Source organism: Antechinus flavipes, chromosome 2, assembly GCF_016432865.1.
Source record: "Antechinus flavipes isolate AdamAnt ecotype Samford, QLD, Australia chromosome 2, AdamAnt_v2, whole genome shotgun sequence".
In the NCBI taxonomy this organism is placed as follows: Eukaryota; Metazoa; Chordata; class Mammalia; order Dasyuromorphia; family Dasyuridae; genus Antechinus; species Antechinus flavipes.
The window spans coordinates 248,966,612-249,038,700 of record NC_067399.1 but is presented as its reverse complement, the minus strand read 5'-3'; positions in this window follow the sequence as shown (position 1 = coordinate 249,038,700).

Below are 72,089 nucleotides of genomic sequence, written 5' to 3'. Positions count from 1 at the left end.
TTTGATGTCAAAATCATGGTCTCAACATCACTGATTGAGCTCATAACTAGGTAAAAGAAAGAATTTGGGGGGAGATGTTATTAAAATAACTTTGTGGGTCTTGATGAAAGTCTTGTTCCAATGTATTATAGTACAGAGACAATCATCAATTCTCTTGATGGCTTATTACATGTAGCAAGACTGCATTCAAATGTAACCTGAGATACTTTGTGACTGTGCAACCATGGCAAAGTTACTTAATCTCTGACTCCCTTAGTTTCTTAAAATAGGAAAAATAATAGCATTGACCTTACAAGGTTATAAGAATCAAATAGCATAATATTTGTAATATTCTTAGCATAGTGTTTGATATAGAAGGTGCTATAAAAACATCTTCTTTCCCCTTCCAAATAGCAATAGAACATAATTTCTGATAAGTCTTGCCCAGTTTACTGGACTGCTCCTACATAGTCTTATTGCTGTTTCACAGACAAAGCATTCTCAGAGCTACTGGGTGTTATTCTGAATATTATAAAGTACAAAAGTAGAAGTCAGTAAGATCCAATTTCAAATCCTGTCCCATATATTTGCAACCTATTTCTTCTGTGCAAATTGCTTCACCAACCAATCTCTAAGTCTCAGTTTCCTTATCTGTAAAATAAGGATAGCACCTACTTCAAAATATAGGTGTTCAATCTCATTGATGGCAAAGACTCTTTTCCTGCCTATTGTTCATTTGTTTTCCCAGTGTTTGGCACAAAGCCTCACACATAATAGGCACTTAATAAATGTTTTTTGATTTTTATGGGTTGAAATGAGATAAAATATGTAAAGTCAAAATATATAAAACATGTACAAAACAAATTTCCAAAAACACAAAGTGCATAAAGTTGTTAAATTGGTTTTTAATCATGCTCAATTCTTCATGACTCTGGAATTTTCTTGGCAAAAATACTGGAGGGGTTCTCCATTTTCTTCTCTAATTCATTTTACAGATGAGAAAACTAAGGCAAACTGGGATAAAAAGTGACTTGTCGATGGTTGTAGATTTACTAAGTCTGTAGTCAAATTTGACCTCAGAAGGATGAGTTTTCCTGACTCCAGGGGTAGCACTCTATGCACTATAATGCCTAGCTGCTCTAAAGTGCATATATAAATGTTATTTATCATTGCTATCTTTGTAGTAAGATGATGGTTCTATATCCCCCTCAATAATTACAGAAGACCAGAAATTCTCATTTGAATTTATCAAAGGTGTGAAGTACTTATAAGTAAAGTTAGATATACCACATAATTTTTAAGACATTAATATTGATAAGTTCATGATAAATTGTGCTTTTATTTTAATTTAGATCTATTTTTCCTAAATAACAAGCATTTATTTTCTCTCTCAATGGAACTACTGACAACATCCCTCACAAGTATGCATAATTTAAGCGATATTAAATCGCATACTGGCATATCCCAAAAATGTTTTTTTTTTCCATTCTGGGATTTAACACCATAATCATCCTGGAAGGATCTTTGGTCCCATTGTCACTGACTGTATTTGATTAATTTGAAAGGAATGATACAGATGAGACAGGATGGTGATGGTCATGAGGTCTATTGGGATTGGCTGAGGAGATTCATTAACAATTTGTCAGTGTTGAATAAAAAGTAAATGAGCACAAAATCCTGCATTTGAGTGTCTGGCAGATTAGAGAAGATAGCAGACAATTTTCAAAATCCAATTCAATGGAGAGGAGGAATTCCCAGTGTTTCCTCTGCCTCTGATTAGAGGAGGACCTTACAAAGTTGAAAGTTTAAAAATGGCACTTAGCATCCTAGTAAAGTTCCTGGAAAACTGACTATATTACATTAAGAGCTAAATAAAAACTTAAGATATACTGAGGAAAAATCACCTTTAAGATTCCACAAGAACCCAAAACCAAAGGAGATTTTCAATGAAGATCTCCCCAAAAGTGGATAAAAAGGATTTCGAGAACCTGTGAGTTATTCTTTTACCATATGTTCTCTCTAAGCTTGAGGACTACTTTTACCTATGTGTGATGTAAGAAAGAAAATATCACATGGAAGTATTTTATTCAATATTTTAAAAAATGAATGTTAGAAATTTTAACATGTCTTAGAACAGTAATACTGGCAAATTGCAACTAACAGTGCAAATCAGCCTGCTGCCTATTTTTATAGAACTACATACTAAAAATTATTTTTTTAATTTAGTTAGAAAAATATACAAAAATGGGAAATACTTGGTATTTGGCCTGTCAGCCATAGTTTGCTGACTCTTATGCTAGACTTTTTTCATGGGGATGTTTTACATGAATTGCTTTTACTCTATCAGCTACTTCAGTAAATACCATTTTTAAAAGGTAATTAAAATTGGTTGGCTAACTATTATCAATGATTAATCAATAGAGAACAAAGGAAGAAATAGAAGACTCCCTCCAGAAACTGAGCTGTTAATATGATTGTGCTATGAAGTGGATTGAGAAAATATGTTTCATTACCATCATTTTGTGGTAATTGTAATTAGTGAAATATATTGCTTGATGTTATAGTTAAAATGATAGGAGTCCAATATGGAGAATCTTAGGCTAAATGGTCCTAATGTCCATAAAATATATAAGCAATGGCAAACAGCTCGTACTTTTCTACTGTCCTTATTCATTTTTTTAAAAATTAGTTCTTTTCGATATTTTATTTCTTATATCACAAGAGTATTCAATATATTCCTCCCCCTATTGTGCTTAGGGACTTATCCCATATGACAATATCTTCAGAAAAGAAAGAAAGGAAAAAAGTAAGCAAAACTAATAGATACATAAATAGATGTTTTGACCTGCTTTTCTTTTATCATTTCTCCTTTCCTATGAATATTTTACCATGTCTCTTTTGAGAACTGTTTCTTCATATCCTTTGAATATTTGTCTCTTAGAGAACGGCTATTAATAATGTTCGTGTATGTATGTATGTATGTATATATATATATACATATATATGTATATAGAGAGAGATATGTATATGTGTGTATAAACTGTATATAGATATAGATATATAGTTAGTATATAAGTTCTTATCAGAGAATTTGATATGAAGAAGTTTATTCCTCATTTGACCATTTCCCTTCTTATTCTAGATATAATGATATTGTCTAGGCAGAAACTTTTCAGTTTCAAATTTCTCTACTGTAAACAAAGTATTATGTTTCTTCATTTACTTTATTGTGAATTTTTTAAGTGGATTTGTTCTTAGTGGCTCTCCTCCCATCATCTCTGATTACCTCTTATCATTTGGTATTCTCCATCTCTTACTCTCTTCCTTGTCAGCTTAGTCCTGTTCCTTAATATTTTTCTTTTTATATTTTTCTTTATATACTTCTAAATTACATGTTAAAATTTTCCAACATTCATTTTTGAAAATATTGAGTTCCAAATTCTCTCCCTCCCTCTTAATATCCCCCCTCTTTGAGAAGGAAAAATATTGATTCTATATGTGAAAATCATGTCAAACTATTTCCATTTTAGCCATGTTGCAAAAGAAGACAACAAAACATCCAAAACAAGTAAGTTTAAAAAAAAAATCAGTCTGCACTCAAGAGTTCATTAGTTCTTTCTTTGGAGATAGCATTGTCTTTTTATCATAGATGCCTTGGAATTTTCTTGAATCATCATCTTGATCAGAGTAGCTAAATCTATCACAGCTGACCATATCTACAATATTGTAATTACTACATATAGTGTTCCCCTGATTCTGTATAATATTCTTCTGTATCAGTTTATAAAAAAAGACATCTGAAAGCATCTTGCTAATAATTTCTTAGAACAACATAAGATTCATGATAATCATATATCATTATGTGTTCAATCATTCACAGTTGAAGATCTATCCCTTCACTTTCCAATTCTTTGCCACAACAAAAAGAGCTGCTATAAATATTATTGTTCAAATAGGTCTTGTTCTTTGATCTCTTTGGGATCAAATTGGATATGGTATTGTGAGTTGAAGAATATGCATAATTTTATAGCTCTTTGGGTTTAGTAACAAATTATTTTATAGAATGACTGGACCAGTTCACTATTCCAGCAAGAAAACATTAATTTCAAAATTTTTCCACATCACCTCCTGTATTTGTTACTTTTTTTCTGTGATGTTGGTATATCTAAATAGTGGAGGTGGCAAATCAAAATTATTTAATTTTCATTTCTCTAATCAATAATGATTTGGAAGATTTTTGTGTGCCACTATTGATAGCATTGATATCTTCTCCTAAAAATTACCTATTCACATTTTTTACCATTCATAATTTGGAAAATAGTTATTATTTAAAAAAAAAACTAATGTAGTTCAGTTTTCTATATGGTTGAGAAATGAGGCTTTAATCAGATCAATTTGTTGGAAAATTTCTCCAGTTTTATGTTTTCCTTCTAATTTTGGCTGCAGTCTTTTTGTTCCTACAAAAACTTTTAAAATTCATATAATCAAAATTATCCATTTTACTTCTCACAAACTCATCACTTAACCTCACATCCAACAGACACAAGTGTTATTCTCCCCTAATTATGATATCTTCCTTTATAGCTATATAATTTATCCATTCTGACTTTATCTCAGTATATGTTGTGAGAATTTGGTTCATGCCAAGTTCTCCACTTGTCCCAGGAATTCTGGCTAAATGGTGAATCCTTACTTCAAAGGCTTGATTGAATCTTTGGATTTATCAGATTCTAGATTGAGGTTTTTTTTGCAGAAGACATTGGAGTGATTTCCCCCTTTCTTCTTCAGTTCATTTTAAAATGAGAAAACTGAGACAGATAGGGTCAAATGACTTATCCAGAGACATATAACTCATAAGTGTATTATCTAACATATATAGGACTGCTTGCCATCTAGGGGAGAGGGTGGAGGGAGGGAGGGGAAAAATCAGAACAGAAGTGAGTGCAAGGGATAATATTGTAAAAAAAAAAAAAAATTACCCTAGCATGGATCCTGTCAATATAAAGTTATTATAAAATAAAATAAAATATTTTTTAAAAACTCGTAAGTGTATGAAGCCAGATTTGAACTCAGGAAAATAAGTATAAGCAAATTAATTTAAATAAAAGTGGCATTTTTATTATATTATTTTAGCCTGCCCATGAGAAAGTAATATTTTTACACTTGTTTACCTCTGTTTTTATTTGTGAAAAGGGTTTTTTTAAATAATTGTATTCGTATAGTTCTTGGGTTTGTCTTGGCAAGTAGATACCCAAGTATGTTATACTTCTTGCAGTTATTTTAATTGTAATTTTTCTTTCTAACTCTTTCTGCTGGATTTTGTTGGTACTGATGATTTATGTGGGTTTATTTTATATCCTATAATTTTGCTAAAGGTGCTAATTGTTTCAAGTAGTTTTGTTAGTTGATTCCCTAGTTTCTCCAAATATATCATAGCATCTGCAAAAAATGACAGTTTTGCTTTGTCATTGCCTATTTTGTTCCTTATTTTTTACTTTTAATTTTTGAATACCTTTGAAAGAAGAATCTCTCATTCTTTATCTTCCTTCTCACTTTTTTTTACTCTAGAGCTTTCTTCTCTGATTCAACTTCTTTAAATATCTAGTTTCTTTCTTTTATCTAAATTATCTATATTCTTCATTTAATCATACTCCCAAGATTCTCATTCTATGGTATCTACTTTATATATTTTCTGCCACCACCTGGTAGACTCAATTCATGGATTCTCCTTTTCAATTGTGCCTCATTTCCAGAACAATGGCAATCAAAAAAATAAAATAAAAATAAGAGTAGCAGTTAGCATTTATGTAGCACTTAATATGTGCTACACACTGTACTAAGTGCTTTAGAGTATTATCTATTTGCCACTCACAACAACTCTAGAACCTAGATTCTATTTATATTTCATAGATAAGGACACAGACAGAAGTTATATGACTTGCTCAGTTACATAGCTAGTAAGGGTCTAAGGTCCAATTTGAACTCAGGTCTTCCTTGCTCTAGCTCTAGAGTTCTATCCACTGAGCCATCTAGAATTGGTCAGTATTTCCTATATTGTAATGTAGTTCCATAAAAGAAATATTCACCTGACTATAGGTGAATTCATGGATTCTCCTTTTCAATTGTGCCTCATTTCCAGAACAATGGCAATCAAAAAAATAAAATAAAAATAAGACTAGCAGTTAACATTTATGTAGCACTTAATATGTGCTACACACTGTACTGACCTATAGTCAGAGTGTTGTGAAGTTCTATCCATAATACCGCTAGTCTTTCTCTTCATTGCTACTTCTTTCAAGTTTTTGCAGTCTCTCTGGTCTGTTTTTGTATATTTAGAAAGACATCTCTTACTGGTCTTTGTATTAACACTCTTTTACTGTTCTTGCCTTCTGCATATTTACTCCTCCTACATTTCTTTTATTTGGGATGTTCAAGAGGCAAAAAAAATCTCTTTATATCTGATTTTCTTTTAAAAATATTTCAAATTCTATTATTAACATATGTTTATATTTGTCCTATATGACTGAAGTCTGATTTACAGGGTAGTTCATCTTGTGCTACATACTGAGCTCCATTTTTTTCTAGAACACATTATTCTACTATCTCCTCCTTTTTGTAGTGGGATAGTCTTTTTGTATTTTAATGTCTATCTCTTTGATTTTGTAAGCTTTTCTCTTGATCACTTGCAGAAAATGCTGTCTCTCTAAATTTAATTACTACATGCCTTGGAATTTGTACTCTTAGGTTTCCCACAACAACCCCATAATCTTCCAAGGTGATCTACCATTTTTTTTTTCAGTTGGAATTTCATTGTCTATATTCAGAAGTTCTATGTTAAGGCTTTTTTTTTTTTTTTTTTTTTTTTTTTGGTCTGGGAGTCCTAGGTCATCTCTGAGCATCCTGTTTTTAAATTTAGTATGTTTTTTTTTTTATTTTAAATTTTAAAATGCTATTCCTTTTTGCTTCTCTTCTAGATTTTCCTTCAAATCTGTATATTTTTATTCTAAATCTATTGTTTTCTCTTTTATTTCTTTGGTGAGGCTGTTTGGTTCCATTTTCTCTCAAATTCTATAAGGTTCTCTTTCTCATCAAATGTTGCATTACTTTTTTTCATTCTTCCTTCTTCCTTTTATTGCAGCATTTTTTCATATATTCTTGAACTTATTTACTAGATCTAGAAGTCATATTTCCTTATATTGTTATTGTTTTTTTTTTTTTCTGTTCATTTGCCTATTCATGCTCAAGTTGGAGGGGTTTTTTTCCCTGAAATCTTTGGTACTTTTAGCACTCCCACATGCCCATCTCTATCACTTTTTTTTTTCCTTATTACTCATTTCCTGACTCTTACCCCTCTGATTGTGGTTTCCTTGGGATTGGACTCAATCGTTTTAGCCTCCTCCCACAATAAGTGTAACAAACCTTTAAGTTTTGTAGCCTAAGTCTCTGCTTAAAGTGGATTTTGGAGTCTATACTATACCCAGCTAGAAGGTGTGCTCTTTTCCTAAGATTTGATAGCGCAGCTCCCCATACGTGTTGCCTGTTCTGGTACTTGTCCTACTCCATCTGTTCTTTAATTCTCTGGCCAATCAAACACAATTCAGAGCCCAATTCTCCAGACATTTGGTGCTTCAGAATTGCACCCTCCAGAGTCTTCTGTTCCTTAAAGGACTTGACCAAGCTGATGTTTCAGGCCTGATGAACTTCAATACATGAAGTTTGTGCAACACAGAAAATAGGGGGAATATGGTTCAGGGAAGGTTTTGGATGTAAATCTCTGCTATGTCTTTGGGTTTGCTAGTACAGTCTTGCAGCTGATAGCATAGGAATTTAGGGATTATACTATGCAGCTCAGGAGTAAAGATCGGTTTTTGGAATTGTGGAGAAAGTTTAACCTTCCATTGGATTCTGGAAGTCCCACACCAACTGAGATTGCTTTATCTTTGGTGTATAATTTTGTGTTTTGGAGATGTTTGAGAAATTGTACAGATCAAAGAAAATGTCCAATTCACTATCTCATTGCTCACAGTGTCCTGACTCATTCTGATCCAGTGTCAACATTTAAATGATTATAGCTCTTGATCGGGTGTGACTCTTAGAAGATGCCTGGACCTGAAATCCACAGCTATTCTTGGGGGTCTCTTATTGCCAATTCAAACCTTCATTCAATATCTAGTCCCAATAAGAAAACTCCATTTTCCTGAGCCTATTGTCAATAAATTGCGGGAGGAGTGGATTTTCCTTCCACATCTTGATTTCTAATTACAAATTCTTCCTCCCACATCTGGCATCAATTACCTATTCTTAATCAAAATCATTTTAAGGTATAAAATTTTCCTGCTTATACTTCAATTTGAAGTATATACTCCCACAGTGACCTTTTCTACTATACATATCTCTCTCCTCCTCCCCACTTGAATGAGTTTCTTTGCATCCATGGACCCAAACCTCTGTCTGCTTTTGCCATATAGTGTGTTTGTGCTCTCCATTCTTCTTGCATATTAATAAAGTTCTTGTTTTATTAGTTTTCTGAGTACCAATTTCCTGTGAATCCTAGAACATGGATATTTGATCTATCCCAAGCTATAAAGCCAAACAAAGGGATCTCCTGTCTCCCATGCCTTTCCATTGAATTTCATTCATAATTAGAATCTAATCTCTTATCACCTTCCATTGTTATAATCTTTTATTTCCTTCATATTTCTGCTCACCTTTTACATAAAGATTTGTTTAATATATTGCCCTTTCCCACAAATTTTTATGTTGTAATTATTTTAAGATATTTATGTTTATGTACATCTCTCCACAAAACAAGCTTCTTGGAACCTGGTGTATTTTTATCTTTGTTTATTAAGTGCTTAGAATAATATTAATCACACAGTAGATGCTAAATGAATTCTTCTTGATTGATTGAATTTAGGTCTATTAATGTGCTACATAGCTACCATTCAATAACCAGACTAAGTAACAGTAGAAAACCATTTGGTCAAAAAACAAAGAAGTATGTCTGCTAGTGTAATTGAGGACCATCTCCTTGGAGTCGAGGGGTGAAAATCTCCATTAATAGAGGGAGATCATGCAATGATTAAATCATGAGGAACTCATGAGTAAATCTACAAAAAGTTGTTTATTGAACACAGATTAAGTGCCAGACATGGTACTAAGCACTATGGAAACAAATGCAAATATTTAAAAGTTTGTAGAATCCTTTTGATGAAAGGCTTTTGACTCATTGGCTTAAAGTATCTGTTTCTCTACACTTTGAAAAAGAGTCTTGTAATAACATGGATGAATCATTTGGTTCTTAACACTCTTGGTAGAAATTGTGATGAGCAGTCATTTATCTCCTGTTGTATTCTACATTAAGACTAAGCAATATTTTTCACTAGTAGCTAATGATTCATACCTTGTTTCATGGCAAAGAGAATATTTGTGTTTCAAGAGAAAACATATATTTTGGATATTTAAGCTAAATTCTGTATTTTACTAAGTAAAATAAATTTATAGGAAACCCAATTATTTACAGCCTACAACCATATAGAAGGAAATATTAGAATCAAACAATCTCGAGAGGAAATATCAAAGTTCCAAAGAAATTGTGTGTGAATGTGTGGGTGAATATATATATATATTATATATATACATATGTATATATATAATATATATATATATTCTTATATATGTGTATCTTTATACATATATATTCTATGTGTATGTTTATAAATATACGTGTATAGCCACACGTTATATATATTTTCTCTATTGAAATTGTTCTATAGCTCATCAAGTCATGAAGATGACAAAAGTTCTAATAAGTCCTACCAGGTTGAAGTGGCCTCATTTACATACCTGGTACATAACATTATTAAATGCTAATTGGTAAATTGGTTATTTGGCTAGTCATATAGTCCACCTCTTACCAGGGAGGTTTGTTTTAAATTTATGCATTAAATGATATTTTTTTCTTTTCTTTCTTTTTTCTTTTGCTTGAGCAAGTGACATAAAATGCCTATTGAGACATAAAGGATTTACAATCTTTGTCCATAGGAGAAAGACCCACAAAATGAAATCACATTTTATGAAAGGTTAAATGATATATTTTTAAACCCAACTAACTTTGCCAAATTTGGAAGAGTTGATAAGATCAAAGAATATTGTCTGGAAGGGACCTAGGAATTGAACCTCTTGTTCAATGTAAAAATGCAAATCCAGATCCTCTGATTCTAAATCCAGGGTTCTTCCCATGAAGACAATTTAGAAAGTTATTGAGAGTTAGGAGCTATTAGCAAACATTTAAAAATACCAATGGGCTTATTTGCTGAAGGATTCATCCAAATTTCTCTAAGTAAACATTAAGCAAAGCTCAGTTCCAATTCAAGCACTGATCTTAGGATGATTCACTAATGCATGCAGTGTTTTTCTTATCATCCATTAGTCAGATTTCCCTGATGTAGCATCTATTGAGTCATATTTGAACAGTGATTTTTCTCAATATTCAGTCTCCTGGTAGGTGGAAGGAGTTACTATACCAATAATAATTACTGATTTCCAATTATGGGGTAACAGAAAAACTAGAAAAATATGCTTCTTTCCATGCATATAGATAGATTGATATGTTAACTTTTTGCTTTTTTAATATTGTAGCTAATTGTTGTCCTTTGAAATTGTCACTTTTTATTTTGGATATTTGAAAGGATTCAGATCCATAATTACTGTTTTCTCCCACCCTGAAATTAGTTTATATTCACTGTGCAGCCAAAGTAGTCCTCTTATTCCACACTAATTTACTTCTATTTTCACTCCACAAACTATTCCAAAATTTTTCTTCCCTCATCAAGCCCTTCATATCTTCCTTCCATCTCCCTTTCATTCAGCTTGGACTTGATTACCTTGATTCTTACTTTAGTGAGAAAATGTGGTCGCTCTTTTTCCATTCTCTTCTTCTTAGAAGTTCTTGACATCCATTCCTATTTTTATCTCCTTTCCCTCAATCTCTCATAAAGCAATTGTCCTTTTTCTTGATATGATCAACTCTTACACATAAACATCTGATCTGATAGCCTTATGTCTTTCCAGTGGAATGCAATCTTTAATCATCTCTGCCCTCTCTAATTTTCAACATCTTCATAAAAACTTGTGCCTTATACATTATGTTTATACATATCCAGGTCTGTTCCTTATCCTAAAAATGAAATATTTTTTTATTATGCTCTACCTGTCCTTGAGCAATTATCCAATATCATGCCTTTCTTTATTAGCAAGAAAAAAAAATTCTTGAAAAACCTAAACTCATTATCTTTACTTACTATTCTCTTCTCAACTCTTTGCAATCTGGCTTCCATCCTCTTCATTCAAATAAAATTACTAATGATTTTAATGACCTAATCTGATGATATTTTATTTAGCCTAATATATTTTGAGTATATTTATTAGGATTGACAGAGCTGACTAGCATCTAGTTCTGGATAGTCTCACCTCCTACATTTTAAAGACACTACTTAACTCCTGGCTCATTTCCTACATAGACAACTGTTCATGTTCACTGTCCTTTACTAAGTTACAATCCATATCATGTACCCTAATTGTTTAAGTTCCTTAAGGTTCTTTTCTGGGCTCTCTTCTCTACTCAGCCTCTTCTTCTCTCCTGACCCTCCTTTTATCTTCTCACATCTACTTCAACTACTATTTACTATACTATGTAGCTGACTCCCAGTTTTAATTATTAGACCCAATTCTCTGCCCTGAATTTTATTTTCACATCACCAATTGTTTTCTGGAAATTCTAAATTGAATGTCCTAGAAACTCTTCTATTCTCTTTCTTCCTAGACCTTTCTCTTTTCTAACCTTTCCTAATTGTGTCAAAAGGCACAATTCTTCTTCTAGTTTCTGAGATTCATAATGTAAGTATTATTTCTGATCTTTTACTCCTCTCTCTCTCAAAATCTAATCAATAGCTAAATCTTTTCATTTCTACCTTCATAAAGTCTCTCTATTCATAGAGGTACCAGTTTAACCTGATCCATCATCATATTTTGCATACAATATCATAGCATCTCCCTGCATCAATTCTTTCACCATTCTAATCTACTCTATACACTGCTGCTAAAGTAATTTATTTCTAATAGAGCTATGACCATGGAATTCCCCCATTCAATTCTAGCAGCTTTCTGTTATTTCTAAGATGAAATCAAATTCTCTGTTTAACTTTTAAAGCACTACAAAATCTGGTTACAATATAACTTTCTAACTTCGTCGGCCATTCCTCCCCCTCAGACACATTGTGACCCAGCACTAGTCTTGGGACTGATACTCATCTGTGATGTTCCATTTCTCAATATATTCCATTGCACTGTCACCAAAAATACCTGAAATATACTCTTTACCTCACATCATAGAACTTTCTTTTTGTTAAAATATATTTCAACTATCATTTTTTTAAACAGCCTCTTTTGATTCCCAAAACTGCTAGTGCTTTTCCCCTCAAACTGCTTTCTATTTAATTTATAAATATTTGTATTATACTTATGCTATATACATTTTGACATATTTCATTGCCTTCCTAATTAGGATATAAGCTCCTTGCATGCAAAGCTATTTCTGTTCATTGCTCCCAGATTCCATCAATTTGTATAGTACCTAGAATATAGATAATGCTTAATAACTACTTGTTGATTGTACTAATTTTGTTCTGCCACCTGTCACTATTTTAGAAAAAGAAATTTAACAAGCTAGTAATGAATTCCCTAAGAAAAACTGCCAGACAGAAACTAGGCATTGACCCACCCCAACACACGTAACACCTAACACCTAACACACCTAACACACCTAACACCTAACACCTAACACCTAGCACCTAACACCTAACATCTAACACTGTATGCCAAAATAAGGTTGAAATGGGTTATGATTTATACATAAAGATATTTTAAGCAAATTAGAAGAACATAGGGTTTATCGCTCAAATCTGTAGAGAAGGAAGAACTGAACCAAAGAAGAACTAGAGATAATTATTGAACACAAAGTAGATAATTTTGATTATATTAAGTTAAAAAGTTTTTGTGCAAGATTAGACAAGAAGAAATAACCTGGGAAACCAGTTTTATATTCAAGAGTTGTGATAAAGGCTTCATTTCTAAAATATAGAGAGAATTGACTCACATTTATAAGAATTCAAGCCATTCTCCAGTTGATAAATGGTCAAAGGATACAAACAATTTTCAGATGAAAAAATTGAAACCATTTCCAGTCATATGAAAAGGTGCTCAAATCACTATTAATTAGAGAAATGCAAATTAAGACAGCTCTGAGGTCCCACTACACACCTGTTAGATTGGCTAAGATGACAGGAAAAGATACTGACAAATATTGGAGAGAATGTGGAAAAACTGGGACACTAATACATTGTTGGTGGAATTGTGAATGAATCCAATCATTCTGGAGAGAAATATGGAACTATGCTCAAAAGGATATCAAACTGTGTATACCTTTTGACCCAACAGTGTATTTACTGGGCTTATATCCCAAAGAGATCTTAAAGGAGGAAAAGGGACCCACATGTGCAAAAATGTTTGTGGCAGCCCTTTTTGTGATGGCAAGAAACTGGAAACTAAGTGGATGCCCATCAGCTGGAGAATGGCTGAATAAGTTATGTCATATGAACATTATTGTTCTGTAAGAAACAACCAGCAGGATGATTTCAAAGAAATCTGGGGAGACTTACATGAACTGATGCTAAGTAAAGTGAGCAGAACCAGGAGATCATTGTACATGGTAAAAGAAATGTTATGTGATGACCAATTCTGACAGATATGGCTCTTTCCAACAATGAGATGATTGAGGCCTGTTCCAGTGATCTTCATCATGATGAGAGTCATCTACATTCAGAGATAGTATTGTGGGAACTGAGGGTGGACCATAGTATTTTCACTCTTTTTGTCATGGTTTACTCGAATTTTTATTTTCTTTCTTTTTTTTTTTTTTACTTTTTGATTTGATTTTTCTTGTGCAATAAGATAATAGTGTCTGTGTGTATATATACATATACATACACATATATACATATATACACACATATATATGCATATATATACATATATATGTATATATATGCATATATATGTGTGTATATATATATATATACATATATATATATATGACTTAACAAATATTTTTTACCATGTTTAACATATGTTGGATTACATGCCATCTAAGGTAGAGGGTGGAGGAAGAAGGGAAATGGAAACACAAGGTTTTTCAAGGGTAAGTGTTGAAAATTATCCTTGCAGGGATAATGCTGTAAAAAATTACCCTGGCATGCGTTCTATCAATAAAAAGTTATAAAAAATAAATAAATAAATAAATAAATAGAATAAAGAAGGGAAAGGGACCTGTATGTGCCAAAATGTTTGTGGCAGCCCTGTTTGTAGAGGCTAGAAACTGGAAAATGAATGGATGCCCATCAATTGGAGAATGGCTGAGTAAATTGTGGTGTATGAATGTTATGGAATATTATTGTTCTGTAAGGAATGACCAGCAGGATGAATACAGAGAGGCTTGGAGAGACCTACATGAACTGATGCTAAGTGAAATGAGTAGAACCAGGAGATCATTATACACTTCAACAATGATATTGTATGAGGATGTATTCTGATGGAAGTGGATTTCTTTGACAAAGAGACCTAACTGAGTTTCAATGGATAAATGATGGACAGAAACAGCTACACCCAAAGAAAGAACACTGGGAAATGAATATGAACTTTTTGCATTGTTGATTTTCTTCTCGAGTTATTTTTACCTTCTGAATCCAATTCTCCCTATGCAACAAGAGAACTGTTCGGTTCTGCAAATATATATTGTATCTAGGATATACTGCAACATATCTAACATATATAGGACTGCTTGGTATCTAGGGGAGGGGGTGGAGGGAGGAAGGGGAAAAATCGAAACAGAAGCGAGTGCAAGGGATAATGTTGTAAAAAAATTACCCTGGCATGGATTCTGTCAATATAAAGTTATTATTAAATAAAATTAAATTAAAAAGAAAAAAAAAAGAAAATTATCCTTGCATATATTTTGAAAATAAAAAATTTCAAAAAAGAAAAAAAATTGTCAGAGCCAGATGGATGCACAAGTGACTTCTACCAAATATTTAAAGAACAATTAATTCCTATTTGGCAAAATAATTAAAGGAGCCATGCCAAATTCCTTCTATGACACAAATAGGACACTGATACCTAAACCATAAAGAGCCAAAAAAAGAGAAAGACGATTACAGACCCATCTCCCTAATGAATATTGGAGCAAAATTTTCAAATAAAATATTAGCAAAGAGATTACAGCAACTTCTCAGCAGGATAATACACTATGACCATATTATAACAGGAATGTAGGTCTGATTGAATATCAGGAAAACCATTATCAAAATTAACCATACCAATAACAAAACCAACACAAATTATATGATAATCTCAATAGATGCCAAATTTTTTTTTTAGAAAATACAGCATCCATTCCTATTAAAGACACTAGAGAGTTTAGGGATAAAGGAAGCTTTCTTTAAAATAATAAGCAGCATCTATCTAAAATGAACAGCAAGCATTATTTGTAATGGAGAAAAACTGGATGCATTCCCAATAAGCTCACAAGTGAAAACAGGATTCCCATTATCTCTGCTATTATTCAATATTGTACTAGAAATGTTGCTTAGCAATAAAAAAGAAAAAAAATTAAAGGAATTAGAATAGGTTATGAGGAAATAAAACAATCATACTTTGCAGATGATATAACGATATACTTTGGGAATTCTAAAAACTCATCCAAAAACCTACTGGAAACAATTGATAGTTTTAGCAAAGTTGCAGTATATAAAATAAACCCACATAAATCATCACCATATCTAGATATTACTGACAAAGCCCATCAGCAAGAGATAGAAAGATAAATTACATTTAAATTACTATAGACAAAATAAAATACTGAGGTGCCTAGTTGACAAGACAAACCCAAGAACTATATGAATACCATTACAAAATATCTCTCAAACAAATAAAATCAGATCTAAACAATTGGAAAAATATGAATTGCTCATGAGTCAGCTGAGCTAATATAATCAAAATGACAATTCTGCCTAAATTGGTCTATTTGTTCAGTGCCATACCAAACTGTCAAAAATATTTAAAGAACTAGAAAAATAATAATAAAAGCCACCTAGAAGAACAAAAGGTCGACAATAATAAGGGAATTAATGAAAAAAATATAAAGATGGTGGCTTACCAGAATCCAACCTAAAACTATATTATAAAGCAACAGTCATCAAAACCATTTGGTACTGATTAAGAAATAGAGTGGTGAATCAGTGGAATAAATTAAATACACACAATACAATCATCAAATCCTATAGTAATCTAGGTTTTGATAAACCCTCAAACTCTAACTACAGAAATAAGAACTCACTATTTAAGAGAGGAGTGGAGCCAAAATGGCAGACCAGGCATATGTGACTTTCTGAGCTTCTCTCATACTCTCATTATTAATTATTATAATCAGCCTCAAAAATAGCTCTTGATTGGTAAAACTCAAGAAGATTGGAAGTACAACAATTTACTAGCCGAAGATAATGTGGAAGATCGCCAGAAAAGGTTTGTCCTGAGTGGGGGAGCAGACCAGTGCAAGATGGGATAGAACCAGAGAGTAGTGTCTGGAGCAGACAGGAGGTGGGAGTGATCTCTGTGTTTGGAAAATTTAGAGAGGACTCTACCAAAAATTGGGCTGTTCTGCTATGGTTGCAAAGCAGTAGACCAGCAGAAAAATTAAAGTCAAAATTAGAGGATACTCTAAAAAATGCCAGAACCTAACAGGATCTGCCTATACCCACCCAAAACTGCAAGTGAATTAACTAGCACAGGCCACAACACAGCTGTGCAGCAGCATTCTGCAGCAGGAGGTTTTATGGCAATCACAAATCTGCATGGCAGTGGGGCACAGCCCAAGATGGCCTCTAATCTGCACAGTGAGGAGGTTGACCTTGGGCAATAGAATTTCCGCAGCGCAACTGTGCTCCCTAGGCAGACACTTCCAGTGCCATGACGGGTAGGACAACTGAAAATACCCAAAGTGTTTGTTTGTTTGTTTGTTTGGGGGGAGGGGGGAGGCGAGGAAAACAGTGACACTTTCACTGCTCAGCCTCTAGCCCCAAGGCAGTCGCTAATCCTCATAGAGGAGCTCCTCAAAGGGCAAATCCGGCCTGTGGGATCCAGGCCTGAGTCACTTCCGGTGTGGAGCTTTTCCCAGAGCACCCCTGCAGCTCAGCTGGCTCTTTGCAGCCCATTGGCAGAATAGCTACTGTTCATATACCTATCCCTGCTCTGCAGAGGAAGCTGGTAACCTCCTTGGCCTGAAGGCAGACCCTACAAGCTTTAAAAAAAAAAAAAAAACTAAGTTAAAAAATCAAAAGGATGATCGATAGCTTCTATACAGAAAGAGAGCAGGTTTTCAATCCCAAGGCGACCAATAGCAGACAGTCTCCAGACAATACCCCAAAGGGGGATGTAACTGGTTCCCATCACACAAGGCTCTTCTAGAAGAAACTATAAAAAATCTTAAAAGGGAGCTACAAGAAAAATGGGGAAAGGAAAGAGAAGCTATGCAAGAGAGTAACAACTTCCTAAAATTGAATTGGAAAAAGTAAAGAACTCCCAGAAAAGTAGGATGTGTGAACTGGTAAAGATAAAGAACTCCCAAGAAAGTAGGATTTGTGAATTGGAAAAAGAAAATAACTCAGTAAAAAAAAAAAAAAAAATAGTGAAATGGAAAAAAAAAAAATTCCATAGAGCAAAACAATTCATTTAAAAACACAATTGGATATATACAAAATGAAATAAAAAAGCTAATGAAGAAAATAACTCATTAAAAATCAGAATTGAACAAATAGAAATGAAGATTCATCAAGACATTAAGAATCAGTCAAGCAAAACCAAAAAAAAGAGAAAAAAGAAAAAGAAAAAAAAGAAAAATTAGGAAAAAATGATAAATATCTACTTGGAAAAATGACAGACCTGGAAAATAGATCTAGGAGAGATAACCTGAGGATTCTTGCACTTCCCAAAAATTATGATTAAAAAAAAAAAGCCTAGATACCATTTAACAGGAAATCATCAAAGAGAACTGCCCAGATGTAATAGAACCAGAAGGTAAAATAGGCATTGAATGAATTCATAGAACACCTTCTGAAAAAGATCCTACAATAAAAACTCCAAGGAATATTGTGGCTAAATTCAGAACTATCAGATTAAGGAAAAAATATTACAAGCAGCCAGAAAAAAAAAATTCAAATACCAAGGTGCCACAATAAGGATTACTCAAGATCTGACTGCTTCCACATTAAAAGATCAAAGAGCCTAGAATCTAATATTGCAAAGGGCAAAAGAACTTGGAATGCAGCCAAGAATAAACTACCAGCTAAGCTGAGCATTTTCTTCCATAGAAGAAGATGGATATTTAATGAAATAGATGAATTCCATTTGTTTCTAAGGAAAAAACCAGATCTAAACAAAAAAAAAAATTGATCTCCAACTATAGGACTCAAGAAAAGCAGAAAAAGGTAAAAAGAACTCTTGAGAACTGTATTTCTGTTGTGGATATACATAAAAACTACATGTATAATTTGATTTTACTGATATAACATAAAAAGGGAAGTAGAAATGGAAAGGGATAGTGTCAGAAAAAGGGAAAAGAGGAGATAAAAAGAGGGAAACTACATCCCACAAAGAGGCAAAGGAAACCTATCATATCTGAAGGAATTTAGAAAGGGGGAGGAATATTATGTGAATCTTACTCTCATCAGAGTTGGCTCAAAGAGAAAATAATTGACATATTTGGTTTACAGAAAAACTTCTCTCACCTCATTAAAAAGTGAGAGGGGAAAAGGGAAAAGGAAAAGAGTAATAAGGGTAGGGTACAAGAAAAGGGAAGGGATTCAAAGGGGGTGAGAGGGAGTCTAAAGAGGGAGAGCTGCGTGACACAAGTGGTGCCCAGAAGTTTAATAATGGGAAAGGAGGTAAGGGGGGACAAGAAAATGAAAAACATAATCTGGGGATAATAAGATGGTAGGAAATACAGAATTAGTAATTTTAACAGTAAATGTGAATGGGATGAACTCTCCCATAAAGCAGAGGCAGATAGCAGGGATCAAAAGTCAAAACCCTACAATGTGTTGTTTACAGGAAACACATTTAAAGCAGGGAGATATATACAAAGTAAAGATAAAAGGCTGGAGTAGAATCTATTATGCTTCAGGTAAAGTCAAAAAAGCAGGGGTAGCCATCCTTATCTCAGATCAAGCAAAAGCAAAAATTGATCTAATTAAAAGAGATAAGGAAGGAAACTATATCTTGCTAAAGAATAGCAATATCAATACTAAACATATATGCACCAAGTGGTATAGCATCTAACTTCCTAAAGGAGAAGTTAAGAGAGTTGAAAGAAGAAATAGACAGCAAAACTATAATAGTGGGAGACCTCAACCTTGCACTCTCAGAATTAGATAAATAAAACCACAAAACAAATAAAAAAGAAATTAAAGAGGTAAATAGAATATTAGAAAAATTAGGTGTGATAGATCTTTGGAGAAAACTGAATGGTGACAGAAAGGAGTATACTTTCTTCTCAGCAGTTCATGGAACCTACACAAAAATTGACCATATATTAGGACATAAAGACCTCAAAATTAAATGCAGGAAGACAGAAATAGTAAATGCTTTCTTTTCAGACCATGATGCAATAAAAACTACATTAAACAAAAAGTTAGGGATAAATAGACCAAAAAGTAATTGGAAACTAAATAATCTCATCTTAAAGAATGATTGGGTGAAACAGCAAATTATAGACACAATTAATAATTTCACTCAAGATAATGACAACGATGAGACATCATACCAAAATTTGTGGGATACAGCCAAAAGTGGTAATAAGGGGAAATTCTATATCTTTAGAGGCTTACTTGAATAAAACAGAGAAAAGAGAAGATCAATGAATTGGGCTTGCAACTTATAAAAAGCTAGAAAAAGACCAAATTAAAAAACCCCAATCAATTACTAAACTTGAAATTCTAAAATTAAAAGGAGAAATTAATAATATTGAAAGTAAAAAAACTATTGAACTAATAAATAAAACTAAGAGTTGGTTTTATGAAAAAAAAAACAATAAAATTGGTAAACCTTTGATAAATCTGATTAGAAAAAGAAGAGAGGAAAATCAAATTAGTAGTCTTAAAAATGAAAAGGCAGAACTTTCCACCAATGATGAGGAAATTAAAGGAATAAGGGGTTACTTTGCCCAACTTTATGCCAATAAATTTGATAACCTAAGTGAAATGGATGATTACCTCCAAAAATATAGGCTTCCCAGATTAACAGAGGAGGAAGTAAATTGCTTAAATAGTCCCATTTCAGAAAAAGAAATAGAACAAGCTATTAATCAGTGTGGGAAAACTGGGATATTGATGCACTGTTGGTGGAATTGTGAATACATCCAGCCATTCTGGAGAGCAATTTGTAACCATGCTTAAAAAGTTATCAAACTATGCATACCCTTGGATCCAACAGTGTTACTACTGGGCTTATATGGCAAAGAGATTTTAAAGAAGGGAAAGGGACCTGTATGTCCAAGAATGTTTGTGGCAGCCCTCTTTGTAGTGGCCGAAAACTGAAAACAGAGTGGATACCCATCAATTGGAGAATGGCTGAATAAATTGTGGTATATGAATATTATGGAATATTATTGTTCGGTTAGAAAGGATCAGTGGGATGATTTCAGAAAGGTCTGGAGAGACTCGCATGAACTGATGCTGAGTGAAATGAGCAGGACCAGGAGATCATTATATACTTCAACAACAATACTATATGATGATCAATTATGATGGATGTGGCCCTCTTCAACAATGAGATGAACCAAATCAGTTCCAATAGAGCAGTAATGAATTGAACCAGCTACATGCAGCAAAAGGACTCTAGGAGATGACTATTAACCACTACATAGAATTCCCAGTCCCTCTATTTTTGTCCGCCTGCATTTTTTATTTCCTTCACAAGTTAATTGTACACTGTTTCAAAGTCCGATTCTTTTTGTACAGCAAAACAACTATATGGCTATGTATACATATATTGTATTTAACTTATACTTTAACATATTTTACATGTATTGGTCAACCTGCCATCTGGAGGAGGGCTTGGGAGGAGGGGAAAAATTGGAATAAAAGATTTTGCAGTTATCAAAGCTGAAAAATTACCCATGCATATATCTTGTAAATAAAAAGCTATAATAAAAAAAGAACTCATTGTTTGACAAAAATTGCTGGAAAAACTGGAAAATAGTATGTCAGAAACTTGGCATAGACCTGCATCTCACACCTCATACCAAAATACGATCAAAATATGATCATAGCATAAACAATTTTGGAAAACAAGTTATAATTTACCCAACAGATCTTTAGAGAAGGAAGGAATTTATGACCAAAGAACTAGAGAATATTATGAAAGGCAAAATGGACAATTTTGATTACATTAATTTAAAAAGGTTTTGCACAAAGGCAAACAAAACAAGATTAAAATGGAAGTTCAAAGCTGGGAAAAAATTTATACTCAATATTCCTGATAAAGTTCTCACTTCTAAAATACATAAAGAACTGTGTCAAATTTATAAGAATACAAAGGGCAGCTAGATGGTGCAATGGATAGGGCATCAGCCCTGGAATGAACAGACAATTTTCATATGATGAAATTAAAGCTATCTATAGTTTTATGAAAAAAAAAAGTTCTAAATCACTATTGGTTAGAGAAATGCAAATTAAAACAACTCTGAAGTACCTTACACCATTCAGATCAGCTAAGATGATAAGAAAATATAATGATAAATGTTAAATGGGATGTGGGAAAATTGGGAAACTAATGTATTGATGGTGACGTTGTGAAGAGAGCCAACCATTCTGGAGAGCAACTTGAGAACTATGAACAAAAAGTTATAAAACTGTGCAAGCCTTTTGATCTAGCAGTGCCATTTACTGGGTCTGTATCCCAAGGAAATCATAGAGAGGAAAGGATCCACACATGCAAACAGTGTTAGTAGCTGCTCTTTTTATGTTGGCAAAGAATTGGAAAAGGAGTGGATGCCCATAATTGGGGAATGGCTGAACAAGTTGTGATAAATGAAGGTAATGGAATACCATTGTTCTAGAAAAACTGATGAGCAAGGTGATTTTTAAAAGGCCTGGAAATACCATGTGAACTGATGTAGAGCAAAACAATAAGAACATGGTGTACAATAAAAGCAAAAATGTATGATGATCAACTATGAAAGACTTGCTTCTTTTCAGTGGTTCAGTGATCCAAAGCAATTCCAATAGACTTTGAACAGAAAATGCCATCTGCAACCAGAAAAAGGAAACTGAATGTAAATCAAAATGCCATGATCACTTCTTTTTTTTGTTTATTTTATCTCCCCCATGCTGTTTCCCTCTTGCTTTGATTTTTTTTCTCTCAACATGATTAATAAAACAATCCGTATTTTTAAAAAGAAAACAATTTTGTGCCCCCCTCAACCACTAAAATATAAATTCTTTGAAATTCAGGTAGGGAATTTATTTTTATCTTTCTAACTCTATCAACTAGATTGATGACTGGTACCTAGTAAATTAATAATGCTTTTTGAAGTAAGTTGAAACAAACTAAAATGAATTGAAAATGAGCTCAATAATTCTGAATACTTTGATGATTCTATGATCTTCCCTTTTAGTTATAACAATCACTCCATATCTTACTATATAATTATTTTCTATAACTTTATATAAATCCTCTGAAGAATAAATGCCCAACATATCTGGGACTTTCTGTGATCCTATGATCTTTTGATTTTCTCATGTATACCAAGATCTGACTTGGATAATCCATCCATTCTTTCCATCTTATTTTGTTATAACTCTTTTGTCAATCACCATATCTTTAACAATGTCATTTTCACCACTTTACAAATATAAGTTACTGTTAATAATCTATTAGAGTCTGCTTATGGCTACATTACTGGCTTCATTCCATTTTCTCCCATATATTGATCCTTCTCTGGTCATGATGATTCAAGAGTCACAAACACAGGACAATAGTACAACAGATCATATTGGAATTTTTCTCAGAGGCCTTTCCTCAAACCTGAGCCTCAGACAGAACAATCTACATATAATGCTTGGCAAGTGGTTATCAAGTTTCAATAAGGAAAGTGAAGTTTTCACCTCTCAGGCTTTTTCTTACATTTTTAGTTAATTCTAATAGCTAGAAAGTTTTTCTTTCATCAAACCTAGAATCATTTCTTCACACCTTCTATACAATACTCCTTATTCTTCTTGCTGTGACCAAGCTCAATTTTGCTTCCTTATCCAACAGGGGATTTGCTAATGAGGACCCAAGCTTCGGGAGCATTGGTAGTGTGCTATACCTCATGGAAATCTCCATGTGGATGTGTGGCGAGCCATTTTACTGCTTCAATTGTTTCATTCTTTTATGTTCTTACAGAAGACACAGACAGACTGGATTAAGCTATGAGCTGATGAGATTCTAAAGGTCTGATATTATCCAAATTTCCAGAAACTTGATACCATCCTAGCGTTTACCAACAGCCAATCTGGATAAGAAACCAATATAACTCTAAGGAATAATCTTTAGAACAGAGTATTATAATCACCTGTGATACTGGAGGACAGAATAATACAATCCTTTCTCAGCTAGATATAAGGTCCCTTTTTACACAAAAGTTTATCGCATTTCATCCTCCTCAGTTGATTACTAGAAAAGGGTTGGCTATTTACTGCCTTTTATAAGCATACTAGTTTTGCAGCCATTCAAATGCACTTCCTCATTATATATTAAACACATAAAGAACATATATAGAATACCTACACACATACTAATTTGTGTGAAGTACCTTTTTATTGTTCATCCTTAAAAGCAGGCTTACCCTACTTCCAAATGGTGGATTTCATTAGGAAACAATCTGAGCTAATCAAAGTATGGGACTCCCATTGCCCTGCTCCCTATTATACATAAGCCAAAACTTCAAATAGTTACAAATAGTTAATTTCCTCATCCCCAAACTAAAATCAACAACAACACATGAAGAATATTGGTGTTATTAACTTAATGGCATGTTGTGGCAATAAGCAATTAGGGATCTCACCAAATGTGATCCAATGTGAATTTTTATTCCTACTCAGTTCTAGGTCCCATTCACTGTTCAATTACAGGGCATGACCAAAATAGAAATGTGCATGGCCTTTTTTGATAGCATGTGTGTACAGCTTTATATTAACATTTCTTAGAAAAACAAATCAGAGTCAGTATTTTTCCTTTATTCATATCCCTTTCCTCAAATTGACAACTCACTTTAAAAAATCATATTGAAGCTACTTTTCATATGTTAGAACATTGTCTTATCTTGATCATTTCTCTCTGACTTGTTTACATCAAACTATGTTCTAGATTCACACAAAACTGATTCTGAAAAAAAAATACTTATTCTGAAATGACTGCTACATATACAACCAATCTTGTCTTCATTAAGTTAGATTCTATTTAATTTTTTATTATATCATCTATTGATTTCCACATCCCAGTACTTTTTTACCTTCTTTCTCAAAAACATATTCATGATATAAATGCTTCTGAAGAGCCTACATATCTCTGACATCTTTTATTTGTTGATAAACTGTATTTCTCCAAACAATGACCAGTTAATATCAAAATAGGTACAATGGAACATAGTAAAAAGTGAATATCAAAGTATATGTTTATTTAATTCAGAGAATCATGTTAAATTCTTCAACAGATTTCTCTACTTCATTTCCTCCAATAGTTGCTTAAACATAGACTCCAATTATTTGCATTGTTGTCTGCTTGAATAGGGTTATAACATTATCTTTGTGGCACTATAAAATCAAGACATTTATTTGCTTTTCGAGGAAAAACATTTGAGCTTTCTTTTCATTTAACTGCATCTTCCATAATTTTTTTGCTTTCTTTTAGGAGAAGAATTCAATATGGATATGATTCACTCCCTTTAATGGTGCTAATATGGTCAAAGATTGCACATAAGTTTCTGGAATATCTAAAGGACTAAATATTCAAAAGCATCATCTAAGAAACAATTCTCTTACTCTGGGCTATAACCGAGTAGTCTGACTTTCAAATCAAAACAAAAACAAAAAAATTTTGCTCACACACACACAATATGTTAGTCAACTCATACTAGCAAATTAAAAGTTTTACTTTTTATCCAAATATTTTCACAATATGTATGCATAGCAATGGTAAATGTATTTGGTAGACATTATGTCTTTCCCTGGTGTCTAGAAAATCACTTAAATTCTCTGTGTACAAAAATAAATACATGTGAGAATTCTTATTATTCATCCACATATTTTTCTAAGTAAAAATTTTCATCTCTCTTATCTATTTAATTATTTCCAATTTTAAACCCTTTCAACATCACATTTCTCTTTTGATCACCATTCAAACATATGGTTCATCTATCTGTATTCATTTATCATTCAGGGCTAACTATTTTTGGAGTTGGCTTTTAACACAATGTAAAAATTCCAACTATATATTAAGCTAGTTAATTCTTTCCATGCTACTTGCTACATCAAACCTAGAGTGTCAAATCCCAAGACCAATAATCATCGATAACTGTTTTCAACTCAATAATAGTAAGTACTGATTTTCCTGATGAATTGCTTAAAATTCAATTTCTCATCTAGACTTCATCTAAATTACTTGCCCATGATTTAACAATTCTGAATACTAACAGAAAATGTGAATTATATTATCTTTAAGCTACTGGTTCTGGGAACTGTAATTGCAGCTGACAAGAGCTACATGATGTTTTCTCCCATTTTGATTTACTGAGATCATTTTACTTAATATTCTGTAATCTGAGTAAATCTATGAATTGAAGTAAAGTTTTTTACTTGGAGTTTTTCATATCTTCAGGGATACTCCAACCTTTTACCATTAGATGTGCTGAGTCACAGAACTTTTTTGTTGTTGTTACACTCATTTTTCATGGGCACTAAAGCTGCTTTTCCTACAAAGCTGAGAAGTTCGTATGTGCTAATACAGTGTCATCACTAATGGTATATGAATTATGGCATATTTTTATAAGATACAAGTTAAGTTGAAATTAGAGATTCTGTTACATCTGACTTCATTCCCTGGTAAAGTCACACTCACGTACAAAATAAATAAAAGTGATTTGTATTTTGTGAAAATGAAATATATGATGCCATTTTATTTTTCACATAGCAAAATTATCAGTCATTCAGATGTATTTATCCTTGTAACAGGATGCCAAATATCATTATAAACCATTGCAAAATTATAGGTGATTTGATGGTTGCAAAATTTTAATCAGTAGCATTCACAATATCAGTGAATTGCTAAATCAATGAGTCAATGTGAATCAAAAGGAAAGCTCAGAAGTAGCAAAGAGTTAAATGGAAATAGAGACATCATTATTTAATTTCAAGTCATCATTGTTTCATTTCAAGTCACCAATGATACTCTTCTTTAAGGGGAGAAACTGAAAATTTTTCCAATGTCCATTATCTTTTTTGTGTGTGGAGAGCATTTTTCATCATAATTCCTTAAGAAGTCTTGGATCACTGTATTTCTGAGAAAATCAAAATCATTGACAGCTGATCATTCTATAACATTGCTATTTCTCTGTACATAGTACGTTTCATTTTGTATGAGCGCATGGAGGACTTTCTTATTTTTCTGAGAGCATACTGCTCCTCATTTCTTATAGAACAATAGTATTCCATCATAATCTCATACACATTTACATAGTAACTATAAATAGCAGTATAGATCAAACACTGACCTAAATGCTTTACAAATATCATCTCATTTAATGCTCACACAACACTGTAACAAAGATGCAATTATTAGCTCTCTTTTATAATTAAAGAAACTGAGGCAAACTGAAGTTAAGTGATTTCCCTAGAGTCACACAGATAGTAAGGCTCAGAGGCCCACTATTCTATCCTTTATGCAAAGGGGTAGTTTCAGATATAATCTGTTGGTTACACAACCTGTTCTTCAGAGATGTATTGTTTTTGTTTATACATATTCTATTCTATGCATCAAGCATCCAAATAAAGTACATTTTTACATACAAGAATGAATCAATTGTGTTAACAATCCATAATTTCATCCAAGAGAATGAAAATAATGAGACAACATACTAAAACCTATGTGATGCAGCCAAAGCAGTTCTTAGCAGAAGTATCTACATGAATAAAATAGAGGAAGAAGAAATCAAAAAACTGGACATGCAACTAAAAGAGTTAGAAAAAGAAAAAAGATTAAAAACTCGGAATCAAATACCAAATTAGAAATTCTGGAACTCTAAGGAGAGAGTAATAAAATCAAAATGAAGAAAACTATTGAACTAATTAATAAAACTGTTGCTTTTATGAAAAAAAACCAACAAAATTAATAAATCTTTGATTAATGTGATTATAAAAGGGGGAAAAAACTAAATCATCACCATCAAAAATGAAAAGTATGAAATTACCACTAATGAAAAAGAAATTAAAGCAATAATTAGGAGTTATTTTGCCCAGTTGTATGACAGCAAGGCTAACAATGTACCTGAAATGGCTGAATATTTATAAAAATATAAATTGTCCAGATTAACAGAAGAGGAAATAAATTACTTTAATAGTCCCATTTTAGAAAAAGAAACAGAAAAAGTTACTGAACTCCCTAAGAGATGGATTTACAAGTGAATTCTATCAAACATTTAAAGAACAATTAATGGGTATAGTTTCAATTCAAAGGACAAAATAGTCAATAACTTTAATAATTTATTGTTTGACAAACCCAAAGACCCCAGCTTTTGGGATAAGAACTCACTGTTTGGCAAAAACTGCTGGGAAAATTAGAAATTAGTATGATAGAAACTAGGCATTGACCCACACTTAACACTTAACACTGTACACCAAGATAAGGTCAAAAAGGGTTCATGACCTAGGTGTGTGTGTGTGTGTGTGTGTGTGTGTGTGTGTATATATATATATATATATATATATATATATATATATTAGAAGAACATAAGATAGTTAACTTCTCAGACCTGTGGAAGAGGAAGGAATTTATGACCAAAGAAGAACTAGAGATCATTATTGACCACAAAATAGAAAATTTTGATTATATCAAATTGAAAAGTTTTTGTACAAACAAAACTAATGCAGACAAGATTAGAAGGGAAACAATAAACTGGGAAAACATTTTTACAGTCAAAGGTTTTCTGATAAAGGCCTCATTTCCAAAATATATAGAGAATTGACTCTAATTTATAAGAAAGCAAGCCATCCTCCAATTGATAAACGGTCAAAGGATATGAACAGACAATTCTCAGATGAAGAAATTGAAACTTTATAACCATATGAAAAGATGCTCCAAGTCATTATTAATCAGAGAAATGCAAATTAAGACAACTCGGAGATACCACTACACAGCTGTCAGATTGGCTAGAGTGACAGGGAAAGATAATGCGGAATGTTGGAGGGGATGTGGGAAAACAGGGACACTGATACATTGTTGGTGGAATTGTGAACACATTCAGCCATTCTGGAGAGCGATTTGGAACTGTGCTCAAAAACTGTGCATACCCTTTGATCCAGCAGTGCTACTACTGGGCTTATATGCCAAAGAGATCATAAAGAAGGGAAAGGGACCTGTATGTGCCAAAATGTTTGTGGCAATCCTTTTCATAGGGCTAGAAGCTGGAAAATAAATGGATGCCCATCAGTTGGAGCATGGCTGGGTAAATTGTGGTATATGAATATTATGGAATATTATTGTTCTGTAAGAAATGACCAGCAGGATATTTCAGAAAGGCCTAGAGAGACTTATATGAACTGATGCTGAGTGAAATGAGCAGAATCAGGAGATCATTATATACCTCAACAATGATACTGTTTGAGGATGTATTCTGATGGACGTGGCCCTCTTTAACAATGAGATGAACCAAATCAGTTCCAATAGAACAGTAATGAACTGAACCAGCTACACCCAGGGAAAGAACTCCGGGGGATGACTATGAACCACTACATAGAATTCCCAATCCCTCTATTTTTGTCCACCTGCATTTTTTATTTCCTTAACAGGCTAATGGTACACTATTTCAAAGTCCGATTCTTTTTGTACAGCAAAATAACTGGACGTGTATACTTATATTGTATTTAATTTATACTTTAACATATTTAACATGTATTGGTCAACCTGCCATCTGGGAGAGGAGGTTGGGGGGAAGGAGGGGAAAAGTTGGAACAAAAGGTTTTGCAATTGTCAATGCTTAAAAATTACCCATGCATATATCTTGTAAATAAAAAGCTATAAAAAATAAAGAACAATTAATTCTATATTATGTAAAGTATTTGAAAAAAAAGTTAAAGAAGGAATCTTACCAGAAAGAAAATTATAGACCAATCTCCATAATGAATATTGGTGCAAAAATTTTAAATAAAATATTAGCAAAGAGATAAAATAAATTTTTCAACAAATCCTACAACCAAGAGGGATTTATACCAGGAATGCAGGGCTGGTTCAATATCAGGAAAACTATTGCCATAACTGACTATATCAATAACAATAAAACCAACAGAAATCATATGATAAGCGCAATAGATGCAGAAAAAGCTTTTAAAAAAATACAGCACCCATTCCTATTAAAAACATAAGGAGCATAAAGATAAAGTGAGCTTTTCTTAAAATAATGAATCTCTACCTAAAACCAACAGGAAGCATTATTTATAATGAAGAAAAGCTAGAGGCATTCCAAATAAGATCAGAGCTGAAACAAGGATGCCCATTATCACCAATATTATTCAAGATTGTAGTAGAAATGTTGGCTTTAGCAATAAGATAAGAAAAAGACATTAAAGGAATTGGAATAAGCAATGAGGAAATAAAACTATCATTCTTTGCAGATGATATGCTATATAAATAGAGAAATTAAGAAAACCATCTAAAACCTTTTTAAAACAATTAACAGCTTTAACAAAGTTGTAGGATATTAAATAAATCCACACAAATAATTAGCATTTCTACATATTACTGACAAAGCTCAGCAGTAATAAAATAAAAAGAGAAATTCCATTTACAATAAATGCAAACAAAACAATATATTTGGGTGCCTACCTTCCAAGACAAACTCAGGAACTATATGACCACAATTACAAAACACTTGTCACACAAATAAAATCAGATCTAAAGAACTAAAAAAATATCAATTGCTCACGCATCAGCTGAGTCAGTGTAATCAAAATGACAATACTGCCTAAATTGTCTACTTGTTCGGTGCCACACCAATCAAACAGCCAAAACATTATAGAACTAGAAAAAAATAATAAAAAAATTCATCTGGAAGAACAAACTATCTAGAATATCAAGGGAATCAATGAAAAAAAAATATACAAAGAATGTTGTCTTAGCAGTAACAGACCTAAAAATATGTTAGAAAGCAGTGGTTCTCATAACCATTTTGTACTGGCTAAGATAAAAAGAGGTGGATCAATGGAATAGAATATATATATATATATATATATATATATATATATATATATGACACAATAATCAAGGCCTATAATAATCTATTAATTTGAACCCCTCCCCCAAACTCCAGCTTCTGGGATAAGAAGTCACTCTTTGACAAAAATTGCTGGGAAAACTGGAAAATAACGTCAGAAACTCAGCAGAGACCTACATTTCACACTTCATATAAAAATAAGGTCAAAATGGGTATAAGATTTATGTAAGAAAGGTGATACCATAACCAAATTAGGAGAACAAGGGATAATTTGCCTATGAGATTTTTGAAGAAGGGATGAATTTATGATCAATGAAGAACCAGAAAACATAAAAGGCAAAATAGATAACTTTGATTACATTAAATTACAACATTTTTGTACAAACAAAATCAACAAAAACAAGATTAAAAGGGATGTACAAAGGTGGGAAAAAATCTTTACAGCCTGTGTTTCTGATAAAGGTCTCATTTCTAAAATATATAGAGAACTGTCTCAAATTTATAAGAATACAAGTCATTCCCCAATTGATAAATGGTCAAAAGATATGAAAAAAAATTTTCAGATGACAGATTTAAAAGCATCTAGTCATATGAATAAATAGCTAAATCACTATTGAATAGAGAAATGCAAATTAAAATAACTCTGCCACTTCACACCTCTCAGATTGGCTAAGATGACAGGAAAAGATAATGATAAAAGTTGGAAGGGATATGAAAAAAAAAAAAAATGAGGCACTAATGCTTTGTTTAGTGGAGTTGTGAAATGATCCAACCATTTTTGAAGGTTTCCAGAGGAAAGAGGAGAGGAGGGAATGGGAGGATAGGGGATGGGAGGAAGGAAGGGAGAGAGAGAAGAGGAAGAGGGAAGGAGAGAGGGAGAGAGGAAGAGGAAGAGGGAGAGAGAAAGAAAGAAAGAGAAAGAGATCTAATTTCTATATATGCATTATATATAATTATACATGTATGTATATATATGCATATACATACATACACAAGCACACGTAACATTAAAGAAAGAGAGAGAGGAAGGAGACAAAAATACAAATACACACATAGATAAATAGCTTTCATTTCTACATTGTCTAAAGCTTTCTATCTCTTCTTGTGTGTTCTTTAATGTTACGTGTGCTTGTGTATGTATGTAACATTAAAGAAAGAGAGAGAGGAAGGAGACAAAAATACAAATACACACATAGATAGATAAATATCTTTCATTTCTACATTGTCTAAAGCTTTCTATCTCTTCTTGTGTGTTCTTTAATGTTACGTGTGCTTGTGTATGTATGTATATGCATATATATATACATACATCTATAATTATATATAATGCATATATAGAAATTAGATCTCTTTCTCTTTCTTTCTTTCTCTCTCCCTCTTCCTCTTCCTCTCTCCCTCTCTCCTTCCCTCTTCCTCTTCCTCTCTCCCTTCCTTCCTCCCATCCCCTATCCTCCCATTCCCTCCTCTCCTCTTTCCTCTGTCTCTGTCTCTGTCTCAGTCTCTCTTTCTGTCAGTATCTCTCTCTCTCTCTCTCTGTGTCTCTCAATTTTGCCAAGTAGGATATCCACAAGTATACAACATGAGTTATCACATCATTTTTTTAAAATTTACTTATCTTGAAGAACTTTTTATAAAGAATGGTTTCTGGAAAAGACTACAAGGAAGATCTAGGTGATATAAAAAACAAAAGATAATAACATTAAAAGATTTAAGTGAAATTATAGCTACATATTGGATATGGATTAAAGAACCAATCTGGTAGTCAGGAAGACCTAGATTTAAGTCCTTCTCTGAAGTATACTAGGTAGGTAATAATGGGCCAATCACTCATTGTATTGGATAATCATGTAAGATTCAACATTGCAGAGAACCTGTTTATTTGTATTTGTGGAAAGAATTTCCATGAGAAGTTTCTTATGAAATTTCAAGGTAAAATAAATTTTAAAAGCAAATTAAACCTTATTTTTAAAGCATAGGAAAGAGGGGTGTAACTACTTGCTTTTGATTTGATTTGGGAATTGCATTGAATTGGTTTAGGACTTCAGTTGAATAATTGTTCAAGGTATTTCCAGAGATGGATGGGATTTTATTAGAGCAGTTATGTTTGATAAATAGCATGACATATTCTTCACATGGTAAACATTTGAAACACAAGAAAAAGAAAAAGAATTCTGGGATACAAGTCTAAGGTTGTGTTGTCTTACCAAGTGGAAATGAAAAATAAATTTATGCCAGGTATAATTTCACACCATTTTATTTACACTTGGAAACTAACTAAAGAAAAGTATGAAATCAAGTCAGGCATATTTTAATCACCAAGCACAGGGTAAATAATAGATTTCATAAAAGTGAAATGCAGAATTAAGTTCGTAATATTTTTTTAATTCTCAAAAAAGAAAATCTTAACATTGTACTATTTAATTGTTCTCTTTTGTATCTAAACTAATATATTAGGTATTAACCTTGAACTTCCCTTATATGAATGAGTTCTTTTTAGAAAATGGTAACTTCATTTACCCCTTAAGAAATAAACCAAAAGTAATTTTTGTTAACTTCCTAAAATTTCTTTCAGGAAGTTTCATTCCATTATATCCCACTTGTTTCATCAATCTATAGCTAAATATTTCCTTCCTTGCTTCTCTCTTTTCTTCCCTCCCTCCCTCCCTCTCCTTTTCCCTCCTTCCCTCCCTCCCTCCTTCCCTTCCTTCCTTCTTTCCTTCCTTCCTTCCTTCTTTCCTTCTTTCTTCTTTCCTTCTTTCCTTCTTTCCTTCTTTCCTTTCTACTCCTGACTCATATTCTCTACCTCCTCCTTTTACTTCTTTTCTCTGCTACCATAACTAAATGAACATTCAGATGGAAATGGCTATGGTTTTCTCAACCATTAATTAGTGTGGATTTATAATATGAAATTTAATATGCCTTGTGAGTTTCCTTTGGTAAATTTCCAAATATTTTACGACAGAATGATATAATCTTACTTCTCTTTTCAAATGCATAGTTTATGGTTAATTCACCAATCACAGGAGAAGTTTCCATGTATTTTTATTGTTTAGACAGGAGGCTGTTTACAAGGCTGGCTTTTCAGTCAATGTTTGCATTTGGCGCCAGAAGGTGTAAAGTAAAAAATATGTCTAGCAGTTTCCTTAAAATGGAACATAAAGTTGTTTTCCAAGAATGAATCAAGTCATTAAAGTCTGATTTTTTTTAGGATTGTTGTAGAAGGTGACAAATTAGAGTCAAAAGAATGAGGCAGAAACCTCAGTTGTGCATCTCTACCACAAATCAAAAAGAAAAATTTTCTATCACAGAAACACTAAGTATCTTGAAAAGAAAAGAATATGTTATTAGTACTTCTTTGACCATTCTTATTCTTGCCTAGGGAAATAGAAATAAAATCTAATAGTTAAATCAAAGAATAAAATGAACAATAATTATATAAAGTCAATAGAAGCAGGCTTAATCATGATAACAAAGCTCAATACTGGGCCTCTCTGATTTTCAAAGCAGTACTTTTGAATCTGATGGATAAACATAGAAATTCAATATATAAAGTTCAATAAAAGACACTTCTATGTATATTTAGCCCTCTCTTTACCTAAGAGATAAATTTTATTTCATTGTAATATTTCTAAATAACCAGATGAGCTGAATGCATAAAAGTAGTTAAACCAGCACTAGAGTTTAGTGCCCAGGGAAGAGGGCTCCAGAATCTGCATTCTCACTTTGGGGATTGCCAGCATCAGCCTGGCAAATCAGGCATTGTAGAACTCTCCCAAACATAAGGACAATCAAATGCCAACTAAATTGACAACTCAAATTTAAGCTAAAGTTTTGGCAACTTCATATCCTGGAAAGGGATCAGGCATCAGCAAGTATTCTCTGATCATTCTTTGCCAGCACTAACATATTTTCAAAAGTGAGGGGTTTTTTTTACAGTCTTTTAGACTGGACAATGTTGAACCAATGTACTTAGTGTATTTTGATAAAGCTGCCAAAGAAACACCAATTTCTAAGTCTTTGAAATATTATGAGAGAATGATTGTCAAGACTCAGAAAGATCTCAGTTCTTTAATAATTATTTCACATGTTTAGATGCTTTCAAATAGTCAAACTCAGAGTATTCTGTGAGTCTTGTTGGAAGATTTTTTTTTTAACATAGTGGGGCAATTGGTGGATAAATGGGGTCATAGAAAGAGTGTTTGACCTGGAGTCAAAAAGACCCATTTCTAATCCAGATTTAACACATGTTTTCTAAAAGGCCTTTGGAATATCACTTAATCTCTGTCTGCCTCAGTTTTCTCAACAGTAAAATTAGTATAAGATTGTACCTACCTTGCAGGATGGACATAAGATTAAAATACAATAAAATTTATAAAGCCATTAGCACAGTGGCTGGCACAGTCAGTGCTTAATAAATGTTCCCTCCCTTCCTACTTGTTGCATATAATTCAATGTTGTTTTTAAAGGAAGACAGTCAAGATGCAAAAAACCTTAAACAATTATAGTTTGTATTCTGAATCTATTCAATCTGAACTAATGGCTCAATTTTAAAGGAAATTTCTATTTTTGTGTGCATCATGAATTGTAATTGTTGTTGTTTTTTTACATCCTTCTTTCTTTCCATGACAAGCAAGTGTCATTTATTTCACTCTCCTCAAAACATCCAGAAGCTAGAACTGGACAAAGGAATTATTATCAATTTGTGCCTGAGTTTGACGTACCTTGTTAAAATGTTCAGAGGGAATGAGAATACCAAAAGAAGGCACTAAATAACATTATCAAGCTGGCCAATTGAATCAGTATTCTTTATTCTGCATGTGATTGGGGGTTCTATTTTAATAGGAACTGATTTTCTATTAAATTACACTTTTTGTTCCTCTATCTCTCCTAGTGTTTGGCTTTCTGCTATATAATGGGAAATTAGTGCAAACACATTGAAAACATCATTGGGGAACAGGTGCAGGATTCAAGTAGGAGATGTTTAAGTGACAGCTGAAGCATGAAAGCAAATACCAGCAGATAAATGTGTGCGTAATTTTAGAGTTAATAATTATGTTGCATAATTTTCTTCGGGAGAATAGTTATAATAAAAAACTGCCAACCAAAGTAATTACACACTTGGAAAGACATAAAAACTAAACAATTTAGCAAACCCCTAATTAACAGAGTTCTTAGGTCAATGCAAGTATTTTTTCTCTGAAATCAAGAGATTAATTTTAAAAATAAACCTTAAGTTTTTGCTTTCATAGTTCATCATTTTATCTATCTAATTGCACTTTTATTAGTAATATGATATATTTGTTCTCCAAAAATTACTTTTCTGATATCTCTTATAGCATAGAGGTAATCCTGAGTTCTGGAAATTGATGCCAGGTGAGCCTAGATGCTGATCGGTATTACCAAATTGGAAAGACTTCTACAGCACTTTCACAAGCAGTGCTGGAAATTATGCCTCTTGTCTAAGAATGAGTCCAACTAAGTTTGAACTAGCGTTATGCCACATTATTATTAATGTAGCTATCACCATCAACATAGCCACAGTCATTCATTAGGATCACCTTGCTAGGCCAGAGTTTTCCAAATTATAAGATATGGAAACTCTTTAGGGGGGTTGATATAATGGCTAAAATTATGGATTTGGGGGGTACAATTGTAAAATGGACAATGTTGGCCTTTGAATCAGGACAGCCTGAGTTGTCAAGACTTCATCTTAACTTGATACTTAAAATTTCGTAGGCTTAATTTCCTCATTTGTGAAATGAGGATAGTGATATCACCTATTTCACAGGTTTCTTGACAAACTTTAAAGTGCTATGTAAATAATATCTAACATTCAGCATCTACTACAGACACTAAATTAAGCATTACCTTACTCTCATTAGAGATTAGCTATTATTATTATCATTACATGTAAATAAGTCTTTCTTTTTGCAATAAAAATTAAGTACTATCAAAGTCAACTAAAAGTAGACTAACATGAAAAATCTACTCTAATGGTCAACAAGTGGCATTGAATTTAAATGTATTTAAATCTGAGACATCTTCCTGGCAGAGGATGCAGATCTGGATTGGGTATAGGAGGTAGTGGCTGTGACTTAGGGACTTCAGCCATCATAATGATATGTCTCCCTAGCAGATGGACAGTGATGAGCCTAGGTTTACAGAGGAATCATAACTAGATAGAGTTTAGGCAGGCTGCTCACTATAGGGGCTAGAGTTCCATAACTGGGACATGGACACACTAAGCACATTGTCCTCCCTTTAGCAAAATGCATGAAACATAGTAAGCATTTACTAAATGTTCTTTCCCTATCCCTCCTTCCCTCTCCATCTTCCTTTTTACATATGTTTCCCTCTTTCTTTTCCTCTCCCTCTCCCTTCCTCCCTCCCTTCCCTTCTCTCTTTCTCCCTTTCTCCCTCTCTCCCTCCCTCTCTCTGTGTCTCTGTCTTTCTCTTTCCTCTTTCTGTGTGTGTGTGTGTGTGTTTCTCTGTCTCTCTGGTCTCTCTCTGTCTCTCCCTCTTCCCCCTCCCTCTCTCTTTGGGTGCCTGTCTGTCTTTTTGTCTCTGTCTCTCTGTGTGTCTGTGTGTCTCTATCTCTCTACTTCAGTGTCTCTTGGCCTCTCTCTCTGTCTCTGTCTCTCTCTGTCTCTGTCTTTTCCTCTTTCTATATGTGTCTGTCTGTCTGTCTCTGTCTGTCTCTGTCTCTCTGTATCTCTGTCTCTCCCTCTTCCCCCTCCCTCTCTCTTTGGGTATTTTTCTGTTTGTCTCTTTCTCTCTGTCTCTCTACTTCTGTGTCTCTCGGCCTCTCTCTCTGTCTGTCTCCCTCTGTCTCTCTCTTTCTGTCATTCTGTCTCTGTCTCTCCTTCTGTGTGTGTGTGTGTGTGTGTGTGTGTGTGTGTGTGTAATCTCTCTTGTGACTTGATACATTATCTTACCTGGTTCACTAGAATGCTCAGAAATTAGGCTTCAGTTTTGAAGTTTATGCTTCAGGTCATTAATGAAAACTGCCCAAATATTCTAGAAACAGAGGGGAAAATACCCATTGAAAGTATCTATTAATAACGTCTAGAAAGAGATCCTACAAGGAAAAACCCAAGGAACATTGGTATAAAACTCCAAAAACTATAATATCAAGGGGAAAGTACTGCAAGCTGTCAGACAAAAACAATTCAAACATCAAAGAGCAATACTCAGGATTGCTCAGGATCTGGTCAGCTTCTTCCCTTCTGCAATAAAAGAGAAGAGGCTCTGGAATGCCATATTCCAAGAGGCAAAGGACTGAGCTTGCAACCAAGAATTAACTACCCAGCAAGACTCAGAATCCTCTTTCAGGAGAGGAGATGGAGTTTCAAAGAAGTAAGAGAATTTCAATGATTTCTTTTGGTTTAAAAAAAAAAACAGAACTAAACAGAAAATTTAATCTACAAACACAGGACTCAAGATAACAATATGAATGTAAAACAGGGGGAAAATATATGTTTAAAGGTTAATCTGTTTATATCCTTAGACAGGAAAACAATATCTGAAACTCTTGAGAACTCTATGTCACTAGGGTAGATGGGGGTCGGGTTTGTTATATTGACTGAAGATGTGTTTTTGAATGGACTCTGATGTGATGACATCAAATAAAAAAAATATTAAGGGCTGAATAAAGGTCTGTACTGGAAAAACCTATATTAGTAGAGGATTACACACAGAGAGAGAATGAGAAACAGGGGACAGAAAGAGACAGACAGAGAGAGAGAGACACAGAATAGAGAGACAAAGATACAGAGAGAGATAGAGAGACAAACATTCATGCACCCAAAGAGGGAAGGAGGGGAAGAGGGAGAAACAGAGACACAGAGAGACAGAGACAGACAAACACATTTGTCTGAATCAGACAAATCTAACCACAAAATAAACAAGAAAAAAAAACTAGGAAGGTTAACAGGATCCTAGAATACCTAGACATGATAGACTTCTGAAGAAAGTTGAATAAGGACAGAAAGAAACATAGTACAAGGCAAAAAGTTGACCATGTATTAGGGCATAACCTCACAATAACTTCACAATCAAATGTAAAAAAACAAAAATAATAAATACTTCCTTTCAGACCACAATGCAATAAAAATTACATTCAACAAAGTGCCAGAAAAAGATAGAGTAAAAACCAATTGGAAATTAAATAATCTAATTCTAAAGAATGAGTGTGTCAAATAGCAAATCACAGAAACAATCCATAATTTCATCCAAAAAATGACAATAATGATACAACAAAACCTATGGGATGCAGCCAAAGCAGTTCATGGGGGAAATTTCACATCTCTAAAACCTATATAAATAAAATATAGAAAGAAGAAGTCAAGGAATTAGACATGCAACTAAAAAAGCTAGAAAAAGGATAAATTAAAATCCCAATTAAATTCCACATTAGAAATTTTGAAACCTAAAGGAGAGATTAATAAAATAGAATCTAAGAAAACTACTGAGTTGCTTTTTATGAAAATAGTCACAAAATAGATTCATTTTTGCTTAATTTGATCAAAAAATGGGGAAAAAAGCCAAACCACCCGCATCAAAAATGAAAGGAGTGAGTTTAGCACCAATGAAAAAGAAATTAAAGAAATAATTGAGAGCTATTTTGCTCAACTATGGCAGCAAATCTGACAATCTAACTGAAATGGATGAATATTTACAAAAATATCAATTCCACAGTTTAACACTAGATGAAATAAAATACTTAAATACTCCCATTTTAGAAAAAATAAATTGAACAAGTCACTAATGAACTCCCTAAAAAAAATTTCCAGGGCCAGATAGATTCACAAGTGAATTCTACCAAACATCTAAAGAACAACTAATTCCAATACTATGAAAATTATTTGGAAAAACAAGAAGGAAGTGCCAAATCCCTTCTATGACACAATATGGCATTGATATCTAAACTAGGAAGGACCTAGAGAAAGAAAATTACAGACTAATTTCCATAATGAATATTGATGCAAAATTTTTAAATAAAATATTAGCAAAGAGATTGCAGCAACTTTTCAGCAGGATAATACACTATGAATAAGTAGGATTTATATCAGGAATGCAGGGCTGGTTCAATATCAGGAAAACTATTACCATAATTGACCATATCAATAACAAAACCAACAAAAATCATATGATAAGCTCAATAAATGCAGAAAAAGTGTTTGACAAAATGCCATACCCATTCCTACTAAAAACTCTAGAAAGCATAGGGATAAAGGGAGATTTTTTTTTTTTTTTTTTTTTTTTTATAATAAATTTTATTTTATTTAATAATAACTTCGCATTGACAGAATCCATGCCAGGATAATTTCTACACGACATTATCCCTTGCAATCACTTATGTTTCGTTTTTTCCCCTCCCTCCCTCCTCCCCCCCCCCAGGATGGCAAGCAGTCCTATATATGCTAAACATGTTGCAGTATATCCTAGATACAATACATATTTGCAGAACCAAACAGTTCTCTTGTTGCACAGGAGAATTGGATTCAGAAGGTAAAAATAACTCGGAAGAAAATCAAAAATGCAAATAGTTCACATTCATTTCCCAGTATTCCTTCTTTGGGTGTAGCTGTTTCTGTCCATCATTTCTCCAATGAAACTCAGTTAAGTCTCTTTGTCAGAGAAATCCACTTCCATCAGAATACATCCTCATACAATATCGTTGTCGAAGTGTATAATGATCTCCTGGTTCTGCTCATCTCACTTAGCATCAGTCCTTGTAGGTCTCTCCAAGCCTCTCTGTATTCATCCTGCTGGTCATTCCTTACAGAGCAATAATATTCCATAACATTCATATACCACAATTTACCCAGCCATTCTCCAATTGATGGGCATCCATTCATTTTCCAGTTTCTAGCCACTACAAACAGGGCTGCTACAAACATTTTGGCACATACAGGTCCCCTTCCCTTTTTTAGTATCTCTTTGGGGTATAAGCCCAATAGAAACACTGTTGGATCAAAGGGTATGCACAGTTTGATAACTTTTTGGGCATAATTCCAGATCGCTCTCCAGAATGGCTGGATTCGTTCACAACTCCACCAACAATGCATCAATGTCCCCGTTTTCCCGCATCCCCTCCAACATTCATCATTGTTTTTTCCTGTCATCTTAGCCAATCTGACAGGAGTGTAGTGATATCTCAGAGTTGTCTTAATTTGCATTTCTCTGATCAATAGTGATTTGGAACACTCTTTCATGTGAGTGGTAATAGTTTCAATTTCTTCATCTGAAAATTGTCTGTTCATATCCTTTGACCATTTATCAATTGGAGAATGGCTTGATTTTTTATAAATTTGAGTCAGTTCTCTATATATTTTGGAAATGAGGCCTTTATCAGAACCTTTAATTGTAAAGATGTTTTCCCAGTTAGTTACTTCCCTACTAATCTTGTTTGCATTCGTTCTGTTTGTACAAAGGCTTTTTAATTTGATATAATCAAAATTTTCTATTTTGTGATTGGTAATGGTCTCTAGTTCATCTTTGGTCACAAATTTCTTTCTCCTCCACAAGTCTGAGAGATAAACTATCCTATGTTCCTCTAATTTATTTATAATCTCGTTCTTTATGCCTAGGTCATGGACCCAGGGAGATTTTTCTTAAAATAAGCAGTATCTATGTGAAACTAACAACAAGCATTGTGAAGTTGGGGTTAGCACCCTGGATGCCTTAGAATCAGCCGGAGTCAGGATAAGCCAAAGTCCTTGGTCTTTAGGGGGAGAAGTAAAGGAGATGGACAAAAAACTCCATAAACTCTCCATAACCTCCTCTCTCCTCCTTGTCCACAGCTAAAAATGCCCCTACCCCGGCTTGTCTTACTCCAGCCCTAATCCCTCCTACAATTATCTGTATACACCAAAAGATGGAACCAGCACAGAATAGTGAGAAGGGACATTTTCCAAGCATATTCTAAGAATAAAGTCCAATGGGTAATTAGTCTTAAGGGCTTGGTTGTCTGATTCAGAGTTTCAGCCCTTTACAAAGCATTATTCATAATGGAGAAAAATAAAAATAAAAAAGCTGGATGCATTCCCCAATAAAATCAGGTGTGAAATAAAGAGGCCCATTATCATCACTATGAATCAACCTTGTATTAGAAATGTTGGCTTTAGCAATAAGAAAAGAAAAAGAAATTAAAGGAATTAGATAGGCAATGAGGAAAAAAAACTATTATTTTTTGCAGGTGATATGATGACATTCTGAAAGAATCCTAGGAAATCATCCAAAAATCTACTGGAAACAATTCATAGTTTTAACAAAAATGCAGGACAAAATAAAATGCTTGGGGTATCTACCTGCCAAGACAAACCCAAGAACCATATGAATACAATTATAAAGCACTTCTCAAACAAATAAAATCAGATCTAAACAATTAGAAAAATATCACTTGTTCATGACTAGGCTGAGAGAATATAATCAAAATGACAATTATCTCTAAATTGGTCACTTTTTCAGTGCCATACCAATCAAACTGCCAAAACATTATTTTTTAGAATTAGAAAAAAATGACAAAATTCACTGGAAGACCAAAAGATCAAGCATATCAAGGTAATTAATGAAAAAAATACAAAGAATGGTAGCTTAATAGTACTATGTAATAAAGCACTATGAAGTACTATATTATAAAGCAGCAGTCATCAAAATCTTTTGATACTGGCTAAGAAATAGAGTGGTGGATCAATTGAATAGATAAGATCCACATTTATACTCTTCAAGGCCTATAACAATCTAGTATTTGATAACCACCAAAACTCTAGCTTCTGGAATAAAAACTCATTATTTGATAAAAATTTCTGGGAAAACTGGAAAATAATATGTCAGAAAGTTGGCATAGACCTACATCTCACACCCCATTCCAAAATAAGATAAAAATGAATACATGATTTGAACATAAAGAATGATATCATAAACAAATTAGGAGAGCAAGGGATAATTTACCTATCAGATCTTTAAAGAAGGAAGGAATTTATGACCCAAGAAGAACTAGAGAACATTACGAAAAGCAAAATGAACAACTGGAATGGGCTGAAGCTCTTAAAGTTCTCCTTGCACTGAGGTCCCAAGCACTTGAGGCTGATTAACAATTGGACAATACTCTATTAATATATGCTTGGAGAAAGAATGCCCCCACCCACTCTCTGTGCAAATTTGATGTACTATATAGGAGATAGAGGATTTGGTAAGTGGAGTGTGAGAGCCAGAAGCACTGCTGGCGGGGTTCATGTTGCGACTGCTCTCACTTCGTATCGCCATTGCCCTTCACCTCGGCAAAGAATAAAGATCAAGGATTTTCCCTTATTCTGACTGGCTAATTTTAATATACTCTGGGTGCTAAATGCGGTCATCACAAACAACTTTGATTTCATTAAATTAAAACATTTTTGCACAAGTAAAATCAACAGAAACAAGATTAATAGAAATGTACAAAAATGGGGAAAAGTCTTTACACAGTGTTCTGATAAAGGTCTCATTTCCAAAATATATAAAGAACTTTGTCAAGTTTATCAGGATACAAATCATTCCCCAGTTGATAAATGGTCAAAGGATATGAACAGACAATATCCAGATGATGAAATTAATGCCATCAATAGTTATATGAAAAAAAAAATGTTCTAAATCCCCATTAATTAGAGAAATGCAAATTAAAACACCTCACATTTGCTAAGATTACAGGAAAAGATATTGATAAATGTTGCTTTGTATGGGGGAAAACTGGGATACTAATGCATTGTTGATGGAATTATGAATTGATCCAACCATTCTGGAGAGCAATCTGGAACTATGCCAAAGGGTTTTAAAATTGTGCATACCCTTTGACCCAGCATTGGGTCTATACCCCAAGAAAATCATTAAGGAGGAGGAAAAACTCACATGTGCAAAAATATTATATTATTAAAATTGTTACAGTGAATTTTATTTGAATACATTGTAAGCAGCTCTTTTTTGTGGTAGTAAAGAATTGGAAAAGGAGTGGATACCCATCGATTGGGAAATGGTGAAACAACTTGTGGTAAATGAAGGTAAAGAAATATTATTGTTCTATTAAAAATGAATATATACTTCAACAACAATACTATATGATGATCAATTCTGATGGACGTGGCCCTCTTCAACAATGAGATGAAACAAATCAGTTCCAATAGAGTAGTAATGAACTGAACCAGCTATATCCAGCAAAAGAACTCTGGGAGATGACTATGAAACACTAAAAAGAATTCCCAATCCCTCTATTTTTGTCCTCCTGCATTTTTGATTTCCTTCACAGACTAATTGTACACTATTTCAAAGTCCGACTATTTTTGTACAGCAAAATAACTGTTTGAGCATGTATACATATATTGCATTTAACTTATACTTTAACATATTTAACATGTATTGGTCAACCTGCCATCTGGGGGAGGAGGTTGGGGGGAAGGAGGGGAAAAGTTGGAACAAAAGGATTTGCAACTGTCAATGCTGAAAAATTACCCATGCATAAATCTTGTAAATAAAAAAAAAGAGAAAAGAACACAAAAAAATGAAGAAGAAGCTGATTACAGAAAGAGCTAGAGATATCTGCATAAATTGGTGCTGAGTGAAACAAGTGGAACCAGCAATACTTTATACACAATTACAGCAAGAATGAACTATGTAATGCTTGGTTCTTCTCAGTATTTCAGTGATCTAAAGCAATCCCAATAGACTTTGGACAAATAATAGCATTTGCATCCAGCAAAAGAACTAAGGAGACTGAATGTAAATCAACACATGCTATGTTCACTTCTTTATTTTTTTTCTCTCTCCCATGGTTTTTCCCTTTTGCTCTGATTTTTCTTTCCCAACATGATTCATAAAGCAATGTGTATTAAAAATAAATAAACTTACTACAATAAAAAGAAAATGCCTATACTCAAAGTTTAAAGTATTATTATATTTTTGACATTTTTCTATATTATTTATTTTAGCAAACATAAGTCACTCCCTTGCCATCAAAAAAATACTGTTATTATTATATTTCTCATTTGATTTACATTATTAAAATTGTAATAGTCAATTTTATTTGAATAAAGTATAAGCTAATAAAATTGCTATAAAATATCATAAATATAAATTGTAAGGGATTTTTTTTTCAAAAGGGTATAGAAAATTTTTAAATCTTTTGGTCTAAGCAGTAAAGAGATTTAATTGGTAATGGATGGATTAATTGAAGTACAAATCTTTTGAAATTTGTTGAAGTGTGCTATTTTTAAAAATACTCCATGTTTATAATAAAAAAATTATTATGGAATATATCACATTTCTAGATCTGAAATAAAATGGTTTCAATATATTTTGCAAAACCCATACAATCTAATTTGGGGCTGTGGATAGTAACTACTTTGGATTTCTTCCTCAATTTGCACTTACATACAGACTAAGTCAGCAAAGGGTACTTGCCACTCAAGTTTTAAGGGTATCTTGTAGTTCATGACTAAATTAGACATAACCAATTCCCACCTAAAAGTTTAGCAATAGTAAGTAGTAAATTCATCTATCTCAAAGAAAAGGCATTTATTGAGATGCAATAATAAAAACAGTAGTTACAAAAAATTCCTTCCATTAAATCAGGAATCACTTGCTCACAAACACAGTAGCTATCCTGTATATAGTACTTTGAACCTTTCTATAAGGTTGTTGTCATTGTTGTCTCTATTTGAAAAATAAGGAAGCTGAGACTGAAAAAGGTTATTTGGTGGAGGTCATACAAGTAAGTATCTGAAGTAGGATTATGAATTTAGGTCTCCCTGATCTAAACTCTAGTATTCTATCCATTATGGTATTTAGCTGTCATAAATATTATAGAAATTATTTCAGGAAAAACAATGAGCTCAAACACAAAATGACTACAATTTTAGTGATACAAACATATGGCCACAGTAACTCATGCTTCTTTTACTGCTGAAGTATGGTATTGTTAGTCCTCACTGGTACAGACTTAATAGTGGGCTGATTACTCATTTGAGCTCCCAGGATCTGTTCCTCTTTGCACGTCTACTTTTGGTTACTAAGGTTATATTCTCTTGAGTTTAAAGCCAGCTTTTTTCTTTGCTGCCAAGAGTCTCCCATAGAAGTTGCTTGAAGGCGGTTTCTCTGTATCTATGTCTATCTGGAAATACTGTTCTGCAGTTAGAGGAAATCTCCCTCCCCCTAAACCCAAACCTCCAACCCCATCCCAAAGAGCCTTTGCAAGGCTGTCATAGCCCTAGAATATCTTATATTACTTGTGAATCCTTTGAACTGGACCTTTTCTCTTTCTTTGCATCATCAGACATAGCATAGCTCTTGGCATGTTAAAAACTTGTTCATTTGTTGGATTTAGGGACTTGAAGGTATGGCTAATTTTCTAGACCAATGTCACTATCCCTACAAATTCAATCAAAGAAAGGTGTTCATTCTTTATAAAGGTAGGCTTTGTGAAATTATGAAGTGTTAAAATTATATTAACATATTAACATCTCATTTTTGTCTATGTCCTGGTCAGAAAAATTAGTTGCTCAGGACCAAATCCCTCTCTTATACATAAATAAGTATAATCATAGTCCACATTAACTCTGAAAGATAGTATAAAATGTTTAAGGGGAAAATCCTTTGGAAGTTTTTATGTACAAGAAATAAAAATCTTTTTCTGCAATAGCACAAAATTTTAGGTGAAATCCCCTCAGTTCTGAAAAAAATGGCAGTGATCAACCTCTCAGGGTTTGTACTTATGGAATTTAAGGAAGTAGTTCAATAATACTTAAATTTATGCCCTTAATACTTCAAATAAGTTCTTAAATTTGACTGAGTGTTGTGTTTAGTTGTCAATTCTATATCAGAGATTTGTTTTTGAATTTGTAGAACTAGCAATCAATTCTGTTCATTAGACAATTAGCTGACAAGCTGGGAAATTGAGTACATAAATCTCTGTGTGCCTGTGTGTGTGTGTGTGTGTGTGTGTGTGTGTGTGTGTGTGTGTTAGGGGAGGCATGAAGGAGGATGAAAGGGAAAATGTCAAACTCCTGCCATTGCTTGCCCTAACATGGCTAATTGAGATTGGATTATAATAAGATCTGAAATTATCTAGGGTAACTTGAAAATTTCACCTTCTCTTCAGTTATAAACAGTTTTAGGGCTTATATATGTGTAATAATTGTATTAGCTTACAAAGCATTTTAATTTTTATGATATTAGCAATCCTGTGAAGTATATCAGGCAGGCATTCAGGTCCTATAACCCTGGAAAACAATATCTTTCAGAGTAAATAGAAATATGTTTAGGTTTCGTTATTTGTCTTCTAAATGAGGTTTCACTACTGTCTTTCTTCATTTCATCTTATCATTACCTTGCCTACTTCTAACCCAATGTAAGTCTAAGATAATTTTTTATAATAACAAAAATGCCAACAAGTGACCTCAGAAAATCATGTTTGAAAACAGATAAGTTCATTTAAGTATAATTGATTGCACAAGAAATAACGCCAAAAGTGATTACACAGTCTGATACTTACAAAAATAATTACACTTCAAAAAATCAAAATTAATTTGTACACTCCTGATGCACTTTTAAGGCTGTTGACATTTTATTGTAGTGTTCCTAATGAAATGAAAATTATTAATAATTGTTTCTGCTTGAGTATGACAAATGTCATTTAGCCAGTAATGCAAAGGGGCCATGGAGCATTGCCAAATTGAAATGTTTAGGTTTTGGTGCATATGAATATTCAAAATAATGCATTACATCAGAATTCCTTTTAGCCATTAGAAGTTGATCGTTCTTAAGTTCTAAATTGGACAAATGTGAATCTTAACATTATTATCTCACTTTTTAAAAAAATCTACCAATTACATTGGTGAAGTATAATAAAGGACATGAGTATGAGATCACATTTATGCCACCTTTTTCATTACTGATTGCATTGAGGCAATTTAATATAGGAGTTAGAAAATAAGCTTAACTATATGTAGTGATTATTTGGATTTTTCATAGATTGTTGCATGAGTAAAATTATTGTCACAATCAAAAACAACTTATGATAAATGAACCTTCATTAGCATTTGCATTGCACTTATGAGATCCAAATTAAATCATTTTTAAGACAATAGCAACCCTGTGCTTCATTGATAACTTTAGAAAATACAGGAGGGTGAGGGGAGAAGCAAGTTCTGATTGTTTTTGTGACTACAAGAGCTACAAGATCCTTTCAATATTGTTTTGTCCATCCTCTCTCTTTTTCCCCCTTAGGCAATCAGGGTTAAGTGACTTGCTCAGGGTCACACAGCTAGGATGTGTCAAGTGTCTGAGGTCAAATTTGAACTCAAGTCCTCCTGACTTCAGGTCTGGTGCTCTATCTACTGCACCCCTTACCCGCCCCTCTTCTTGCTTCCTTTTTGTTAGTAGAAGTGAAAAAGGTTTCCCTAAAAAAGTAATACCAAAAAATAGGTGATTGTGTGCCAGTATCTTCCCCTACCACTGTACCTCTAATGCCTGGCTTCTAAAAATTATTAGAGGCAACTAGAAGTTTCTTTTCTTTCTTTCTTTTTTAAAAATTAATCATTTATTTATTTACAAAGCATATGCATGGATAATTTTTCCAACACCGACTCTTGCAAAACCTTTTGTTCCAAATTTTCCCCATCTTCCCCCCACTCCCTCCCCTAGCTGGCAGGCAGTCCAATACATATTACATATGTTGAAATACATATTAAATCCAATATATGTTTACATATTTATACAGTTATCTTGCTGCACAAGAAGAATCAGATCAAGAAGGAAGGAAAAGAAAAACTGAGAAAACAAAACAGAAGTTTCTTAAATATTTGATATTTGCCAGGAATTGTGCAAGATGTTGAGATTACAAACACAATATGAAGAATAATCTTTGTCCTCAAAAAGCTTGAATTCTAATGGGAAGTGCAACAGGTACACAAAAAAAGAAGTCTAAAATAATTTGAAGAGGAAAAGAATGCTAATGGCTAGGGGTCAGGAAAAATTTCTTAACAAGGTGGTACCCAAGTTGGACCTTGAAAGAAATACTCCCCATGTTCCATATATAGTACATGATTTATTTAATTCAGTTATTTTGCTATTTTCATTGTTTCCTTTGACAGACAACATGCCCATGGAATTCAAAGCAATGTCTACACATATAATTTTGACTTTACCCCATATAATTTTTTATTCATTTAGAGGAATATTATAAATAGGGGAAAATCACAATGTATTGGATTTTATCCTTCCCTTACCTGGTTGAGAAGTATTGGTTAAAAAAAAAAAAAAAAAAACTCTTTTGCCTTATTACCTATTTAATGATAAGAAGTCATTTTAACTCTCTGGTCCTCAGTTTCCTTTTCTGCAAAATGAGGAGTTTGTCTTAAATAACTTCAAAAGTCATTTCTAATGTATAATTAGTCCTTATTGTAGTGACTTGACATCAATGGTGACATCACACTTAGAATTATTACTAATAAATATATTCCATCTCAAAAATAGTTAAGCTGGATTTGTTTCCCTTTTAAAATAAATAGACTCTACACTTCTAGTACATAAACTAAAGAGGAAGACATTAAATTACCTCCTGCCTATTTTCTTATATCTTGGAACACAAGCAACAATCAGAAATCCTATGGGAAAACATATTTTCATGAGATTTCTGGCTCAATATTATAGATTTCAGAAATTTACAAAAAATCTCAGGAATGAATCCTAATCTTTTTCAAGCTTATCCAACTAAACTTTTTTTTTCAGAAATACTTAAGATCCCCTATCACACATTAATGGATGGTTTAGATTTATTTGTATTTACCTTAGAAAGGTATCAACTGCATATTGGATATGGTGTAATTAACTTGTGCATAATGTGTTAATATTATCTTCTATATGTTTATTTCTTCCTGAACAATAATCACAATTGTATAAAAAGAGGTTATGAGAAAATTAATCTAGGTCTATGCAGCATGGGAAGATAATAACATCTTGTATTAAAATTTTCTATTTTTATAGCACCTTTCAAAGCAGGAGTAACAAGAAGCTTATATATTTAGTTTATTGTCCTTCGTGGAATGGTTAACAACATGGATTTTGGAGTCAACAGATGTGCATTTGGGCCCCAGGTCTGAAACACATTAATTGTGTGACTGAACACAAGTTATTTAAATTTTCTCAGTCTCAGTTGCTTCAAAGAGAAACTGGGCTGGGCATAACTTGTTCTATCAATCTAATTATTATTTTATTGAAAATATATCATAATATTAACATGCTATATAAATGTGAATTATTTTCATTGATGAATCCACAAAAAGTACCAGAAAGGTTAGGTCAAGAAGACAAAATCCAAAAAATCAGTAAAATTTTCTATAATCACACTATAAGTCAATGACAGAACTTGAACAGCTTTGTCTCACAACATTCAGCAAATTCATAAATTCTATCTGCATCACATTCTTGCTCAGTGAATGGAGGCTGTATTGAATGGCTGTTGCTTCAAATTCTTATTATATTTTTATTGTTATTTTTTGTTTACATTCACTCTTACTTCCAAGGTCAAGTATAGTTTAAACTGTTAATATGCATCCCAATGAGCACTACAATTCTCCTCTTCTTCCCCGTTCTTCTCTTCCTTTTTATCATTCTCCCTTTCTTCCTCTTTCTTCCTTCTTTTCTTCCTTTTCTCTTCCTCCTCCTCCTCCTCCTTCTTCTTCTCCTCCTCCTCCTCTCTTCTTCTTCTTCTTCTTTTCTTCTTCTTCTTCTTCTTCTTCTTCTTCTTCTTCTTCTTCTTCTTCTTCTTCTTCTTCTTCTTCTTCTTCTTCTTCCTCTTTTTCTCCTCACTTCCTCTTCCTTTTCTTTCTTTTCATCTTCTTCTTCCCTCGTTTTCTCTTCTTCTTCTGACTTTCCTTCATCATCTTCTTCTTCCTCCTCCTCTTCTCCTTTCTCCTCCTCTTGTACCATTTCACTTTGCTCCACCCTTTCCACTTTTTTCTTTTGTCTTCATCTCATTAATCACTTTCCTTGCCCAATTTATGTCACCTGATACTTAATCCAATTTTGTCCAAGTATTTCCATATATAATAATTTCCATAAATAATAAAGAGGGGATTAAGAGGTGCAATGAATAGAGTGCTGAGCTTGAAATCAGGAAGATTTATCTTTCTGGGTTCAACTATGGTATCAGAGACTTATTAGCCATATAATCATGGGCAAGTCACTAACTCCATTTGCCTCGGGTTTCTCATCTGCAAAATGAGCTGGAGAAAGAATGGCAAAACAGTCCAGTATCTTTACCAAGAAAACCTCAAATCAGATCACACAGTATCAGATACAACTTAAGTGACTTTACAATGCCAAGTATTTAAATTTAGATATGCCATGCTATACAATACTATAATAAACTATACTCTACTTAACTATATTTTACTATATCAGAGTTTAGAAAACATTGCTTTCTATATAGCAATTCTAGTATATTCTTTTTGCTTATGGGTTGGATTAGACAGTCCTTGTGACCACTTCTAACTATTAACCTCTGTATACAAATTATTGCCATTATCAACAATAAACTTTTATTAAGCACCTAATATGTGGCAGAAATTGTGCTAGATGTGTTTATTAGGCCTCATCTCTCTTGTGATTTCCAATAATGTATCACTAGCTGCATTTTGAAATTTCAAAGTAAATGTTCTATAGGTCTCTCAAACACAACATGTCTAAAAACAAAAACAAAACAAAACAAAACAAAACATCTTTTACCCCAAATGCTTATTTTCTTCAAATTTGATAGTTTCCTGATACTACTGCGGGCAATACCATTTTCCAACTTACCCAGTTTCCTAACCCCAGTGTCATACTTGACTCTGAACTCTCATCCCACAAGTTCAATCCATTACTAAGTCTTATTTCTGTCTTCACCATCTCTCAAATATTTCTTATTTTACAATTTTTTATTACAATCATTTGATTAAGCATGATGTTCTCCATAATATGATAACTTCTGGAGAGTCTATTTTAGATTATATTCAACCTATCAATCATGTTCCTAGTTCTCTTTTTCTTCCTTCTCTTCCTCCCCTTCCTCTTCCTCATCATTATCATCACTGTACGACCACTATGCTAATGAAAGCACATGTTCTAAATGAACAGAAAATGTGCAAATGGAAGGCAATGAGGGAAGATTCTTCATAGAAGGAAATTTGTTTCCATGAGTTTTTAGATTTCCATTGGCCATAATTATTTGATTGAGGTTTCTACCTTATCTATTTTGCTTCCACAAATCTAAATTGATTAAAATTGACTAAAGCAAAGCAATGAATGGATCTGGATGCTTCATTATTGCATACATGTAGCCTATACCTGAAGGGAAAAGGTATTGATGAATTTAGAAAACCATCTGAATTTTCAATTGTTTCTTTATTTTTCAATCAATTTAGTAAGAGTTTATGATGATTATATACTGTTCGGGAGCTTTATAACAATAAGGTCAGAGCTATGCAGTTATTTAATTTTCAAGGGCTAGCAACTGATGACTACCCCAAGCCTCAGTTACTGAAAAGCACTTAGGAGTCTTACCAATTTCCATTCAACTTTTTGTGAGGCTTATAGAAGAATTTATTGATTTAAACATAAAAGGAAAGTTCTATTTAGAAAACCATAGACACTATCAATCAAATTGATTTCTATGAATTTTCATTGTGTTAATTCTATTTTGTGCATATAGTTTCATAGGTTAATTTTTTTGTTTAAAGGAATAAGTAATAATCTACTATTAGCAAAATGAAAGACAGATTTTGTTTTCTATAGTAACAGTTGGTCAGAACATTTTTTTTTTAATTCAAACATCACTGGTGTGCTTTTCAGAAGTAAAAAAATACTAGTGTTCTCATCAAACTTATTTCTCTTTATAAATGAACAAAACAGATACAATTGTCCTAATTATCTAATTAACATTATCATTTTTATATTCCACAGTTCTCTAGAAATAATGAAATATCTCTTTATACTATTTATTAAGCTACCAACTTAATCTTCATCTCTGAGCAATGAATTTTAACTGAAATATTTTAATTAAAATAGATGAAAAGATTGTAAGAACAGAAGCTTTTTTTAAAAAATGAACTATTCTCTAAAACAGAAGAGATAGATTATAGAGCATAATCCACATTGTTCTCATCTCAACCTCATTTCCGAAAGTTGTAGATTTCCCCAAAAACCCATATTTGAAGTCAGACCAATCAAGTCTTTTGAATTTCAGGGGATTTCTCAGCCTTTTTCTAGTAAACAAGAGTTAAAAATAAAAAGGAAGGAATCTAGTAATTTTTAAGTGCCTAAAAATATCAATTTTTCCCCCTGAGGCAATCAGGGTTAAGTGACTTGCCCAGGGTCACACAGTTAGGAAGTATTAAGTGTCTGAGGCCAGATTTGAACTCAGGTCTTTCTGACTTCAAGACTGGTGCTCTATCCACTGCGCTATCTAAGCTGCCCCCAGAAATATCAAATTTAACCCTCACAACAATTGATAAATGTTAATATTATCACTATGATCCCTATAGAATTGAACAAACCAAGTCAGATACTGTGTTACCCAGGGTCATAGAACCAGAATCTGAGACCGGATTTGAAATCAGATATGAATATTCTAACTTTAGGCCTGGGATTCTCTCCACTGGGATATCTAAATGCTACCAGAAGTGGGGATGATTTATAGTCCCCTAACTTTGTCTCTAAGTTTTACATTATAAGAATTTGTTCTGCTGGTTTTGTGGACTATCTCACACTCTGTCTAGATATATGATTATAAAATTGCTCATGTTCTCTCCATTTCTTACTCCTCCAAATGTATATATTTCTGCTAAGCATACCACTGTAAATCCCATATAACCTCTAAGAGAGCCTTTAATCCTTCCTTTCTCTCATTCCTTGTATCCAGTGAGCAACTAATCCCTATCTATTCTACTGCCACAGCTTCTATCAGCCTTCCTTCCCCTACCTTCCCTCACCCTGATGCCATCCCCTTAGCTTATGGAATCTTCACTTCTTGCTTAGACTACTTCAATAGCTGCTGAACTGGTCTTCCCACTCTCAGTAGCATCTCTCTCCTCAGTCCATTCTTCACATGCCTAAGAAATCAATCATTTTAAGATACATATCTGACCATGTCATTTACCTACTCAGAAATCTTTGCTGGTTCCTTATTGACATTAAGGTAAAATATAAATTCCTCAATCTGGTATATAAACCCCTCAAGGATAGCGTTCCTACCCACCTTTCCAGCCTGACTCTATGCTACTATGTCCCTTTTTAACTGTTTCAGTCAAAGAATATTGTTATCATAGTCTTTTCAGGGACTCTAACTTTCCATTGCAACACTTAAATGTGTTCCTTTGCATTGTGTCCCATTTTGGAATACCACCCTTCCTTACTTCCACTCAGAATCATTAACTTCCTTAAAGCTTCAAATCAGCTACCACATTTTCCATAAATTATTCTCTGGTGTTTCCAGTTATTCATGCTCTCCCTCCTCAAGTGATATATTTATTTTTGTATGTACTATATCCTTCTCTATTGCCACTAATAACACACACACACACACACACACACACACACACACAATTGGATATTAGTTTCTAAATGGCAAAATCTTCCTTTTCATTGTTTATTTCTTTGTACCCATGAGCTTCAGTACAGACTTGCATGCTATCTTTGAGGGGCTAGAACGGTGATTTCATTGTTAGACGAAACTCCTGAGGAAGCTATGTCTAACAATATAGGTCTGATACTAATCTGCAACTTATAGTCTTAAAGGGTTGCCTCACGTACTGAAAGATTAAGTGACTTGCCCAGAATGTAAAAGATAGAACTTGAAGATGTCTTCCTGAAACCTAAACCAGCTCTCTCTCCACCATACTGTATCTTACATGTAAAAGACATCTAATAAAAAGACTTATTTATTGAGTTACTATCAGTACTGGTTCAGCCTTAGGAACTGATGAAGACCAAATAAAAAACAAAGGAATTGATGAAGATGACCTCAGAATTTAGAATTTCTGACCTGTATTTATCAGGAACAACTGGAATTAGACCTGTCTACAGAGTCAAGATGATCACCTAGAGAGGGTTTCTGTCTTCAATATAAGCAGGAAAAAATGAGTTCTATTATTTCTTACAACTTGCAGTCTCTAGGATTCTATGACAATGGAAAAAGGAACAAGGATTGTATTTGAAATATTTATACCTGAAATAAAAGAGAAACAGAGAGACAAAGAGAAAGAGACAGGGACAGACAAAGACAGAAACAGACAGAGAGAGAATCTCTTATCTTAGAATATAAGATCCTTGAGAGCTAGGACTGTTTTGCTTTTCAACTTGAATCCAAAGTGCTTAGAAGAATGCTTTGAAAAAAAGAAAGAGGTAAGGGAGGGAGAAAAAGGAGAGAAGAAAGGAAGGAAGCAAGAAAAGAAGAAGGCAGGAAGGAAAGCAGAAAGGAAGGTAGGCAGGAAGGCAGGCAGGAAGGCAGGAAGGGAGGAAGGGAGGAAGGAAAAAACATTTTAACAAATGTTTTTTTCTTTTGTTTCGTTCATAAATTTATTTATATATTCTCTTATGCCCTGGGGAGGAGGGGTCACAGTTTACATAATATAACATATAAATCTGTATGCATGTATGAAAAAAAATATATATATATAATGCACATATATCCATGAATTCACTAAAACTATTAACTATTTATAATTACATAAAAATGACTGATTGTTTTATATAAATCAACACTTTATTATGGTGTTTAGAATACTCCACCACCACTATCCCTTTTACTTTTCATAACAATTTTATATAAACAAATTGTACCATATTATTTATTATCTAGGAATATTTGCAAAAAAAAAAGTTATGCTCCTCAAAAAAAAAATTTAAGAATTGGAGATTATATTTAATCATAGCAATGGCTTTGTCAAATGATTTTTCTCTGTGACAACCCAAATATGTATTGTATTATTTGTAGATCAGTCTATATAATGTCAGCACACATTTTTGTTTATTGACTCATTTTATCATGCAGAACTGTCACAAGCTTCTTATTAATCTGTCTCCTAAGGATCAAAATGCCTTAATAAATATGTTAGTTCCTTTAGATCTGTGATGAAATGAAACTGTTAGTTAAATGTACTCTGACACTGAATGAAAATATATCATGCAATTGAAAATGCAAACCTGTGATATAAATCCAAGGGACTAATAAAGTCTACTGCTTTACATTCTCTTAATGGTCAATTAGGACCCACTTCCCCCAAAATAAATAACATCAAGTTTCATTCTAAATTGTCTTTGATTTTTGTTAAGTGGTTAAGTTCTCAGTAGGGCTGTACATTTTACATCTGGATAAGAAAGAAATCCAAAGTTCACAGAGGATGTTCTTGGAAACATCTATCTAGCAGGTACAATCTAAGTCAATGCTTCAATGTAGAACATTGAGTCAAACTTCTGAGTAAATTTCAAGATGATTGTATTAATGAGTTTATTATTTTCATTGACTAAATATGTTTATGTATTTATTTATTTAAACTTCAATAGAAAATAGGAAAAAAAAAAACACAGAACATAAGAAATGATTAAATTTCCATTTCAAGAAAGCTTATATAATACCACGTGTTGTATTCAGAACTTTCTATCTTTTCTTTACTTCCTTATAGGTTTTCTTTTGTTCTCTGCTATGACGTTTTAGCTTTGTTCTTTTTTTCCCCTTTTCCTCCCCCCCCAAACAGGCTACAGTTAAGCATAGATATATTTATATACACATATATCCATATATATGTATGTGTACACACACATATATGCCTATTATACATATATATGTACATAGATATCTATAATCATACCTCTATATACACACATATACTTTCATATATCTATGTAAGGTTGAACTGCATTTGCTTTTCCTCTGCTTCTTTGAAGATGGATAACATCATCCTTCTTAGTTTCACTTTTTTTCTACTTTTTTCTAAATGTATCAACTGATCATTTCCTACACCACAGCAATATTCCAACCTTATATTATCTAGTTGTTTTAAACAGGCTAATACAATATTAATTAATATGGCTTACATTTAGTATAGTTTCCTTACTTTTTCTCTTTTTATTGCATCTGTTTTAACTTTAACTTTGAGATCACTAATTACTACCCCTACTTTTTTTTCTAATAAATTCTACTTCTGATCATCATTCTTATTTGTGTATTTATCTCTTATTTCCTATCTCTGCTGACTCCTCTATTTCTACCTGCTACCTTTTCTTGTTATTACTTCACCTATTTCCATTCCAAGAACCTCTCTCTTATCCTCTCTCCCCAACCTTTTCCCCTCTTTATCCCATCCCCATTAATCTTCATAGTCTTCTATATTTCCTTTTATTTTATTCCCCCCTCTTATTTCTTAGTAAGTTTAGAAGACTTTATACTTTTTGAGGAATATATATACATATATATATAGTTCCCTCTTTAACCTATTCGCAGCGTGAACAGGATTCCAGAACTACCAGCCCTTCTCTATCTGTTCTTCTGTGTCAATTCTTGCTCTCACACATTATTCAAATAACCTAATTTTACTCTCTTCACCTTTTCCTACACAGTTTTGCTTTTAGAATCACATCATACTCAACTCTACCCCAATCTTTCTTTCAAACTACTCTACCCCAATCTTTCTTTCAAACTACTCACTTATTAATGACAATCTTATACATATGGTTTATATTTCTACATATAAAGCATAAACAATCTGTCTTTATTGAGTCCTTTGAAATTAGTCTTTGATGTTCAGCTCATATTTCTCTTGGATCTTATGTGTCAAATTTTCTATTAAGTTCAGGTCTCTTTGCAACCAAAAATTTGAAATTCTGACAGCTCATTGAATGTCTTTTTTTTTCATTCAGGAATATGCTTAACTTTGTCAGCAAAGTATAACATTTTTTACCACAACCCTAGTTCTTTTGCTCTTCAATATAGTATTCCAAGATCTGTGGTCTTTTTATGTAGCAGCTGTTAGATCTTGTATAATTTTAATTAGGGCCCTACCATATTTGAATTGTTAGAGATTTTTGTTGTTGCTCTAATATATCCTCTTTGATCTGATAATTTCAACATTTTTTTATGATCTTCCTATGGGATTTTTTCATAGTATCTCATTCAGGTAATCATTAGCAATTTTTTTTCTACTTTCCCTTCTTTTTCTAACACTTTGGGATAATTTTCTTTAATTACATCTTGGATTATTATATCAACATTCTTTTATTTTTGCTCATAGTTTTCAGGTAATTTAATTATTCTTATGCTTTCTCTTCTTCATCTGTTCTCCAGATCTGTTATTTTCTTTTTTCATTTTTTTCTTTTGTTACATTTTATTTTAGTATTGCTTGATCTCTTATAACTTTACTACCTTTTCCTTGTCTAATTTTAGTTTTTAAGGAGTCATTTTCTTCTTTAAGATTCTAGATCTCCTTTTCTAGTTAGTTGACTTTCTTTTTGTTTTTCTTGTATTTAATTTGTTCTTAATTTTGTTTAGCTTTTCTCAAAGTCTCTCATTTGATTTTTAGTCTTTTTGAAATTCTTCTATGAATTCTTCTGGGATTAGTGACCATTTGACATTATTCATTAGGGTTGGAGAAACTTTTTTTAAAAAATTATTTCAGTATCCTTCTCTGAAAACCTTGGTTTTCTCTACCCCATAGTACCTTCTATGACTGGAGTTTTTCTCTTTTGACTACTCATTTTGCAGCAAGTAGTTGGAGTATTCACCTCTAGTCCTGAGATATGGAAGTTGGTGCCTCTGGACTCAGGTGTTCTTTCAGTACTCACCTCTGGCCTGGAATTCCAAACCAAGAACTACCCTCCTATAAGGGCCCACAGCCAGCAGTATCCCTGCCCCACTGCTTCTGCACTCACCTGGTGTTTTCTGGTTCCACTTCACTCCAAGATGCATCTCAGCAGCACAGTTAGGCCTACATTCCATATTAGTAGAGGTTCCCTCAATTTTCCCTGACTCAGATGCCCTACTCCTCATACTGAAGAGTCTGGGAAGTAAAAACTGCTACGACTGGGGAGAAAACTACCTCTTAATCCAGTTAACCCCAGGACTTGCCAATGGTATTTATACTTCATAGGAGTCAAACCTCTATCTGGAATCTTCTCTGATCATCCCAAGAGGACCACTGTTCTGTCCCAACTGTTGTCTGTTTTTAATCATTCTATATTATCTCTGAAGCACAATTTTGCCTTGTTGTGAGGGGAAATCTAGAGAGATTGGAATTTTCTGACTTACTCGCCACTTTTCTAGAACCCTCTTCTCATTAATTATATCTTAGAAAAGCTATGAATTCCCCATATTCTATGTTTCCCTTTTAATAAGTCAGCAAATTATTTCTTCTGTTGTTTTTTATTTTTTATTGAAAACTTTAGTTTTTGCATTTTCAAATATATTCCTCCCAACTCCTCTACACTAAACATTCTTTGTAATAAAAAAAGAAAAAAGGAACAAGGAAAGAGTAGTTCACTAAAAGGAAGTCATATTTCAAATAAGCCTGATAGTTTGTGCAATGTTCCTCAAATCATAGCTCCCTCCCTTTTCAAAGAAGAGAAGGAAACATACTATTTCATCAAGCTTTGTGGGAATGATATTGATGATGATGAAGATGAGAAGGAAGAAGATGGTATCGAAGAGGAGAAGGATAAACATAACATTTATATAGCACTTTAAGAATTGCAAAGCTCATTACAAATATTGTCACTTTGTTTTTATTTAGTCATTTCAGTCATTTCTAATTCATCATGACCTCATTTGGGATTTTCTTGGCAAAAAATACTTGAGTGGTTTGCCATTTTTCTCCAATTACATCACTTAATGTTCTCAAAAACCCTGAAATGTAAGTGCTATTATTATCCAAATTTTATAGCTGGGGAAATTGAAGCTGAGAGAAATTAAACTGGTTACCCATAGTCACACAATTTAAAATTATTTGGGGCCAGAGATGAACTCAAGTTCCTTGAACTTAAAGTCTACCTCTCTATTATCTGCATCACCTATCTGTTGTTATTCTGTCATTTTTAGTCATATCTAACTCTTTGTGACCCCATTTGTAGTTGGCAAAGATATTGGAGTGGTTTGCCATTTCCTTCTCCAGCTCACTTTATAGCTGAGAAATCAGAGATGAAAGGAGTGAAGTGACTTGCTCAGGGTCACACAGCTAATAAGTACCATGCCAAAATTCAGAAAGAAGAATCTTCCTATCCATGCTATCCACTGCACCATCTAGCTGCCTTCTTAGCAATGGTAATTACATAGTTTTCAGTCTTGTCTTTGTTATTGTTTTTGTAGATGTTGCTATTGTTGTGTTGTTGTTGTTCCTCATCTTCTCCTCCTCTTCCTTTTTTACTTTCAAATAATGCTATTGTTGCTATAATTATGTTGTCCAATTATGTTGCTGTTACTAATTTTAACATTGTTATCCTGATTCTGATTGTTTTACTTCACATCACTTCAAATAAATCTTCCTATGCTTCTGAATTCTTATTCATTATAAATAATTATATACCATTACATTTTATACACCATAATTTGCTTAATCATTTCCCAGTCAAAGGACATTTTCATTGTTCAACATACTTTGCTACCAAAATGGGGGAAAGCATGCAAATATGAGCATTTTGATTTATTTGGCGCATTCGTTTTTTTCTATGACCTCTTTGGAATATATGTCTAGCAGTAGGATCTCTGCTTCAAGCAGTATAGTCTAATTGCTTTCTTGCAATACCAAAATTGGAACAATTCATGGATGTACCAAGTATATATGTAAATCTTCATAAAACTCCTTCAATATTGACAAGTATTATTTTTTTGAAATTTCAGGGCTGTAATGTACATTTTTCATGTTATTAATTATTTGGAGCAACTCTCGTATAGTTGTCAATAGTAGATTATTTTTCTTTTGGCAACTTTTTGTTAATACTTTTGGACTACTTATTCACTGGGGAATAATTCTTAGTATTATATATTTCTATTATTCCCTGTGAATTTTGAATCATCACATTACTTCTTGAATTAGGGTCTATTTTATGAATTTCCTCTGGGCCATATTAATCATATGAGAGATAAAATTTGAGAAGTGGCCATTATAATTAGACATTAAATGGGATGTTATACAAATAGTAGCTAATGAATTCATCAAATGTCCAAGTATAAAGGACCTTATTTAGACTTAATTTCTCATTCAGCAAAATAGCATGTGTAAGGGAAAATTAATCAAATATCCTCTAGATAGAATTAAGATGAAGAGAAATTGAACCTGATTTGATTTCTTTAGGGACAAAATTTTGGGTTCCATAGGAACAACTCAGTCTTGTTGATATAGATCAAATGATAGTCTCCCTCAGAATCAGATTTACTTCCAGAGTAAGCATTTTTCTGTTGCCATTTCAGGAAGAACTGAATTCTCAGACAACAAGAACTTGCATTTATATAGGGTTTTATAGTTTGCCAAATGCTTTTCTCATAACATCTTTGTGAAATAGCTAGTACAAGGATTTGTTTTCCTTATTTTATAGTTGTAGATTCAGGCACATAGTGGTGAAGAGCTTTCACCAAATACTTAGAAAGTAATAGAATCAGAACTCAAATAATGCATTTCATGTTTCCTATAACACATCACCTCCTTTAGACAGATTTATTAAGAAGTATTCATTTTCAGGTGTTATTCTTTTTTATCCTTTTCATATAGGATCAAAAAATTATAGGCATGAAAGTGAAGGTGCTTTAGGGACAACCTTGTTCAAATCTCTCATTTTGGGGAATTAACTAATGAGAGCTTTCTCATAATATGAATGTTTGTTGTTCCTATTTCAAATAATGGCCAATGACATGAAGTTGAAGAGCCCTACTCTTCCCTTTATATCCTAAGCAGATATCCTATGACTTTTTCCAATACCCTAATCATATAGTGAAGAAATTTTGATTGACTGATGACCCAGAACTGGTTATACATTTAATAGTCACCTAACAATCAAAAAAGCCAAAATGAATCTCTGTCTCTCTGTCTCTTTCCCCACCATCACCACTTTCTCTTCCTCCTTCCCTTCTTCCTCCTCCTCCTTTTCCTCCTTCTGTTCTTCCTTCTCTTCCTCCTTTTGTCCTCCTCCTCCTCTTCTTCCTCCACCTCCTCTACTTCCTCCTTCTCCTCCTCTTTTTCTTCCTCCTCTTTCTCTCTCTCCCTCTCCCTGTCCTCCTCTTCCTCCCTGTCCCTCTCCTTCTCCTTCTCCTTCCCCTTCTGCTTCTCCTGCTTCTTCTATAATCACCAGAGATACAGAGATAGAAAACCATGCAAGAATTTGAAGCAGCAGAGCCTAGTGAGGAGCAAAGGTCCAAGTGACATGATAAAGTCATAATGACAGTGAATCAAAGACATAAAGCAGGAAGTAATTGTTCTTTTAGCTATACCACATTCATAAATGAATATTTTATAGTAACTATTTTGAATCTGAGCCCAAAGACAAAGGTGATATGGGAAAGACGGGATAGTGGAAAATTGTGCTAATGTCTATTCTTTCTATGTCTTCTCAGGAAATATTCCTATAGCATTTGCCCAGGAAATATCACTGGTATTTATTATGGCTGTTAGTTGATACTGGGGAACTAATCTCTTCATTAATCAATGATATAAAGGAGTTACTATCTACAAATAACAATTAAAATGGAGAAAAACATATCATAATAGGAACTCAAGCCACCAGGAATAGAACAACATTCCACATGCTTCAGGGGAATTCCTAGAATCACAAGGGGCAGCAAGATGATCTAGTGAATAAAGTAGCAGGTCTGGAGTCAGGAATATTTGAGTTCAAATCTGTTCTCATACACTTGTTAGTGTATATAGTCTGGCTATGTCACTAAACCCTTTTTGCCTCAATTTTCTCACCTGTAAAATAAGCTGGAGAAGAAAATAATGAATCATTCTAGTATCTTTTCCAAGAAAACCCAAATGGGGTAGGACACAACTGAAAAATAGCTGAACAACTAGAATCTCAAAGACAAAATATAGCATTTCTATAAGAACCCCATTTACCAGTGAAAGCTTAAGTTGTGATAGGGATCCCTAACTTTTATAAAAGCTATTTATAGATGAGAAAACTGAGGTTAAGGGGTCAAAGAATCATATATTTTGATCTGACATTGACCTTAGAGGTTATCTAATTCAACCCTCTCATTTTATAGATGGGAAAACTAAGGTCCATGTAGTCTAAGTGATGTTTAAGTTCACTCAAATAATAAGTGTTAAAGAAAACCTTTTTAATTTTAGAACTACTAGTCTTTACACTATATCATATTTTTCTTCCCTTTCTTCTTGAAACCTCTTGTCATAAATTCTAGTTATTCTGCACTTAGCCCCCAAACACTATGTCCCACTGGTTAATGAATTGGATTGTTAGATCCTCTGCCAAAGAACTAAAGTCGTTCATTTGTTGTCTTCACTCATTTGTATTGGCATGCCAGAGTCTTTAGAGCTTAAGTTATAGAGTTCCATGAATATTAATTCAGAAGTCTTTAGGAAGGATGTCACAATAGAGAGCTCTGATCATAGAGGAAAGGAGAGTATCAGGGCTCTGATAAAATGAAAACAAACAGCTCCTCTAAAAGTTACTTAGGGAAGTTTGACATAACACTAATTAGAACTCAGGTACAAAACTTAAGGTTTTTTTTTTTTTTTTCAGGTTAAATAAACAAGAAAAGGAAAAGGGAACAGGGATGATTCAAAGGAGGATAAGGAAAGCAGATAGAAGTAGAAAGAACAAACATTTTAAAGCTATAATATTGGTAAGTCTATCAATTTATTTTCTGACCTTTCTTCTAGTTTCTGGCTCAATTTTATCATCTGTGAATGTTTGCCATGAGCTTTAAGTGAGATAATTTATGTAAAAAGTATTTTGCAAACATTAAAGCACTTATGTAAATGTCAGCAGTAGTGGTATGGTAACATTCACAAAATTTTCCAAAAATTAGAATTCATACAGTAAAACTTTTAGAACTCAAAGATAGATAGATAATAGAAAGAATATCATCATACAGTGTTGCAGATTGCAGAATTTGTGAGTTTAACAACCATTCATTCTGTTTGACTTGAAAATTTTTATTAGACTCTTCTCTACTTTTCCATGGATTTTTCTCCTCTCAACCACCTCATAATAGTGAAAGGAGATGAGTAGAAGCCATTCACTAATTTCTAAAGTCCCTTTCCACATGAGCATTATGAATATATAATATATCTTTACTTATTCATTTTTCAGATGAGCAATCTAATGAATTAGAGAGATCACAGTTCAATTTTTGCCTCAGACCTTACTAGTTATGTAAACCTCTATGATAATCTCAATTTCCTCATTTATAAAATAAATATAATAATATTTGCTTGAAAGGTTGTTTTGAGGATAAAATGAGCTGTTTGTGTAATAGTACTAATTCTAGCTATCATCACCGGAAGTTATTCCCTTATCTGGGACCCTCAGATATCCTTAAAAGGATTAGAGGGAATCTGGTCTCTCTATAATTGGCTCCAACCTCCCTTTCTTATGTGTTCTTCATTGTATTTCTTCATTTTAGGGATTTGCAAGGACCCCAGTTCAGTTTAATAAGTTAATAGTCAAATTTACTTTTGAAGAATGTCTACCTCAAAGATACAACAGGAACAAGAATACAACTCACTCCAATGTCTGGAAGGCTTGACCCCTATATATGACTATATATATAGCTATGGGGAGAATAAAGGAGGAAAATTCATTTAATAGCTTAAATCAATTCCCAAATAGCTATCACCAAATTTCAAGTCCAAAGCCCTTTTGAACCTTCATCCTAACAATTTGGGTCTCCAGAGCTTTCATGAAGGACTGAATACAATATTCAGTTTTGCATCTTGCCTCCAAATTTGCCATAGCTCAAATTCTTGGAACTTGGACTTTGCCTATGTCTAGAAATTAAAAAGACAAAAGAAATATTCGAACAAAATCTCAAGGGCCAGAGGAAATGAAAAGTGATAAGGGGAAAATAGACTTTCCATGTCCAGTATATGAGGAGACACACACACACATACACACACACACACACACACACACACACACACACACACACGGCAATTCTTTTTTTTTTCTTTTCTTTATTTTAAAACTTTTTATTTTCAAAATATATGCATAGTTTTCAAAATTCCCTTTTGCAAATCTTTGTATTCCAAATTTATTTTCCCTTCCTTCCCTGCACTCCCTCCTTGAGACAGCAAATAATCCAACATATGTTAAGCATGTGCATTTCGTCTATACACAAGGGGAAAAAAAGATTAAAAAGAAAAACATGAGAAAAAAAATAAAATGCAAGCAAACAACCACAAAAAGAGTGAAAATACTATGTCCTGATCCACATTCTGTCTCCATAGTGCTCTCTCTAGGTATAGATAGCTCTCTTCATCACAAAATCATTGGGACTAGCCTGAATCATCTCACTGTTGAAAAGAGTCACATCTATTAAAATTGATCACTGTATAATCTTTCTGTTGCTGTGTACAATGATCTCCTAGTTCTTCTTACTTCACTTAGCATCAGTTCATATAAGTCTCTCAAGGCCTCCCTGAAATCATCCTGCTGATTCATATAAAACAATAATATTCTATTACATCTATATACCATAATTTATTCAGCCATTTTCCAACTGATGGACATCCACTCATTTTCCAATTCTTTGCTACCACAAAAAAAGCTGCTAAAACATTTTTGCACATGTGAGTTCTTTTCCCTCCTTTATCTTTTTTGGGGGGACACAGACCAAGTAATGACACTACTGGGTCAAAGGGGTATGCAAGATTGATAGCCCTTTGGGCATAGTTCCATGTTCTTCTCCAAAATGGTTGGATCAGTTCACAACTTCACCAATAATGTATTAGGGTCCCATTATTCCCACATCCCCTCCAATATTCATCATTATCTTTTCCTGTCATTTTAGACAATCTAAGAGGTATGTAGTGATATCCCAGAGTTGTCTTAGTTTGCATTTCTGTGATCAAAAGCATTTTTTCATATAATCAGAAATTGTATTAATTTATTCATATGAAAATTGTCTGTTCAAATCCTTTGATTATCAACATGAGAGTAGCTGAGATTCTTATAAATTTGAGTCAATTCTCTACATATTTTAGAAAGGAGGCCTTTATCAGAATCCTTAAATGTAATTTTTTTCTGTTTACTGCTCCCCTTCTAATCTTATTAGCATTGGTTTTGTTTGTGCAAAACATTTTAACTTAATATAATCAAAATTATCTATTTTGCATTCTAGAATGTACTCTGCTTATTCTTTGGCCACAAATGCCTTCCTTCTCTACAGATCTGAAAGGTGGACTCACCTCTGTTATTCTAGTGTGCTTATAGTATCACTCTTTATGGCTAAATCATGAATCCATTTTGACTTTTTTTTTTTTTTTTTTTTTTGTGTAGGGTGTTAGATGTGGATCAATGTCTTGTTTCTACATTCTAATTTCCAATTTTCCCCATATCTTTTGTCAAATAGTGAGTTCTTATCCCAGAAGCTGGGATCTTTGGGCTTATCAAATACTAGATTTAGTCATTGACTATAGTATTTTGTGAACTTAAACTATTTCACTGATTGACTACACTATTTCTTAGCCAATAGCAAATGGTTTTGATGACAGCTGCTTTAAAATAGTTTTAGATATGGTATATCCAGACCACTTTCATTTGTATTTTTTTCATTAATTCCCTTGAAATTCTTGATCTTTTGTTCTTCCAGATGAACTTTGTTATTACTTTTCTACCTCTGTAATTTCTTGGAAATTTGATTGTATGGCACTGAATAAGTAGATTAATTTAAATAGAATGGTCATTTTTATTACATAAGCTCAGCCTACCCATAAATACTTGATATTCTTCCAAATGATTAGACCTGACTTTATTTATGTGATGTTTTGTAATTGGGTATATATAGTTCCTGACTTTGTCTTGGCAGTTAGACTCTCAATTATTTTATATGATCTACAGTTATTTTACATGGAATTTCTCTTTGTATCTCTTGCTACTGGACTTTGTTGGCAACATATAGAAATGTTGATGATTTATGTGGATTTATTTTGTATTCTGCAACTTTGCTAAAGTTACGAATCATTTCTAGTAGATTTTTAGTTGATTATCTAGGATTCTCTAGTATACCATCATATCATCTGCAAAGTGTAATAAAATGGTTTCTTCATTATCTATTCTAATTCCTTTCATCTATTTTTTTCTTTTCTTATTGCCAAAATTAACATTTCCAATACAATATTGAATAGAAATGGTGATAGTGGGCAATCTTGTTTCCCCCCTGATCTTATTGGGAATGATTCCAGTTTATCCCCATTGCATATGATGTTTGTGAAGGTTTTAAATAGATGCTACTGATAATTTTAAGAAAAACACCATTTATCCCTATACTTTCTAGTGTTTTTTTAATAGGAATGGTTGTTACATTTTATTAAATGGTTTTCTGCATCTAATGAGATAATCATATGATTTTTGTTACTTTGGTTATTGGTATACTCAATTATGCTAATAATTTTCCTTATATTGAACTAGTCTTACATTCCTGGTATAAGTTCCATTTGGTCATGTTGTATTATTCTGGTGATGATTTGCTATATTCTCTTTGCTAATATTTTATTTAAGATTTTTACATCAATATTCATTAGGGAAATTAGTCTATAATTTTCTTTCTTTGTTTTGACCCTACTTGGTTTAGATATAGTTTAGCACCATATCTGTGTCATAAAAAGAATTTGGTAGAACTTCTTATTTCCCTATTTTTCCAAATAGTTTGCCTAGTATTGGAATTAATCTCTAAATGTTTGGTAAAATTCACATGTAAGTCCATCTGGCTGTGGAGATTTTTTTTTAAATAGCTGATTAATAGTTTGCTCAATTTCTTTTTCTAAAATGGGATTATTTAAGTAATTTATTCCATCCTTTGTTAATCTAGGTAATCTATATATTTTTTAATAATTATAACTTTTTATTGACAGAACCCATGCCTGGGTAATTTAACAACATTATCCCTTGCACTCACTTCTGTTCCGACTTTTCCCCTCCCTTCCTCCACTCCCTCCCCCAGATGGCAAGCAGTCCTACACATGTTAAATATGTCATAGTATATCCTAGATACAATATATGTGTACAGAACCAAACAGTTCTCTTGTTGCACATGAAGAATTAGATTCAGAAGGTAAAAATAACCTTTGGAAGAAAAACAAAAATGCAAACAGTTTACATTCATTTCCCACTGTTCTTTCTTTGGGTGTAACTGCTTCTGTCCATCATTGATTGATTGAAACTAGGTTAGATCTTTTCTTTGTTGAAGAAATCCACTTCCATCAGAATACTTCCTCATACAGTATCATTGCTGAAATATATAATGATCTCCTGGTTCTGCTCATTTCACTTAGCATCAGTTCATGTAAGTCTCTCCAAGCCTCTCTGTATTCATCCTGCTGGTCATTTCTTACAGAACAATAATATTCCATAATATTCATATATCACAATTTACCCAACCATTCTCCAATTGATGGGCATCCATTCATTTTCCAGTTTCTAGCCAATACAAACAGGGCTGCCACAAACATTTTGGCACATACAGGTCCCTTTCCCTTCTTTAGTTATCTCTTTGGGGTATAAGCCCAGTAGTAGCACTGCTGGATCAAAGGATATGCACAATTTGATAACTTTGGGGTCACAATTCCAGATTGCTCCCCAGAATGATTAGATTCATTCACAACTCCATCAACAACGCTTCAGTGTCCCAGTTTTCCCACATCCCCTCCAACATTCATCATTATTTTTTCCTGTCATCTTAGCCAATCTGACAGGTATATAGTGGTATCTCAGAGTTGTCTTAATTTGCATTTCTCTGATCAATAGTGATTTGGAACACTCTTTCATATGAGTGGAAATAGTTTCAATTTCACCCTCTGAAAATTGTCTGTTCATATCTTTTGACCATTTATCAACTGGAGAATGGCTTGATTTCTTATAAATTAGAGTCAATTCTCTATATATTTTGGAAATGAGGCCTTTATCAGAACCTTTAACTGTGAAAATGTTTTCCCAGTTTATTGCTTCCCTTCTAATCTTGTTTGCATTAGTTTTTTTTGTTTTTTGTTTTTTTTTTTGTACAAAGGCTTTTTTAATTTGATATAATCAAAATTTTCTATTTTGTGATCAGTAATGGTCTCTAGTGCATCTTTGGTCACAAATTTCTTCCTCCTCCATAAGTCTGAGAGGTAAACTATCCTATGTTCCTCTAATTTATTTATAATTTCATTCTTTATGCCTAAATCATGGACCTATCTTGATCTTATCTTGGTATATGGTGTTAAGTATGCCTAATTTCTGCTATACTAATTTCCAGTTTTCCCAGCAGTTTTTGTCAAATAATGAATTCTTATCCCAAAAGTTAGGATCTTTGGGTTTGTCAAACACTAGATTGCTATAGTTGACTATTTTGTCTTGTGAACCTAACCTATTCCACTAATCAACTAATCTATTTCTTAGCCAATACCAAATAGTTTTGGTGACTGCTGCTTTATAATATAGTTTTAGATCAGTTACAGCTAGGGCACCTTCATTTGATTTTTTTTTCATTAATTCCCTTGAGATTCTCAACCTTTTGTTCTTCCATATGAATTTTGTTGTTATTGATAATCTATAATTTTTGTTAGTATTCATTCATTTCATTTAGATTATCAAATTTATTGATATACAGTTGAGCAAAATAGCTCCTAGTTATTGATCTAATTTCCTCTTCATTGGTGCAAAGTTCACCCCTTCCATTTTTGATCCATAAATCTGATTTTCTTCTTTCCTTTTTCTAATCTAACTAAAAGTTTATCTATTTTGTTATTTTTTTCATAAAATTAATTATTTGTTTATTAGTTCAATCATTTTCTTACTTTCGATTTTAGTAATCTCTTTACTTTCAGAATTTCAAATTTGGTATTTAATTGGTAGTTTTTAATTTGTTCTTTTTCTAGATTTCTGGCTTTTCTGACTCTATAAAAACTATCTTTAGTCAGAGCTTTTTTTCCTTTTTTTGTTCATTTTTAAAGGTCGAGGTCTGCTTTTAGAGCATAGGAAAGATTGTGGCAAGTTTCCTCTATAGGTGACAATGGCTTCACACTGCCATGGAGCTGGTGCTGCTGGTTTCCTCCCATGCTAGGTGGGAGTGACCAAGACACATGTTATGCTGGAGTTCAGGGTTTCACTATTTGCTTTTTGTAGTTGCATTGGAGGTCTCACAGGTAATCTGCTGATCCACTGCATTCTGAACCAGCAAAGAGTAGACAATGCTGCTGTATTTTGTCTATGAGCCTTCCATTAGATACCCCCACCACACAGAAGCTTCTCCACCCTGGGTCTTCCTGCACTGTACTGTGCTGCATCCTGGGCCTGCACTGGTCTGTAACTCTTCCCAATACCAGATTGGCACAGACCTTTTCTGAACTTCTTCCAAAATACCTTCTGCTGGATATTTGTTATACTCCAAATATTTGTTGGTTCTTTCACTCCAAAACCCATTCTGAGGCTTGATCTGGTGCTGATCTGAGGGAAGCCAGGAAGAGCCCAAAGTTTACTCTCCTCCATCTTGGCTACCCTCTTTTCCCCCCCTCTCCCAAGTTTTCTCTATGTATAAATTGGGGAGGTTTCCTTTAATCCACGGCAAAATTTTAACATTTATTTTTAGTGATTTTCCCCCTTTCTAATCATTGCAAACCCCATCCTACTCCCCTCTTTCTCTTTATTTCAAGAGAGAGCTGGACCTTGTAACAAAGAATAAAAAAGTTTAGACAGGAGGTATAAGAAAGAATAAGTATAGCAAAACCAGTTAACACATTTACTTGTCCCATAGTATATGCAATATTTCACATCCAAAGACTTCTCATCTTTGTAAAAAAAAGAAGGAAGTAAATTTTTCCAACTTACCACTGACATAAAGTTTTGTCATCATAAACTATACAGCATTCTGTTCTGTATTGTTTCATTTCCAATTCTTCTTATTTTCAATATTTCTCTTTTCTTCTACTCTATTCTTATTTTCATTTTCTGATTCATATATGAAAAGTCTTAATATTTATAAACATTGAGTATAAGATGGATCTTTTGATAGAATTCTCCACTATGATCAGGCTGTCTTGGGTAACCTTGCATGGAAGAAAGGAAGGAATGCTTTATTAAGTGCCTATGATGAGCCAGAAACTGTTAAGTGCTCTAAACATCTCTTTTTTTCCTCACACAATCCTGTAAGGTAAGTGCTATTATTATTCCCATTTTATATTTTAATAAACTGCAGCAGAGTTTAAGAGAGTTGGCTAAGGACACACAGTTTATAAATGCCTGAGTCTCCAGCTGCTAATCTTCTTTTATGGCAACTTTTCCTCTTATTCTTCTAGAGTAGTTGATCTCTCCAGTTCCTCTGATCTTCCTTTCACCTCTCCCCTCTATTGCTTTTATCTTGTTGTCCAAACTCTAATCTCATTGAGATGTTAAACAATTTTTTCTCCTTTATTCATCTATGGACTTTATAGAAATGTATTGTTTACTTCATTCTCCTCAAATTGCTTCTGAAAGTATTCTATATTTTTTTCACAGAGAAAATATATGAATTCACTAAAAAAAAAAAAAAAAATAGCCACCTTTTTTCTCCATAGAATATTAATTTAACTTTTCCTCTTTTTTCCTCTTCATTCTTTAAATTCCACATACTTTTTTAGCCTTAAAGGTAATTTTCATCTCTTGATGATTTACTCTTATTCAGATGAATCACAGATAAATCTTTAGAGGAAAAAATAACTAAAATATGAGCAATAAAGAACTGATTTCATATTTATGTGACTTTTTTTGGTAATTGTGCTTATTTAAATTTTTTGTACTTCTACTACTTGGAATTTTGGAAAGTCCTTGGAAATCATTTGTGCAAATATACAGAGACAAAATAAATTTTTAAAATTTTTGGAAAAAAATAAAATATCACATGAACAAGTGATTACAAAGTGAAAATGGCCAGAATGTGCTTCTCTCAAAGTTCCGTACTTAAAAGTGAAGGATTGAAAGCATATTTGAGGATGATCAGGCTAGTCAGGGGCCATGTTATTCAACTTGCATTTTTAGGACTGCAACATAAAATTCTCAGAACTAGCATACAGTTGTCTACAGGACATCCCTAGGCTCCAGTAGTCTTTGAGTTCTTGGACAGAATCACTCTGACATTGTTTGTCTTCTGAATTCATCAAAAAGAAAATTAGGACTGTTTCAGAAATGGCATTTGAAGTAATTTTCTTTTATGATAGACCCAGGCTTTTAGAGGTCACCAGGCTGAAACTGATGACTCAATAAATGACTAAGCAGAGAAAGTTGATAGAATGGATA